Source organism: Caretta caretta, chromosome 7 (genome assembly GCF_965140235.1).
Source record: "Caretta caretta isolate rCarCar2 chromosome 7, rCarCar1.hap1, whole genome shotgun sequence".
NCBI lineage: Eukaryota > Metazoa > Chordata > Testudines > Cheloniidae > Caretta > Caretta caretta.
In genome coordinates this window covers 59,958,345-60,030,433 of record NC_134212.1, presented here as the reverse complement: position 1 = coordinate 60,030,433, position 72,089 = coordinate 59,958,345, and positions in this window count along the sequence as shown.

The following is a 72,089-nucleotide window of genomic DNA, read 5'->3' as shown; positions in this document are numbered from 1 at the left end:
GCTTCTCTCTCAGAACAAGTATTAGAGCTGCGAGATAAAAACCCCTCTTTAAAATTCACGTATTAACAAAGTTCAAAGTAATTTAGGAGCATGAGTCCCCTTGAAACTCAGTGCTCCTAAATCACATAGGTTTTAAAATGCCACCCCTCTTCAGCCAGTTTTACAAATAACCAGAGTGCCTGGAACGCATAGTGTCATCAGCAGTGCTCACGCAGCCGTCTGAAAATTCGGCACCTTCCCTCCATCTGGGTATCAAAGTTTCTGCCACTCAGTGGGCCAAAGCAATGTCATGTGACTTAGGTGACCAACCACACAGGTTAGCACATATCCCCATGAACACAGTTCTCACTAAAAATTGTTTGCACAATGTGTTTGACAAACAATTGGGATGAGCCAACACATTTGTAAAGAGCACAGCCCTGTTCTTGGATCATCTCTGAACAGAAAGGGAGGCTAAATTTGACAAATTATTCATTGCAAATTGGTAATCCATCTGATTTAAAGATGCAAACCTTGCTTAAAAACACACTAGCATATGGGGGAACGTGAGTAGTCATCTCACTTCACATAAAGATATTAAAAATGAACAACATTTTTGTGAAAACCTAAGAACAAGTCTCAGATGTTCCATTCTGTATAAAAAGTCACCAAAGGTCTGAAAAGTTGGGAGTTCTTTTTTTAAGTTTAGCTAGAACAATTTCCACATGTCAGCAATTTACTGTTCCTGCTGGAACGATTCCATTCACACTGATGAATCGGAGCAGTGCCAGCTAACTCCTGGTGATCTCCATTCATGCTGAGAGCAGCAGCAGACCAAGCAATGTTTAATTGTCCTTACTACTACACACATCATCTTGCAGGCCCAAGAAGAAGTCTGCAAGCACTGGGTGTTGTGATGCTTCTCGGGCACCCAGGGCTCTGAATCACCTTGTTTCCACGTCTCCAGTGTGAGTAAGTCTTGCTTGTGCCCACTAGGGGTTAGCTCCCTAAACCAGCCTGTCAGCCACCCATTCTCCTCTGCGCTATAGCAGCCCTGCCAATTGGCAATAGATGCACTCTGCCCCTGAGTTCCTTCAAAGGGTTCCTTTGCGGTATCCAGCCCCTGATCACTGGATACCCATAGAAATCCCAGATTCTCCAGTCCCAAAGGAACAGTGTTCACCAGTTTAACATTAGACCACCACTCCTATGTCACACACAGCACTTGAGTTCAATTTTAGAGTAATACAAAAGGAAATTTATTTAAGAAAACTAGACATTCAAATACAAGCAAGTGTGAGTGATGGAAACAAAAGGTTAAATACAAAACAAAATTATAACATGCAAACCAGGACCTACACTTACTAATAGTTACCTTTCCTAGCTAATAAAGTAGATTCTCACGCCAAAGTTCAGTCTTTTGCAGCACCTGCTAGCCCCAAGGAGCTAGGATACAGTCTTTCAAGGTTGCTCCTTGCTGTCTTTCTCCACCCTGTGGTATACTGAATCAGTCTTTTGTCTTCATTCACAGACAGAGTGACCTCCTCTCTGTAATGTTGTTCCTTTTCACTTCCACGTGGTTTTGATTTTCATAGTTTGTCTTTGTTGGTTTTTCACTGACATTTCTGGGTTGGTGCAAACAGTGGACTATTGCACAATACAGTACTTCATTGACTGGCAAGGGAGGAGTGACAACTCCCTCCTGCTTGAATAGGCCATCACCAAGACGTATTAGCTGGTGACTCACTTTTGCTCCAAGAGCATAAAGCCACGATTTCCAATATAGTGCTATTATTCCTTACATATCACCCATTCACACATCTCACAATGATTATGAGCATCAATAAGTTGCAAGCTTTCAGTAGAGACCTGAATGGCAAAATACCATGAAAGCGGTGTATTAGGTGTAGTGAGTTTGTCAGCTCTGAGACAGGAGTTGCTTGTAAAGAACAGTGACCCCTTTGCCAGTTGTCACCAGTGAGCTTCTGTCACAGGTGGCTTGGCCAGTCCTATGACAAGCTCTGCATTGCATAGAATCCATATCCAACATTAAGACTGATTGGGGTGTGACCAATTAACTCTTCCTGCAGTCTCCTCGACATTTTGGTGTGCTGCAGGGAGATGTTATCCACACTTTTTATTACACTTTCTGGGTTTGCAGACCATCTGGTAGTAATTTTGTGCAAACAGAATATGTTACATACTTTCAGCGACTTTGTCTGAGCTCCAAAGTTACTGCTATTCTACATGCAGCAGAGACCTCCTCTTGTAATATCAGAGAACTAAATCTTGAAATCCTTATTCAGTTTTTACTCAGTCCTTTCTCAGACAGAGCTCTTACTGACTTCAGTAGGCACTGGCCTGAGTAAAGAATGGGTAAAGGACCAAATGACCTCAGGATTTGGCCCAACAGAAAGCCTTTTTTCAACTAAACTTTTTTTGTAGTAGATTTTCACCATATTGCACTTAAACAGGACAGAATGAAATACAAATAACTATGCTGATGCACATTAAGGCTGCAAAGTTAAGCATTCAAGAGACAGAAAATGTAAAAGTTGGTTGCACATGCAAGCTGAATTCTTCTCTCAACCTGCGACGTGCGGATGCATTAAGATGGTGGCCTTGATTCTCCATTTCCCTGAAACTTTTGTTACCACTTACACCTGTAAGAACTGAATACCCAGCAGGTGTAAAGTGCTACCCCTCCGACTGGGTGGCATTTTACATCCAGTTTGCAAGAGTACAAACGAGGACACAGCCTCTGAGGTGGTGGAGAATTGGGACCTTGGCATTCAGAAGGTGTGCAGAGGATAATTTACACACCCATAGCACAGAAAGCAGAGGACAAGCAGGGACAGCAATTGACAGGAAGATGTGAAATAACAGGTCCAGGTAACTCATCAAGGAAAAAGAAAAGGAGTACCTGTGGCACCTTAGAGACTAACAAATTTATTTTAGCATAAGCTTTTGTGAGATGAAGTGAGCTGTAGCTCACGAAAGCTTATGCTCAAATAAATTGGTTAGTCTCTAAGGTGCCACAAGTACTCCTGTTCTTTTTGCGAATACAGACTAACACGGTTGCTACTCTGAAACCTGTCATCAAGGAAAGACTTACTAAGACGCATGGTGGATTCTCATCACTTGCAGTCTTTAAATCTAGATGGTACCTCTCGATTTATATAAATATGCTCTGCCTCAACCACAAGTTATGAGCCTGATGCAAGAATCACTGCGCTATGCAGGAGGTCAGACTAGATGGTCATGATGGTCCCTGCTGGCCTCAAACTCTGTGAATCAAGCCCGTGTTTAACTTACACCTGAACCATTCCCAACATTTCCATGGCCAAATCCATCCCTGAGGTAAGCGGCTACAGCTCCAATTGGTTCCAGTGGGAGCTGTGCCTGCTTACATCAGTCCCCAGAGCACCAGACCGCTGTAAGTTATCCTACTTCATCACTCTCACCCATCTCCTGAACAGCTTCCCTTTGACATGTAGCTTGCACAACAGTCACTTAAGTGACTGATGGAGCTAGCCCAGAATCTATCCATTTAAGCTCTGGCTTTCGCTGATTGTGCTGGTGAATTCACATCCCTGAGTTTATTTTAACATGGACTTTTTGCCCCCTGTTTGATTTCTTTTTGTTTCATAGAATGGGAAAAAAAAGATACAAAAGTTTCTCCTTGGTATCTGGTAACTTGTTACATGCTGAGGTGAGTTTCCTGTTCAAAAACCAAGGAGTGTGTCTCTGTGAGAGAGAGTAGGGGAATGTTTTTGGACATATTTCTGTCCAGCCCCATTAATCCTTAGTAGCCAGGAATAGGATTTTCTGGGATCACTTCTCCCAATCAGCACCAAAGGCAGCTTGGAACTGTGCGGTGCTGGGCAAGGGTCCCAATTAATGGGAAACCATTTTTTTAGAAAAATTCAGCTGGGGAATTTCCTGAAGTGACCCTTGGCATGAGGAGACCCGCCAGAGTACAGCAAACTGTGTGTTGTTTGCCTTTGAGGAGGATCTGGCTTCGGAGGGCTCTTTTCCTTGGAAAGCCTACGCACCGCTCCACTGTGTATCGCAGCTGCCGTGCAATCCCTGAGTCCCCGCATGCTTTACAGGGTTCAAAGACAGAACTAAAGAACATGGGAGAGAGAAATTAAAAGGCCTGGGACTAAAGAGCTGCATTCAGCTGAAATTCAAAGCTGTATGGAGAACCGATATGTTGGAGAGGTGCAGGAAGGCTGTTCCAAAGATCAAGAGCTGCAGAGAAAGGTGGCTCTCGCATCATAGTGCTCAAATCAGCTGATGGGAGAGAAGGGACATCAATGCTCAATAAGAGTAGGGAGCAGTAGACATGGTTCATGAGGTTGACTGGTGTCAGCCTGCTGAGTGTTTTAAAAACAGGGGAGGCAGGTCTGATCTTGGCTCCTAAAATGAAAGAGGAGGGGCAAGGAGAATATCCGGTTCACTCCGAGGTGGGGAAATGCAGGGCAGTTCAGTGTAACTGTGCAGAATACAGCCCTTAGGTGACTGCTCCTGATATTCCCAGTGTACACCTTGTATCCCTAAATTCAGTGGTGACTGAATGCATCTCCAACTCATATTACAGAAAAACTCTGCTTCCACACCCACATGGTGTGGGTTCACTACCAACAGGAAAGGCTGTATTTAAAAATGTGAATCATTTCTAATTCTGTGTTCCCCGAACTCAGTTAAGTTATTCTGCATAACTGAAAGCAGATTTGACCCAGTATCTTTCCTCTAGAAACTCTAATGCTTTCCTGCTGCAAACTCCCAGTAAGAAGTTATGTATGCAAAGCAAGAGAAAAGCATTAATTCTTATTGAAATTAACAACAAAAAATGGGATTTCAGCAGTCAATTTATAATACAAACAGTTCCAGACCTTTTCTCCATATACCCTGTGGTACAGCTGAAAAAGTATGAAATTCTAGTGACAAGGGAAAATTCAGAAGTAAGATGAAGAAAAATCCCCCATTCTTAATCACTCACATATCCACTTTATCACAGTAGATTTTACCACCATATAAAATACCTTATTGAAAGGTCACTATATAATGAAGCCTATAAACCTTAAATATATGGTTTACAGTTTTTCATGTCTATTATCTCCAAGGCTCACCTCCAAACCTTGATCACCATAATCCTCAAGGAGGTGGATGAGGATCCCAGCTGCATCTGATTTGGCTTCCCCTAATGAAAGTTGCAAGTTGATCAGTATCAGATAGATCTAAGCTTTCCTGCAAAATTATAGCTGACATTTACAAGGAAATAATATCGTAAATTCAGCCTTAGGATCTAGTAGTTGCTTGTAAAGCAAGAATTGGCATCTTCAGGCTTGTGTTGATTCAGAAATATTAGGGAGCATAAGCAGTAAAAGTAAATTTTAAGCACCCAATGTCAATCACAAGGGGAAGCAAATGTAATTGGAACCTGTCTCTTGAGACTTGGCCTAAGAGGGGAGCCTCAGCAAATTCAGGAATATATACTAACCCCTTGCTCCCCTCACTGCATAATGCAACCAAGTCCACATATGGTTCTGCTCAGCATTTCAGGAAAAAGCCAAGCCTTCCCCAGGAGAGGAATACGTCCTCAGGAGATTGTGCCAGTCAAACACAGAATTTTGGTGCACTCAGGGGAATGCTGGAAGGGATTATATACTGGAGCTGCCCAGCACATATGGAGACCATGCCCGCTCCCCTCTTTCTTAGGAGGGGTAGAGTACAGCTGGTTGGGAATTTTTTCATGAAACTTGTTTTCATTGGAAAATGCCAATTCATCAAAACCAAAAAAATTTTGTGGGAAAAGGGTCAGTTCTGACAAATTTTTCAACTAAAAAATATTTTAAAAAAAAAGTTCTAAAATCTTCAAAGTGATTTGTTTTGAGGTTTTCTAAATGAAAAAAATCAAGTTTTCCTTTTCAAAATGTCTTTTTGGTTTGAAATTAAAGTTAATTATAGTTTGAAAACAAATTTAAAATAAAAAGTGGTCAAAATTTAATGAAATTTTCAGTTGACCCAAATTGAATTATTTTTCAGATTTTCAGTGTGTGAAAAGTTGAGATTTTGACTTTTCGTCCCGATTTGGGATGGAATTTTTTTTCAGTATTTAAAATTTTTTTGCAGGGTGGAAAAATTGTGTCATACCCCGGTCTAGTTTAGAGACTTTGTCCTGCCTCCTCCGTGCCCCCTTTGGGTATGCTTGTATGCTAGGAGGGAATAGCCCCTGTGGTCAGGAGTGGGCAAGACTGCAATTGTGGCCAGTCCCTGCATGGGGAGGGGAGAGAGGCAACAAGAAGAGAGACAGTGCCATGCAGACTGGATCCTTCTGTGAATCCCAGAGTCTCTGATACAAATGGAATGATTCTCCTCTCACTCATCATCCCAGGTAAACCAGGAGTAACTTCACAGAAGTCAGCATAGAACCAGCCAGTGGGAGATCTGACTCTCTTGCATCTCTGACAGGTTTCAGAGTGGTAGCCGTGTTAGTCAGCAAAAAAACTAAGGAGTACTTGTGGCACCTTAAAGACTATTTATTTGGACATAAGCTTCCATGGGCTAAAACCCACTTCATCGGATGCATGCAGTGGAAAATACAGTAGGAAGATATATATCCATAGAGAACATGAAAAAATGGGTGTTGCCATACCAACTCTAACGAGACTAATCAATTAAGGTGGGCTATTATCAGCAGGAGAAAAAAAACTTTTGTAGTGATAATCAGGATGGCCCATTTCAAACAGTTGACAAGAAGGTGTGAGGAACAGTAGGGGGAAAAAATTAGCATGGGGAAATAGTTTTTACTTTGTGTAATGACCCATCCACTCCCAGTCTTTATTCAGGCCTAATTTAATGGTGTCCAGTTTGCAAATTAATTCCAATTCTGAAGTTTCTCATTGGAGTCTGTTTCTGAAGTTTTTTTGTTGGAGAATTGCGACTTTTTGGTCTGAAATTGAGTGACCAGGGAGGTTGAAGTGTTCTCCGACTGGTTTTTGAATATTATAATTCTTGAAATCTCACCTGGGAATTTTTTCCTTAAGAAATCCGAGCATTGCCTACTTATATCAAAGAATTCTCAGGCATTTTGTTCTTCTTTCACATTGGTTTCAAGGTGGACCCGAGCCGTGAAACTCAGATCTGGTTTCGGATCAGTATTTACCCAAAGACTGATCCCATGCTCTGGTTCAGGTCCATAACTCCCAGCTGACTTCCAGCAGAATCTATCCTGAGGCAGGACTGCAAAATGTGCCCCTAACATTGTACAGGAGGCTCTGTTCTCTCCAGGGCATCTTGGAAAGCATCTGGTTTTCTTTAGAGAGAATAATGGCCACTCTTTTGATTTACGAAAAGTTAACAGGTGATGTGTCCCCTTCCTTTGCATCAAGGTTCCATGTACTCCATCTTTACCTGGCAGCTGGGGCATGTGTCACAAAGCCATTACTGTTAGCACCTACCTCTCCAGTTATTGCAAGTGTATCTGGAGGCTACAGGCACACACACAGTCAAGTGGTCTCAAGAAGTATAAATCAGATGAGCTTAGGGCTCCAAAGCAGGGGAGTTCAAAGGGATTTGCCTTTTGGCATATTGGCCCATCCAACAGGCTGCAGTAAAACCAGCCATCCAAGAGCATGAACAGAAAGGAAGCTGTGCAGAGGGTTGTTCTGAGCAAAGCAGGTTAAGCACACATCTCTGCTCAGCTAGCTGTCATGTCCTCTGCAGTCAGTAAGTTTCAATTGTTTACCTCTTTTAGGTCAATGAGATTCCTGAGTCCTTTCCTAGAGCAATGTTAGCCAATCAGATGGCATATGCAAATAGGTGCATCCTGATTGGCTGCCACTGAGTTTGGTGTCTCTCCATATAGGTTTAACTCCCTCCTCCAAGAGGACCTGCAGGTCTGGGGGAATCAGTGGAGGCTGCTGAGAAAAGAGAGGCCAGAGAGAGTCTCCAAGAGCTACTATTGCCGATTGGCCTGCAGGAGTGGGAGCAGAAGCAGGAAGGGTTGATGGACAAGCTGCAGGGAACACTAGCTGGAGAACACAGGAGCAGAGACCTGGGGAAGCTACTAGATTCCCAGCTCAGGAAGTGCTCCTACAGCTGCCAGGGATCGGGGTAATTGTTGGTATCTCCCTCAAAGCCGCCTGCCTACCTCCTGCCTCTCTGCGGCTCCCAAAATGGCTCTAGGTCCAGCCAGTTGAAGGAGAAGCTAACCCACTCTCTAGTGGCCCAAATAACGGAAGTAGCATGACCTCACTCACTCTTTCTCTCTCTCTCTCTCACACACACACACTCTTCCTCAAGCACCCCACTCTGGCCAGTGCCCACTCCCTAGTTCTCTTGAAGGCCATTAGCTTCTAGCCCAAAAGAGGCATGCAATTCACATCCTGGAGTTCCCATGGAGACCTACACAGTCCTCTCTGAGTTCTGAAGCACTAGGCAACTCACTGACATTATGATGTAACAACTGTAGCTACACATCCACCCCACAAGACACCTATCCCCTCTAACATAGTTGGGTCCCTATGGAGGGCAATCCTATGGCCTGCAGGGGGCACAGACTACCTGACACATACCATAGCATCCTGCCCCATCCTTGCGCAGCACACCCACATTGGTCCCAATCATAGTGTCTCTACTAACTCAACTTGACTGTGGCAGGGTTCATTCCCAAAGATCAAACATCTAACAGGGCTGTGCTATGGTGAAAAGGCAGGGGTATGGTATGCCCCATGAGGGGGTTTCAGCAAGAGGAGTGATCATTTAGCACAAAAGTGGCTCAAATTAAAAAAGAAAGCCCCAGACTAGAGATTTCAGACACTTTCAAACTGCATATGATGCCTGAATCCAGGCCATAAAGAAGAATGAGGTCCACTCCCACGGAGGTTAGCATTCCTGCAGCAAAGTGCCTATGGGCTGTACTAGCTGCTAACCATCAAACTTCCCTACACACATAATACACCACCCCCAGGAAACACAGCACGCATGCAACTAACACATCTCCTGCAAATACACCAGACACTTACCATACACATGTTGCCACACCTCCAGCAAACGCACCCATGTGCACCTAGCACCCCCCAGCAAAGACACTGCACACACATCCACTCACTGCCATACAATCACACAACCCAAATAACACCCCCACCCCCCTGACACAACCATACCTCACCAACTTGCCCACCCTGGTATCGCAAGTCTTGTACTAATTGTGTTTTTTCCTTAAAGCCCCAGATCCTGGAATTATGTGAATATATAAACAACCTCAGCTTTCATTTAAAAACAAAGAATGTTTTCTAGCTCTCATGGTTGCAAGGCAAAGCATGAAAATGTGATTCAAGTACACCCTGAAAGCTCAGAGCCCAAAATGTATTAATTAAAAAGAAATTTTGAGCCAATCTCATGAATTTGGGGGTCTCACTTATGATCTCTGAACAGCTGGGGGTGGCAATACTGGTCCCTTCACCGTGAAACATACACATCTGTCTGCTAACCACAGGGACCCCTGTCCCCAGCGTGTTTAAGGCATATGTGCTCTTTCCTGCCAGCCTTCCTGTACTTCCTCCAGAGCCAGAGGAAATGCGTGGGGGGGGGGAATCATGCCCCCCCCCCCCCGATTTGCTGCTTGGCTTGTACTGATCATGCTCAGTAACACTGCTGAAGCTGGCTGCCCTCACTCTGCCCCCCCATTATCGGCAGGCACAGGTCTTCTCTGTCCAGAGCCCATTGGTTGGCCCACTTAGAGCACCTGTCTCCGAGCTTGCAATACAGACAGCATGCCACCAGCTATCACAAAGGGACAGGTGTGTCACAGCATGCACAGTGACATGGATGCCAGGTTTGTATAATTTTTGGTGGTGCCCAGAACGGATCCAAGTCCCGCCCCCCACACCTACCTTGTAAGCCAATATATATCCTTACCCCTGTCCACCACCACCCCAGCTGGGGCCAGGAGCAAGGCCATGTCTCCAGGAGGGGGGACCCAGATAGGGGTAAGGGGCTGAGCCCCAGGCATCAGCCAGGACCCCAGGTGCAGGGCCAGCAGCGGAATCCCGGGCGTCAGCTGGGATCCCGCATAAAATGTGGGGGTGCTGCAGCAGCCCCCGCACCCCTAGTTCCCTACCTATGAAAATACATTTAAGCGTGCCCCTCAAGTCGATGCTCAGTGGACAATTGTGAACAGAGATATTGGTCACATCAAAATGTATGTAAAATATAAGCCCAAACATTGGTGGACCCGGGCCCACGTTCCTAAATATTGGTGGAGCACGGGCACCACAGGCTCATATAACTTACCGCCGATGCACAGTGACACCCTGCCCTGGGGTCAGTTATGCTATTAGGATGCCTTGTGTGACCGTCAGGTTCCAGGGTTTCAGTCTGGCTAAAAGTGCTGCTTTGGCATGAAAACACAGGAAGTACGTGAGATCATGGCAAGAAACAAGGGTATTCGTGGGGAGCTGCAGAGGCTGCTGCTTAGGCACAATCAGAAACATCAGATGCCAAAAGAAACAGCCCTTTCCCTTTCACACTTAGCTGCCTGTGCAAACAATGCATCCCCCTGAAATAATTGCTCACATGAGACAGCCCTGGAAAACTTGAATTGGCCACTTCATGCCCTGCATTTAATTAAGAAAATACAAACCTGATCTGGTCTGCCCAGTGGAGATTCTGGTTTGGGCCATAGCTTCTCTGAGAGAAAATTTTGTAACCAAAAGTTAAATTAAACGTGGAGATACCACAACTTGTCATTGTCTCCCCTGCCACTGACAACACCTCTAGTCAGCAAAGCATTGCAACCGTTCCCAGATGGAAAAGATCTCCCTCCAGTACATTTTCAAATTCTTTGAGGACAGCCTCGTTGTAAAGGTCAGGTGATCCATTTATGCTACGAAGCCTGAGATCTGGTTACCCTTATCTCAGCGTCATAACTCAGAAAGTTATTGTCAGCCATAAAACAGCCAGTCGGGTTTTTTTTAAATGCAGCCAAAGCATTTAACTGAGAGACCTCCCTTGGCAGTGAATCCCACAGCCTGACTACTCTAATAGACTCCCTGCTAAATCCACCACCTCAGTGAAACAGCCCACTAAATGGTTACCAATTCTGGCTCTGCATTTGAGTCCTTGGAAGCCCTGTCATAACAAATGCCTTGCTCCTCTTCTTATCAAGTTACAGTAGTTTTTCATTTATCATTTCAATTCCCTTACTTTCTGTCTCAGTCTCCACTTCCTCTTTGGAAGTTAACCTCCTGTAGTCTTTTTAGCAGTACATGTTGCTTTTTGCATGGACAACATTAACAGTCAGAATCCTTGAGAAGAGGCTCCATGTTATCTCTAGGGCATATAAAACTGACCAGCAGGAACAAAGTACTATAGACTTTTGACTAGATTTAGTACTTTGTACCTACCATGGGCCTAGTTAATCATCTTAACAAAGGGCTCAGTTGCTAATCAATCACTGGATAATGGTGCTGTGCTTCCAGATTTCATTTTACTGCCCTATCATGCATTGTTTTTCTGTATGTCAGGCTGGTTGTATTTGAACTTTTGTAAATGTCAGTGCAGCAGAAGTCTCTTTCCTGGCATGGAGCTTGTGGGAACGTGCCAGTGAAGGGTTAGGCCAACGCTGCTGATTTACAGGCTTACTTTGTGCTTGGAGATATTTTTCACTTCCATTCCCTGAATTGTGTTAGAAATAAGTGTTGTGCAAAGCATGGAAATACTATAGTAAGATACTCTTAATCCAGCTAGTGCTTCAGATGTACACATTCCTCTCAGAATCGTTGCCAAAAACTCAAACTGAGTTTTCTTTGAGGTTTGCAAGTGTTCCATTGGGATCAGAAGCAGACGGGCTGAAATACAACAAGAAAGGCTGCTCTTGGGGTATGTCCAGCAGTCTCAAGTGGTGCCGAGATTTCAGATAAGCATCTAGATTTGGAGGCAGGGATGAACCCAGGCTACAAATTCTGAATCCATCTTCCAACCTTCCCAAAGACTGGGGGTGTTCAGAACCTGGGTTTGCACATCAGGTTGAAGGTTGAATTTTATCTTGCCAAGACTCCAGTGGTGTTGATTCTGGCCTGTCTTAAATACACTCTATTAGCTTGAATAAAAATGGCTGTTCCTTTCCAATGGGCCACTAATTGTTGCTTTAGTATTGTTACTGGGTGTGTTTGGAACAGGCCTCCATTGGTTCCAATCAAACCCTGAACATAGGAGGCAGTCACTGCTGAGAAGCAATTGTGCATCCTCATCAAGGAATTTAAACTGCAATGTCCTTCAAGGCCTGATCCTACTTCCCATGTTGTTCAATTTATATACAAGTCCTCCAGACAATGTTACAGGAGAGATGATCTGAGCAACTGTGAGGGAAAAGAATTGTAGTCAAACTCTGTACAACTCTTTTTCTAAAAAATGAGTGTCTGATTCCACTGATTCAATGCAAATGCCATATGAACAGTTAGGAGAAAAGCTCTTTGCAAGAGATGATTACACCTTCAAGTGAGAGCCGAGGAAGCTCCCATCCCAGTTCTTCAGTCATTAGGAAAGTGAGATCTGATACTATTAAACCCTATACAGTCTTCTTCTGTCATCATAAAGAAGTAAATAGGACACATGCCCATTTTGTCCTTTTCCACAGGCAAAAGAAAAACCCATGGAGTTTAGAGGTCAAAAGAATTCATTTGCTCTCTGTCTCCTCAGTCATTCTCATTAGAGCTAGTCATAAATTTTTCATTGAAATCGTTTGGGGATTTTTTCACAAAAGTGAACATTTCTGAGAAAAAACTCTGTTTCTTGTCAGAAACTTGGAAGTGTAGCTTTTGATGAAAAGTGAGGGGGAAAAGATAACTAAAAGAAAAAGACATTTTCACCAGAAAAAGGGACAGACAATAAATAATTTCCCAACAAGTTCTAGGACTCACCTCTTCGGTGCCACTGTATGTCGAGACAGTCAGGCTAATTGAACAGAAATCACTGCAGGCTGTTTGTTTATTGTTATTGATTATTTTTGAAGTGCTGACAATACCCTCCCCAAGACAATGAAGACAGCATCCCAGCCTGCACTTGCAACAGTGACGAGCCGTTCTGTGGGCCTCAGTGTTTGGAGGCACAACTTCAAACACCTTAAACCATCCCGATTTTCAGAAAGCACTGAGCACCCATCCTCTGAAAAATCAGACCTTGTAAGGTAGTGTACTCACTGCCCATAGCACCTCCTTGTGTCAGGGTTCAGTGCTGCAAGGGATTCTCATCTCTGGCACCTCCTGCTGGCCATCTGCCTCTCCCCAGGCCTTCCATGGTTCAGCCCTCCAGTTAAGTCACAAAGTTCAGTGCCCTCCATAGGCGCCGACTCCATGGGTGCTCCAGGGCTGGAGCATCCACAGGGAAAAATTGGTGGGTGTTCTGCACCCACTGGCAGCTCCCCACCCCATCCCCCGCCACCCCAGTTCACCTCCGCCTCTGCTCTGCCTCCTCCCCTGAGCGCACCGCTTCTCCCCCTACCTCCCAGCACTTGCCGCCATGAAACAGCTGTAGGGGCAGGGAAGGGGCGGAGTTGGGGAGGGGACTTTGGGGAAGGGGTTGGAATGGGGGCAGGGCAGGGCAGGGCAGGGGTGAAGTAGGGGCAGGGCTGGTGGCTGGGGGCGCAAGCACCCACCGGCACAGGGAAAAGTTGGCACCTATGGTGTCCTCCATTGGGCTTGCATACCCCTTCCTCAGGGGTTGGCAAGGGAACCCACACCCGTCCCTCTACTCTGGATTCCAGCCCAGAGACTCCATGTAAAGCAGCTAGGTCTGCTCCTTCAGACATGCTGCTATTTCACTAGGCCACATACTAACTCTCAGCCACCCCGCGCTGCTTCCCTACAGTCTGTGCTTAGCTCAGCCTCCCTTTTTGTTCTCAGGCCTCTGACTACTCCCCAGGTCATTCCACCTTTCTCTGCTGAGCTAACCACTCTTCTGCCCCCTCAGCTTCCACTGAAGTGCTCTCACCTGACCCTAACTCAGGGCCTCCCCCACAGGAGCCTAACCTGATCCCCGTGGAGCTTCTACCTGTCTTCTTGCCTGTTTAAGCATTAAGCTCTATCTCTAGGCTCCCCAGAAGCCCGCTCTGCTCTCTGAAGTTTCTCTCCACGGGGAAATCCTACACACTCTGAAATCTTTCCCTGGGGCATTCCCTCGGCTTCCTTGTAAGGGCCAGGTCGCTGAGGATTCTTACCTAGCTCTGCCACCCCAGGCAGTCAAGGCATCCGTCACAGGTGCACTAGTTGGATTTTAACCCCCTCATCCAACAGATGAAGGGAGTAAGCCCCATCACAGACCCCTTTAAGGTGTCTCTAGTGCAGAACCCAAACCCTGTTGCACTCAGAATCACCAACTACTTTTGAAAACATAGGCTGTTGTCCTCACCCCAGAGAGCGTCCAATCAAAACAGCGCAATTAATTAAAACAGATCCTGTTTTACTATTCTCAGAAACTGTTTTCCAGTAGGAATCCATCCTCACCCCTGTCCACACACTGTGAGATTATTAACCCTTTAGCTAGTGGACTAAAGTAAAAAACTGTGTGAAGTATAGATAGTACAGTGGGCACCCTGATCTCATTTGTTGCCTCGAGGAACTACTGTAATATAAATAAATTAAATGAAAATATATGTCTGTGGTATGTATATATATATATACATATATATGTGTGTGTGTGTGTGTATATATATATATATATATATATATATATATATATACATACTCACAACCTTTTTTAAATACTTCAGGCCCATATGTTCTGTTTTTTCTCTATCTAGATTATTACCCAAAATACCTCAAGCATCTGTTTTTGGTGAGGCCCTGCTTTTACTTAGTTTAACAACTGCATTGATAGAGACATTAGGCCGTTCCTGACGTGTTCAAAAGCACTCTGTGACATAGAGAGGGCTGTAACCTAGGTTCCTTTACCTCCCAGTCCTTTCCCTCTGATACTTGCTCTGAAAAATGAGCATATTGCGTGCTTGATAATGCACAGCCAGGGCTGTCACATTCATGATCTGGTCACAGATGAGAGGAACCAGTCGTGTTTATGTTACTGACACCTCGCTGGATGGCTTTACTTGGCTCAATTCACACCAGTTGGGGGCTTGGTTCAACATTTCAGGCCTGGGACCAGAATAACTGCGGTTGCTTGTTCTAGGAGACTTCACTGGCCTTGTAGATGATGCCTCTAGCACCATATGTTAACATGGGGATATGTGGTCTCCATGACAACCATATTATTATCCCAGGTCATTTCCATCACAACTCAATGTGTAGCTAGTGTTTATTTCTACAGCACTATAGTGCATATGAGGCTCTGCTGCCTGGAATAGCTTGTCCTCTAGGCCCTGATCCTGCTATCAAATCTGCTAGCGGATTGACTTGACTTGACTTGAATGGTGCTCTGCAGGAGTGAAGGGTTCTGTGCTAGGGGATCTGACTGTGGAATCAGGGCCTAAGTTTTACAATATACAGAAACAGGCCTGGGGGGACAGTACTGATGTGATAGAGAAAGAGGAGCCAGGAGGGATGCAAAGAGCTGGATGACGTGGTCCAAGTGATGGGTTAAGAGAATATTTGCAGCAGCTTCATAATCCATTGAACCCATGACATCCTGACCAACACACCCATCTAATTAACCCAGAGAGCCTGACCCAGCCTGACCAAGACTGCTGAATGTTTCTTAGTGCAATGCGCTGTCAGCTTATTTCAACACTAAGACTGAATGAGCCAGTCCAACTTGACAGTGATAGTGTGTGTCCAGGCAGGAAGTGAGCCATGCATCATCTTCTGGGTTACTTTTCACTCAGTTTCACTTACTGAGGCACTGAGGCACTGAGACCTGTGAAACCATGACCACCACAGCTGGCTAAGGCCAGGGGTGAGATTTTGGGCACCCAGCAACTGTTATAACCAGATTCTCTGAGGGCAAGATGGCAGCTGCCCTCAAACTTGCTCAGGAAATCCTCTTTGGCTGTTAGCAACCTTCTCAGGCACCAACTCATCTCCACCCCACTCCCTAGACCCCTCCACTTTTCCAAGGAAGGTTATTGAGAAATGGGGCAGCTGCAGCTATACTTGGATCCCATAGCTGGATCCATCAATCACACTGTTGTCAGGCCTGGCTGTGGAAGCAAGGCCACAGTGATGGCCATGTTTGATCATGTCACCCTCTGATGGACTATGGCATGGAACCCATGTTAATTTCTTTAGATCTATATCACTGGCTGTGATGTATTATCAACTGGCCTGCAGCATCCCTTGATCGCCATAGAGTGGGGTTGCTCCTTCCTCTCAGGGAGCACTCAAGGTAGCACTGGGCAACTGCGCATCTTCCCTGAAAAACCTCAGGCTTCCATCTCGTTGCACCTCTGGAGTAATGCGGGTATGTAGAAGGGAGACAGCTGGGCTTAGGTACTGTCAGCGGGCTGGTGATACTCAGCCCTCCATCTCCATTTCACCCAAGTCACATAAGAAGTCTCTCCACCTTTCTCAGTGAGGGGTTACCAGGCAAACCTGAAACGACTGTTGGGTCAGAGGCCCACTTGTTTGATGTTAGCAGAATTATAAGCAGATAAGGTTGTAAAAGGCCCATCCTCGCTGGCCTTGCCTTAGCAATATTTCCAAAGTCGTTACACTGTGGGACCTGGAATTTCGTGCCACATGAAGGTAAATTCTTTAAGGTTGCATTTAAAATTTCACCTCCTGGGATATTGTTATGTCTGCTGGTTGGGGACTGGATACCAGTGCAGACAGAACCAATTAGCCACGTCCCCAACATCTGGCAGCCGGCACCCTGCATGTTACCACAGCCAGATGAGACTTGACCTGGGAACCCCGTGCTCCATAGACAGCAGCTTTACTAAGTAATCCTGAAAGGTCTCTTTCCTCTAGCTGAGCTGGGCTCAGCTGAAGTCTCTCTTCACAGATATGTGATTGCTTACCAGGCCCCAGTGTGTATACACAAAGCTATTGCAACATATTTTCTTGGTGTCCTCAGCCTTATCTGCTGCTGTTTTTCCCCGTCAAATGGCAGAACATTCAGAATGCCTGTACAGACAGTTCCAATATTTGCCTCAAGCCCTTATGAGTTTGTCTGTAGCGTGGGTCTTCCTCCTCAGGCAGTACTTTTTGAATGCCTTCAATGGGCTTTGCAATGGCTTTGGGCTCCAGTGTCGGTTGATGAGGTCTGTCCGTCAGAGCTGTGTGAAACCGAGCACCGTTGGATCATGGGAGCTTGCCTGGAAGTAGTTTTTGGTTCACACTCCGCCCTGGCATAGGTTTGCTTAGAATTTTGTGTTTGAATGAAAGTGAACTCTCCAAGGGAAACAAAGCCAATGCCTCCAAGGGTACATCTACAGAGCAAAAAACACCTGGGCCAGCAAGTCTTAGAGCCTGGGTCTCCAGGCTCGTGCAAGGGCCCTCAAAACAGCTGTGTAGATGTTCCCGTTCGGGCTCTGAAACCTAGAGAGGAGGGTGGCTTTCAAAGACCGAGGCCCACCCCAAGTGGTGCTATTTTTAGCACAGTGGTGTGAGCCTGCTATCCTGGATGGTTTTTTTGCTGTGTAGACATCCCCAAGTGTCATAGAAATCACTTTGCTGTGTGCGATTTCCACTTGAAACTGTACGGCACTCAGTAGAAGAATGGCCTGGTGGTTAGAATGCTAGCGTGGGATTTAGAAAACCTGGGTTTGAGTCCTAGCAGATACTGTGGTACAGTGCATCTGAAGTGGATGAACAGGCTCAGGTTCATTTGTGACTCAATGCTGTCTTCCCCAAAATTTGGCATAGTGGGGTTTAGACTGGGAGAGAAAATCCGGCCAACCAAGAAGAGGCCTATTCTGAGAGATTGCCCCACTTAGGTACTTATATGGTCCCCAGTTACTGTGGCATCTGAGCATCTCATCATTATTAATGTATTTATCCTCATAACACCCCTGTGAGGTAGGGCAGTGCTATTATCTGCATCATACAGATGGGAAACAAAGGCACAGCAAGATTAAGTAACTTGCCCAAGATCACACAAGTGCAGAGCATGGAATTAAACCCAGGTTTTGAGAGTCCCATGATATCGCCCTAGCCACTGGACTATATGTTTTCTCAAAAAGGACAAATAATGCCCTAGGGTGCACATACACCTGAAGTCAATGAGACCCAAACACACACCCGAACGCAGACAGTGGGCATAGATGCACGTTAATAAAGACGAGAGTGCAATTTGTGTTTGGTGTGTGGCACGCAAGACACAGTGAGATCTGGGATTTTAATCTTTAAAGACATCCTCAAGTTGCAGAGAGAAACTGCCCTGATGAATCCATGCCTTGAACTGTGAGGAGATGTTTAAGGTGAAATATTATGTCTATGCTTTGTGCTATTGTGTGTTGCATTTGGTTGTTGGGATGGGATTGACTGTTTCCAAACCTGTCTTCTTCTGTGCTTCCATCAGGTGTTTATGAAAGGCAAACTTATACTCCAGTGATAGGTTTCCTCACACCAGGACAAACTGAGACTAGAGCTCCTCAGTGCTGAGTCTTGGGGTTGGGTGGATTAGGTTAGGGATAGAGCAATGGGAAACATTCACAATGGAATCTCACCTGATTCCCTTGCAAACTCTAGATTTACACCAGGTTCCTCGAAAGCTTTGCCATGGTTCATGAATATTGTCAAGTGACCCTGGCTCCAGTTTTAGGTAAATCTGGGCTGATCTGTAGCTTCCTGTCTGATCCTCTGTTTTGACCCCAAAGCAGTTGATTTTGAGTAAGCTTAACTCTCAGGCCTAGGATCTGTGGATCAAAACCAAAGAACACATTTGCAACAGAAACTCCTGCAAAATGAGTCTGCACAGCTTTCCCTGGAAAAGGAAGGGAAGGAGGCTGCTGCTAAGGTTCAAGGGCACACTCTGGAATGTGTTCAGAATCAGAGGTGTGATGGAGGAAGGGAGCTCTTGTGGTTCAGTCACTGGCCTGGAAACCTGCATTCAGTTCCCAGTTGTCCCACAGCCATCCTGTATGAATTTGGGCAAGTCATTGTTTCTCTCTGTGCCACAGCTGCCCAGCTGTAAAATGCAGGTAACAGTGCTTCCTCATGTCTTCTCTGTGTAGGTAGGAAGCAATTTGAGACAAGGACTGTCTTTCACTATGTACAACACCTAGCACTAGGGGGTGCCAATCTTCAACAGGCCTATAGATCCTTCCATCATATAAATAAATAAAAAATCAGAACTGGAATGGAAAACTATTCGAAAATATTCCAAAAGGTTTCTCTTTCTTTCTTTCTTTCTTTCTTTCTTTCTTTCTTTCTTTCTTTCTTCAAAACATACATACATTAGAAATAATAAGTCTCTGGTAAATAGAATGAGAACGTGCAAGATCAGTATTTTAACGGCTTACCACATTCACTCTAGATTGTGTTCCAGAGGAAATACAGAACTGCAATACAGAGAGTTTATTTGCCATGAGGTTGGATGAATTTTTTGCCTCTGTATATTTTACTTTGCTCTCTGCTGTTAATTAACTAAGACACCTACATCTGCTACAAATTCAATGACTATATACATTTATTGTGACAATGTTTCAATCAAGAATAAATTCTTTGCAAGGGTTCAGGGACATGGCTCTGGATGCTGTGCCAGCCTCAGGGTGGGATTCAGGGTTGGCATGCATTTCTTGCATTCTCCAGAGGGTGTCTGTTATTTTGACTCTGTAGAAGCTGTGGAGCTCACTGGAGAGGGAGGCTCCAATATGTCTGCCAGACCAAGGCTCAACCATTGTAACTGTGCATAATTATATGTAGCACTTCCTACCTGGAGTTCCACAATGCCATTTCTATGAGCTGTGCCTGTTGCACACCGTGCTGCTATAAACGGCAGCTTCCAGAAGGCACCCTCAGGCCTCGGGAAGCTCAGGCGTGAGTGGAGGGAGGGCACCTATAGCTGGCTACCCCTAGGTCTCTGACACCTCCAGTAGGGACAAAGAGCCTCCAGAAGGCTCCTCCAGATGTGGGAGAGAGAACTTCCAGTGGGCTTCCCAATTCCAGTGAAGAGGTGTGGGTCTTCAAAATGTTCCTTCATCCTTTGACAGCTCCCACAGAGGGAATGAGTCTCCAAAGGGCTCCACAGGCAGATCCAGTGGGGAAAGAGGTCTCCTCTGGTGGTCTCCATCCAGAGCTCCTGCAGCAGGCTAGGGGAGTAGAGCTCAGAGGACTACCCAAGTGTGAGCAGCAAGTCTGCAGCAGGCTCCATGGTAGCTTTGGCAGCTCAGGTGTGGGCAGCATCCCCCCATTGCATTCTGTTAGGTCACTGGCATCTCCACCAGGGGCACAGACCACCCATCAATAGCTCCCTAGTCTTCTGCATTTCTTTTAGGGTGGAGAGCAGGAATCCACAGGGCTTCCCCAGAGCCCTTGCTGCTCCAGTAGGGGGAGTAGTCATCTACAGAGCTTGCTCAGCTCGTAGCAGCTGCAAAGGAGCCTCAAGAAAGCCCCTTCCAGCTTCAGCTGGGGCAATGACCTTCTAGAGAGCCCCCACTCTAGACCCATGTACTGGAGGGGTCAGCAGGCTGCTTGGTGCATGTACACAAGGGTCACAACTTCCCCTCTTTTGAAATCCCCATTTAATCAGGATTCCTTCCCATTTCTTTATGATCTGGCAGAGTTTGTTTTTAGAAAAACCCGTTTACCCCAGCTGCAACCTTCCTTCCAGTTAAGATTACTGTTCCCTAAAGACAACCAGAGCACCACATTCCACAGCCTTGCATATTTTGACTGTAATTAGTAGCCCTTTCCGCGCTCCGTTGCGGTTTTTACAAAACAGGCTGATGAACATAATTTGGCCTTTACAAAAGCTGGACGTGTTTTCTCTTTTTACATCATATTCACCCGGGTGCTTTATAACCAAAGCTGAGCACATACTTGTGAACAGAAAAGAAAATAAAGAAAAATTAATGCCTTGTTCCAAGTCTGTCCCCACGCAAGTTGTGGTTTCCCTGAACTTAGTCATCATTCAACATTATGCAAAGAATGTTGGGCTCCATTGATTCTAACACCTGATTGCTATGTATTCACTATTTGCTATGAGAACAAACTGGGTTGATTAGCTGTGATTGGTCAGAGAAGTCACATGGCATTCTTTTATACTCCATCACTGAGTGCACAAGTATTTCCGATGTCATTACTCTCCTGTGCAGGCCCATGCATGCTAGTGCTTTTCACAAATTCCTGCCAGGAAAACTTGACCTAGTAAGTGCCCATGGAACATGCACAGGAAAGAACCTGGCTGCAGCAAATTCATTTAAAATTATGAACCAATGTTTGCAGAAAATGTTGCATACAAATTCACCCAACATTTATCTTTACCATTGTTCTCAATTCTCTTTCCTGGTGCTGAAATAAGTCTGGAACTTCCTTGATTAGAAGGGCTGGCTGAAATTTTTATTAAAAAATATTTTTTTCAGTGAACACTTTCCTACAAAACAAAGTTCATGGATAATTGCCATTTTTGTTGAAATCTTCTGCGGTTTTTATTATAAAATTTGTAAAATTTTTCAGTTTTCAGAACATGTTTTATGTAGTTTTGGTTTTCAAAAACTGAACATTTTTATGCAAATCAGTTTTCCAAATACTGAAATACACATAATAAAGAAGATCGGAGTTACTATAGAGAATTCTTTCCTGGGTATCTGGCTGGTGAATCTTGCCCATATGCTCAGAGTTCAGCTGATCACCATATTTAGGGTCGGGAAGGAATTTTCCTCCAGGGCAGATTGGAAGAGGCCCTGGGGGGTTTTCGCCTTCCTCTGTAGCATGGGGCATGGATCACTTGCTGGAGGATTCTCTGCTCCTTGAAGTCTTTAAACCACAATTTGAGGACTTCAATAGCTCAGACATAGGTGAAAGGTTTATCACAGGAGTGGGTGGGTGAGATTCTGAAGTGAGCTGTAGCTCACGAAAGCTTATGCTCAAATAAATTGGTTAGTCTCTAAGGTGCCACAAGTACTCCTTTTCTTTCTGCGAATACAGACTAACACGGCTGTTACTCTGAAACCTGTGGCCTAGATTGTGCAGGAGTTCAGACTAGATGATCATAATGATCCCTTCTGACCTTAATATCTATGAATCTATGAAAAAGAAAGTTCTGATAGTTAACGTAAGATTTTACATTACATTAGAAACAAGCACGAAGCAAGCCCCACTCTGAACAACCCTAGACTTCGGGGGGAAGGCAAAGGGGTAGAATCTGAATCCGATCCTGGATCAGAAATTCATTGCTACCTTTCTCTCTGTTATAGGCAAGTCCAGAATCACAGATCCAAACACTCGTGAACTTTTCCTTGAGTGGGACCCAGAGACAGGGCCGTCCCGAGCCATTTTGGTGCCCTACGCAGCCCCAGGCCTCTGCAAGGGGTGGGGGGCAGGAGCAGGCTTGGGAGGCAGGGGGGAAACCACCCCCCATCATGAGCCAGAGGAGTGGAGTGGGTTGGGGCCGAGTCGTTCCACTTCCTGCCGCCCGGTGAGTGCAGGGCAGGCCCCACCCCGCACTCACAGGGCGGCGGGAAGTGGAGTGGCCTGGCCCTAGCCTGCTCCACTCTGCTCCCCTGGCTCTCAGCCTTGTGGGGAAGGGGGAACCGCCCCGCAGCACTCACCGGCAGCATGGCTGGGAGCCATGGCTGGAAGCCAGGCTGGGGCCGGGTCGCTCCACTTACCACCACAGGCGTGAGTGCACGCCTGAGCCCGGCTGCAGTCCTCGGGGAAGTGGGGGCGGGGCTGGGGCGGAGCAGGGGCAAGAAGAGGCAGGGTGGGGGCTTTGAGGAAGGGGTGGAGTGGGGGCCGGGGTGGAGCAGGGGTGGGAAGAGGCAGGGCTGGGGCAGAGCAGAGGCGGGGGCCATGGGGAAGAGGCAGAGCAGGGTTTGGAGCAACACATAGCTGCGTACTTTGCGTAGGGGTAGGGATGGCCCTGCCCAGAGACATACCTGAAGAGTGCAATTTGTATAGAGTACACTCACTTCATCGAGTGCATGGCACCGGCTTCACCCATCATCACTGCACCAGAAAACTGCTGCTGGGAATATGAGGCCATGGGTGGCCACCCCAGCTAGGAAAGTGAAGGCCAACATTCAGGCCCAGAACTGGAGTGGGAGTCACGCAGGGTCTGGGATCACCATAGCTCAGGAGGGGCCTGGTTGGTGCTGTCTTAGATCTAAGCACCGGGGAGCACAGCGTAACAAAATGGCCCCTTGGCAAGGCCTCTGAAGCCTTAAAGGGGCATGCCACTTTTGAGATGGAACTGGTGGAACAGGAGTGGGAGAGCGAACCCTGCAGACTGACTGCTCATGCTCACACTCTGTGTTATTACAGGATGCCATGAAAGATCAGAGTTAGTATATAAAGCCCTTCCTAATCTACAGGCCCTAAACACTTGATCCCTAGGGCCAGATCCTCAAGGGTATTTAGGCAAATAATTCCCATTGAAATCAATAGAAGTTAGGTGCCTAAGTACCTCTGAGCAGCTGGGCACTGATTCTTCCCTGGCAGTCATGGTCAGCTGGAGTAGACCTCCTCTCCATCTAAAAGCAGGCCAGGACATTGGGCTTTCTAGTCTGATGGCTCTTGGCTGAAGAGTTGTTGGGGGGGGTCTTTTGCTGGCTGCCTTTTGGAAAGGCTGTGTGTCCAGTTTGGCTCAGCTGGGCCGACATTGGCTGCTTTGTGCTTCCACCTCCCATTTCCCCCATCTTTGGGCACCAGCTGGGAATTGCCCCCCTCCTTTTGTCTGGAGGCCAGTTTGCATTGATGTTCCATCTCCCTGTTTCCTGAGCTGATTTTCCCTTCCTGTTCTCTGTTTTCATGTCATTGCATGGTGCTTAAACTTTCTGAGATAGGTGCCATAAAAGTGGAACCAATACACAGTCATCAAGTGAGACTCTCCTCCCATAAAGAAAGCTTTGTCCACCAAATCGTGGTAGAGTTACCAAGCAGAAGGCCTGAGGACTCAATATTTGGCTTCCCTCATTGGACTAATGTAATTTTTCTGTCCTAAGCTCAGTACTCATGACCCAGTGTTTCCCCTAGTGTATATATGAAACAGCCACCCACGCTGCAGCCTGGGATGCAATCCACAGTGCACTGTGCCACATGGCCACACAGCAGTAGTTGATGAGAGCTGAGAAGGAAGGTTTCTGGGTTACGATACACCAAAGACCACTGAAAAGCTCTCTGTTTCCTCGGAAGCAAGAACAAACCATTTGCAAGTCAGTGTAAACCCCATTACAGTGCAAGTCCTGTGCATTGTCTCTCTGCAGCCTGGCAAATGTGGACGCCCATTACTGTTTACAGCACAGTTAAAATGTTTGGAGCTCTCATACCTGTGCAAAGCTGCTACTGTAGAAGAGCAATCAGGTTCAGCAAAGGGCATGCCTAGTTTAGGAAGATGAGCTGCACCGTGCCAGCCGTTTAGATAAACTGATTCACTGAGCAGAGGAAGTTTGCACAGGCATTATTCCCGGCAGCAATGATGTACGTGTGGACAGGTTTCTCAGAAGGGCCACTATAGAACCATCCCCCTCACACAGCCCAGACATATTGCCGAGAAGCTGGTTTTCCAGAGCATACACACGGGAAATGCCATTGGTTCATCTGCACGGGGACTGAGTTTAATCGGCTGTCCCCTCCATGCCTAGCCACTGCTTCACTGCCATTAGGATTCCATGTGCCCCAGCTGCAATGCCTCCCTTCAGTTACCACATACAGAGCCCCAGTTCTCCGTAACACCTCCGTACTGCCCCTGTCCAGGGGCGGCTCTAGCAATTTTGCCGCCCCAAGCACTCGCTGCTGAATTGCCGCCGCGGGACACGGACTGCCGCCCCATTCTAATTGCCGCCCCAAGCACCTGCTTGGAAAGCTGGTGCCTGGAGCCAGCCCTGCCCCTGTCTGATAACACACACGGGGTTCCCACCGCCCCAATTCCACCTCCCGCATGGAGCCAGTTCCTTCCTCATCTGACTCCATGTGCAACACCCCACAACCTCTCTCCCCCTTGCTGCCTGCCCCTTCTCACTGGAGCCATAGTTGACTGGATGCCTCTTATGACTGGTTACTCCAGTCCAAGCTCTTTGTACTGCCCTTCCAAAATCTGTGCACTCCCAGCCAGTGCCAACCTTCAGCGATAGAATCTTGTTCCTATGCCACCTTCCATGGGCAGTGAATTCAAAAATGTATGAGCCCCAAAGAATATTAACCACTTAACCCCTATGAGCCGAAGGTGGGGCCTATTTTGCATGCAGTAGCAAAGATCTCAGGGTAAAGGGTTAAACAGCTCATGAGAGAGATCTACTCCTTCCCACTGTCCGTTGGCCAACTGGTGTCCCCAAGCCAGCCGCAGCTCTGAATGGGACGGTCAGCCATCGGACGGCAATAAAGAATCAATGCACATTGGGGGGGTTATAAAAACTGGGCCATAACTGAGTTCCGTGTAGCATTCTGTCTGGTGGCTTTTCCAATAATTATTTTAAAACTCAGGTCCCTTCTGCTCTCCTTGTACATTAAAGGTCCTGCGGGAGTTCTTGGAAGTGTGGGGGTTTGCCCTACTGTGCTTAGCCAAAAAGCCCCTTCCCACTGCTGCCTCAGAGGAGTTGAGTGCCATGTGGCTGATGACCTCTGTGCCAGCAGACGCGTCATGTCAATGGGGAAATTCTGACATGGTCCACATGGCTTCTGTAATGTACCCCAGTAGTGGTGTGAAATCTGCATGGTCCTCAGAGGTGACGCAATTCCCGCATATCAGTTTGCAAAGCACTTTGGGACAAAAGGCATGTAAGAGAGCCAAGCCACTTGTTAATTATCAGTATAGATTAATTGACAATCATTTGAAAAGTCCATTTGCAAGTCATAGCAAAGAAATTCCATAGGATGATGATAGAGGCAAAAAGTCTCATGAGGCTAAACCTCATGCAGCCTATACCTTGGCTCAAATCTCATCCTCGAGTTACCTAAGCCCAGTGCCCATTGAAGGAATTCCAGGCAATTCTTCAAAGGCAACATTTTATTCTGCACCCAGCAGTGTGCAAAATTCCCACTGAAGTCAACAGGAGTGTTGCCAGAGCAAGGTCTGTGGGTTTGTGTGTTATAAACGGTTAGCCATAAAAATAGCTGCACAGCAAACTCACTGCACACGGACTTGTAAATGTGCACAGTAAAACTAATCTGGTTGCTGCCTCCAAGTGTGTTTCTTATTAGAGATCTCTCCTGACCCCAAGAGCATCCACAGCGTATTTTTCCTTCTTTCTCTACATATATTTCTCTCTCACACACAAACATTTTTGGTTCATTTCAAAACCTGGCAGCAGTTCTGGACATTTCCAGTATTGATTCAGCTCCGCATGCTGGCAAAGTCTGTGGGGTTTCGGAATAAGATCTTTTACTCTTGTGGGAAGAAGAAGAAAAAAGGAGAAGGTTACAAATCTGGCAAAGATCATATAATAACATCAATCCAGACCCTCATCGGAGTGAGGCGAACAACAATGTGCAGATTTTATTAAAACTTAAAAAAGCTCTTTTCCCACAACGGAGGGACTTGAAGCCAAAAATAAGCAAGCCTGAACTCTAGCTTTGCCTGTGGTAATGAGCTGTTGTTCCCCTGGTGGACTGTTGTGGATTGTTTGCTTCACCCTGTGGTGCACTCTCATCTCAGAGTTGTCAATTAAAAATATTGTATGGCCCAGAAAAGAAAATGTTTTCTTTCGTAACCAATGACATGATTAAGCCTCCCCCCACACACACATATTAAATGTTTCTTAAAGAAAAAACAACATTTTTATGGCTGGGTGCTTTTCCATGTATGGTGCCTCCTGCTTGAACTGAAATCCAGGGGTCACTTGATGTCAACTTTAACAATTCTTGATGAAAAATTCCATTCTGAGGTGGATCTTGACTGATGTTCTCTGCGCTCACAGCATGCATATGTAATGCCCTGTGATTTCCCAGCTGTGAGCAGGGGATAGCACCCTGGACCTTCTGCACTACACATGCAGGCATCTCTATGAACTACATCTCTATGAACTACTACTTTAGATGTCATTCGCACACAATGGTAGTCACTGGGACCAGCTACGGGAGAGAGATGTGATCACACCTACAAGGCCATTGAGGGTCTAACCTTACTCCTAACTCAGGCTTTTTTCATCAGGGCAAACCTGGAATAACTATTGGTTCCAATGAGGTGACTCTTGATTTACACTGGTATAAATAAGAGCAGAATCTGGCTCAATGGGAGCTCTGCTCATGTGATGAGTAGGCAGGAAGAGCAAAATCAAGCCACTGGAAAGAAGAACATAAGAGTCAAGATCCACCACAAGGCTCTGAGCGAAGAGTTTGCCCTAACAGGGAAAGGAGAAACATATGCAACCGGGAACATATTCAACCAGGCATTATTGGGGCCGTGCACAAATCTCTGGGTGAGATTCTCTGGCCTATGTTATGCAGGACCATCAGATTAGATAATCTGATGGTCCCTTCTGATGTTAAAATCTCTGACTTTATGAGATATAATCGAAAAAAACATTTTTAGAAAGACCCATTTCCCAGTTCCTCCATTTCCCTTTTTATTTCCTGTTTTGCGGCTGCCATACTTCTCTGAATGAAACAAAATGTCCTTCCTTTCTTAAAATGAAGGCTTGTTCAAGCAAGTTTGAAACAAATAATTCCCAGCAGAAATCTGCGGACAATATTTATCCATCAGACTTGACACTGATTTGCAATTTTGACTCCAGCAGCAATCTGATCTCCGTAGAAACCAGCACCTTAAATTGGATTTTGAGCTTGAGGGTGTTTCAGAAAGAGTCTTAATCTGCTGTAAACCAAGACACTTATCCCATAAGAGGATTTTACACAGAGCCTCAGTTGGAATTTTGAATCAAATTATATTAAATCTGAACATTTTTCAAGCACTCAGACAAGTTTAAAATCCAATGGAGCCAAAACATTTCCAGCCAATAATGCACAGCTTTTTACACTATTAAATGCCACTTTCCTTCTGTCTACAGCATGTCACTGGATCTTTCAGCGCGATATGAAACTGCTGTGTAAAGAATGCTAATAAAAGGTCCACACATTCATTTCCACCTCTTTGGACTCTCTTAGGGCAAGGCACACAAAGGTAATTCAGGAGGCACATTCCAAGCTCTGGTGCTTGGAATGAAATCTATATTCATCCTCTAGGAGATATTTTGAAGAGGCCAAATAGATGACAAGAAAGCAGGCGTTCCTGAGTGCAAATCTTACCTCTCCCACAGACTTGGCTTGTAACTCTAGGCAGGTCACTGGATTCCTCTGGGCCAAAATCAGATGGGAGTCTCTGTTGATGTAACTTATACCTTTTTGTGGCTCCTTCACTGTGCATGTTACTCCAGCTTAGATTTCCTCTAGACCTGTTTAGACTATCACCTGTAATTTACACTTCACACTGACATATCACTTCTGAATTTGGGTCAAATCCTGAACTGATGTGTAAAATCCCTGATGTTCACTTAGACTCCCTTATACCTAAGTATACCCCCTTACCGAGGTGTAGGAGAGTCCAAGCTGGTGTAGTTCATACCAAATGGCCGGAAGAGAGGAACTTTTGAAAACTCGTTATCTTTGAAAACTCGTGGCGAACGGGGGAAGTCCCGGATGACTGGAAAAGGCTAATGTAGTGCCAATCTTTAAAAAAGGGAAGAAGGAGGATCCTGGGAACTACAGGCCAGTCAGCCTCACCTCAGTCCCCGGAAAAATCATGGAGCAGGTCCTCAAAGAATCAATCCTGAAGCACTTACATGAGAGGAAAGTGATCAGGAACAGTCAGCATGGATTCACCAAGGGAAGGTCATGCCTAACTAATCTAATCGCCTTCTATGATGAGATTACTGGTTCTGTGGATGAAGGGAAAGCAGTGGATGTATTGTTTCTTGACTTTAGCAAAGCTTTTGACACAGTCTCCTACAGTATTCTTGTCAGCAAGTTAAAGAAGTATGGGCTGGATGAATGCACTATAAGGTGGGTATAAAGTTGGCTAGATTGTCGGGCTCAACAGGTAGTGATCAATGGCTCCGTGTCTAGTTGGCAGCCGGTGTCAAGTGGAGTGCCCCAGGGGTCGGTCCTGGGGCCGGTTTTGTTCAATATCTTCATAAATGATCGGGAGGATGGTGTGGATTGCACTCTCAGCAAATTTGCGGATGATACTAAACTGGGAGGAGGGGTAGATACGCTGGAGGGCAGGGATAGGATACAGAGGGACCTAGACAAATTGGAGGATTGGGCCAAAAGAAATCTGATGAGGTTCAATAAGGATAAGTGCAGGGTCCTGCACTTAGGACGGAAGAACCCAATGCACAGCTACAGACTAGGGACCGAATGGCTAGGCAGGAGTTCTGCGGAAAAGGACCTAGGGATGACAGTGGACGAGAAGCTGGATATGAGTCAGCAGTGTGCCCTTGTTGCCAAGAAGGCCAATGGCATTTTGGGATGAATAAGTAGGGGCATAGCGAGCAGATCGAGGGACGTGATCGTCCCCCTCTATTCGACATTGGTGAGGCCTCATCTGGAGTACTGTGTCCAGTTTTGGGCCCCGCACTACAAGAAGGATGTGGATAAATTGGAGAGAGTCCAGCGAAGGGCAACAAAAATGATTAGGGGTCTGGAACACATGAGTTATGAGGAGAGGCTGAGGGAGCTGGGATTGTTTAGTCTGCAGAAGAGAAGAATGAGGGGGGATTTGATAGCTGCTTTCAACTACCTGAGAGGTGGTTCCAGAGAGGATGGTTCTAGACTATTCTCAGTGGTAGAAGAGGACAGGACAAGGAGTAATGGTCTCAAGTTGCAGTGGGGGAGGTTTAGGTTGGATATTAGGAAAAACTTTTTTCACTAGGAGGGTTGTGAAACACTGGAATGCGTTACCAAAGGAGGTGGTAGAATCTCCTTCCTTAGAAGTTTTTAAGGTCAGGCTTGACAAAGCCCTAGCTGGGATGATTTAATTGGGGATCGGTCCTGCTTTGAGCAGGGGGTTGGACTAGATGACCTCCTGAGGTCCCTTCCAACCCTGATATTCTATGATTCTATGATTCTATTCCCTTCAAAAGGATCTCATCCTTTACCAGGGATGCCTTGATGAAGGATCTGCTCCTGTATTATAAGGGAGGGATGCTAGCAATTTCTATAGATAAGGCCATATAAGGGTTTCTTTGTTAACCCCTTGTTTAAAATCACTTCCTTTTCTGAAGTGCTTGCTTTGGGGGCTGAAATTTTCCAGGCTTCATCTCTGTCCCAAAATACTTTTTTTGAAAGTTTGAGCAAAAACAGTTCAGCCACTTATAGAGCATGAGGAGAGGGAAAAGATGTACTCTCTCCATTTTTAAGTAATGGGGGAGGAAATGTTATAGATTTGAGATATATATATTAAATCAAAATAAAACCCTTTTAACCCAAAATAGCATTCCCATTGCATGAAAATAGCTAAAGTGGTGAATTAAGCCTGATTTTGTGATTTTATTTTCCAGCTGGTGTACATACAACCCCTTAGGCTCCCTCCCGCAATGGAACCGCAGGAGTAACTAGATATAGGGACATGTGTAAGGGGGTCTAGTTTATACCACTGTAGATTCCACCCTGGAATATGGCCCCAATGGATTATAGATTCAACATACAAAATGACCAGAGGGACCCATTTGCAGCCATTTGCAGGCCGTGCTAATGCACAGCCATTTCCTGTATCTACCCACTCACAGCCCTGGCGGACATGCCAGGAAATAACTAAACACAAAAACAATATTAATAAAGCTACTGCCATGAAGCATAATAATTTATGGGAATGCAGCCAGCACCCACCTGCCATAGCCTGGGACTCCACATACCTCCTAGAGAGGACTCTGAATTGGGATCACATGCAATTGTGGCTACAGACAGCTTTGGGGGAACAGGATGCCTGTCTCTTTCCTGTTTAATCTCTGATGGTGCAGGGTTCCTAGCAAGGACGGTGGCTGCTTCCACTGACTGCTATAGGGCCCGGTTACGATGATACATCCGAATCTGTGGAATTAAAGAGCATCTGAAGGGAAAAGGGAGAATGAACAGTCACAAAACTCTGGCTGTTCTGGACATCAGTTCATCTCATGGCCATGAATGGCTCCATACCTTAGAAGTAGCAGGAAGAGGAAAGAATAGACAGAGAATTAGAAAACAATTAAATATTGTAATGAACTGGCTAGTATCTGTTTGGAGTAGGAGGTTGTGAGTTGCTTCTGTTGCCATAAAGACCTGATTGTCCACATTGTGTATTAGAGGGATGATATGTCTGAGTTGGCACAGATTTGCTGCAATATATCCGCTGAATGTCTTTAGAGGGAGTGCTATCCTTTGTATCTGGGTGTAATTTCAAAGTCAAGGCACACAAATGCACATGCAGTGGCATCCATGACATTCTCAGAAGGCCCTGTACCATCTGGTTACTATAGGGAAGAGTTCATTTCCCGTAATCAAAACAATCACACAGAGAGACAACAAAATCATTATTATCCAGACAAATGATGGTGGCATGTTGCATTAGAATGAGAGATGTGTTCCTCGTGGGACAAAAGTAATTGTGCTGGAAAGAAAGACATTTTTGTGTGTTAATTATGATTAAAAATCCTACATCTCAAAGGGGACAGGACTGAGATGTAGATGTCTCTGAAATTCATCTGGAGACTATATATGAGGTTCTAGCCAGTTTGGCAGATCAGTTTTTATGGGATTTATAGCAGAAACAGGAAAAAAATTCAGGACTTAGATCCATGATATTCCAAGCCTGCATCTCTGAGTATGGTGTGTTTGGATCTGGAGTTCTGGCTCTGGCCCATCTCTAGTTTGTAGTAACTACAGTGCAGTAAAATACTCTCTTTTTTTGCCATTTCCATATTGAACGGTTTGTAAATAAATGCAGCACAACATTGGCATGAGGACTGGTAGAAAATGTTCTGTTAAAACTTTTTTTCATTGGAAAATTAGGCTTTTGACTACATGAAAATTTTCATGGGCAGGGTCTGCTTTCCTCAATATTTTTTTGTTAAAATAATAATAATCATCATCATCATCATCATCATCCAAAACCTGAAAAATTTTGGTGACAACTGTACATTTTTTTGGTTTTCAGCAGTTTTTGGTCATAGAATATTTTTGGGTTATGGATGTTTTCAAATGATTTTTTGTTTGTTTGTTTTTGATTTTTTTGACGACCAAAACCTTTTAGTTTTTCAGGTTTTTTATTTTTTGATCAAAAGTCAAAATTTTCAGAGGAAAAAAAAACATTTTGTGACAAGCTGTGATTGACATATCAGCTCAGTAATATGTTAGACAAACCAACTGCATATTACTCATTATTAGCTCCACATAAAATATTATTATCTAGCTTCCTTTCATTTTAATGCAAAATGCTTCACTTCTTCTGTCTTTCCACTTTGCTAAAAAGAAAGATCCACTTTTTATTCCTTGATTTAAGTTTTATTATGATCTTTTGGACAAATTCACCTGATAGATAACTATTAATATGGAAGTTTATACAAATGTATGATTTCTTAGTGCTTTTGTGCTCAAAACTCCTATTGAACTCACTAGAGTTAGCCTCATGGAAAAGCTTCAGGAAAAGATTGGTGCAAGATCCAAATTCAGATCTGGAGTCAGATCCGAATCCAAACAGCTGCAAAGTTTGGGGAAAGGTTGGATCTGGGGATCCAAATTGGGTGCACCTCTAGCTCTGGGAGACTAGAAAATGGAAGTTCTTTCTGGGGAATTTTTGCAGGGAAACTCCCCAGTCCAAACTTTCCAATCAAGAAATAATGATTTTCCTCTGGGAAAATTTGCAAAGTTAAGGAAGTGCAGAAAAAAACTATTTTCCCCATTTTCTGACTGTCTTGCAAAAAAATTTCAATTGGAAAACAGTAAACGAAGTGTTGAAAGTGTTATTTTTCAGAAAGACAGTAACACTTTCAACAAAACTCTTTAAAGAAAAAACAAAAATGTAATGAAAGACTTATTAGAGGGAGAGGAGATGAAAAATGTTTTTTTATGAACCCTCTTTTTTTTTTTTTACAATAAATACATACATCTTATAATTTAAAAAAATGTCAGCTAGCTCTCTGGGAGTCATTTTAAGGTAGCATTCCCCAACAATGCCTTTCCTAGGCCTTCATATCCATGGTAAGTGAGTAAATCTTGCGGAATTCCTATCCAAAGCCTTGTCCCCTTTGTTATCAAGTTGATCCGGTTATTTGAAATTACCTTGTTTCATACTTGAATCTTTCATTTACACCAGTAATAGTATGAGAGTGCCATTTGTGTCGGCTAAACTCATATGTGCGTGGAACTATGGAGCTACGGGCAATCCCAGAATTATGCAGTGCACTGCAGATGTAATAATGGACATAGTTCATGGTAAAACCAATGCATTTAGAGCCCGTTGCATTTAAGATTCCATGTTCTTTCAGTTGTTCTTGCTGAAACAAGCAGGTTTCCTGTTAATGCTGTTTTGCTTAGATTATTTTGGTCTTTCCAGCAGGAGACCAGATATAGATATAGATCTAGATCAAACACACTGGATCCTCCTGCTGAACTGAGAAGGGGCCCATAATTGCTATTAAGTCAACTCTTCTATTATTATTCGGGTGGGAAATGACTCGGGATACTTTCTCTGCAGCGATAAAAAGTTGGAAGCCCTAATGTAAAGAAGGACATAGGCTGAGTTGTTCATGTGTCACCAGCATTCAGTTTTTAGGCTGAGGGCCAGATTCTGATCACAGTTACACCAGTGTATATCAGGAGTAACTGCACTGATTTCAGTGACATTACCTTGGACTTTCCCCAGAATAACTGAGATTGAAATCTGGCCCTAATGCCAGAGGTTCATCTTCACCCAACACTCTGGGCCAAGTTCTGCTCTCAGTAACCTAGCCTAAATCCGGACGAACCACTGTGAAGTCAATGGAGTTACTCTAGATTAGACCTGGATGAAAAATTCCACACAAATAGTTTGCCAATAAGTGCAGTTCCGGTTGACCCGAAACTATTCGCAAATTCAATAATTAGCCAAATAGTTTCAGCCACATTTTTTTTTTCAGTACTGAAGTGCCATTCACAAACTAGCTGGAGGAGGGCTCCTTATAACTCCTAGTCCAGTGGTTAGAACACAGACCTGCGATATGGTTGCATTTCCCCTCTCTCATGATGAGGAGAAGGGATGCAGTTGGGGCTTCCACGTTGTAGGATAGTGGCCTAGGCACTGAGCTATGTGATATTTGGGGATGTGGAGGAGAGCTCTCTAAATCTCTCCTAAGTAAAGCTGCTCCACTTTTTCTAAAAAAATACTCATTGGATCAGGGACTGGATCTTGGGTCTCCCATCTCCAAGCTGACCACCCTAACCAGCAGCATTTACAGCCACTCTCACTCTTTTCATGCATGGTCCATATTGTTATTCATAATGGTAACTCATTTTGGCTCTTTTGCAAATCTAGCAATTTTTAAATGCCTGAAACGTTTTGGTTCAGGTCAGACGACATGTTTTGTTGGACCCGAAACAGATTTTTTTTCAATTCATTGCCATTTTTTTTTTCAATTTTCAAATTTGGTTCAGGTCAAATGGAATTTTTATTTATTTATTGTAACTGCCAGTGAACCAAAACAAACCATTTATTCACCCAGCTCTGCTCTTGACTTACAACAGTGAAGAATTTTGCCCAGAGACGTTTTGTCACTGGTAAGTCATCAGCCAAGCTGGAAGGTTGAGTCCAGAAGTCCTGAATAAATGTCCTTCAGTACTGTACATCGTTTAGGGTTTCCTTTTAAGGTATATCCCCATAATTTCCTAGTGTGTAGGGGCTAGGCTGGAGGTAGCTCCAACATTGTGCAGGAGAAACCTGAGATTACCTGGAGTGGAGTCCTATAAAAAAAGAAGACCCTTCCCTACCCCTAACTAAGTACAGAGATCATTGTTTGTGGTGATGGTTTAGCCATATTGGTCCCAGGATATCAGAGAGGTGAGGGTGAGGTCATATCTTTTACTGGACCAACTTCTGTTGGTGAGAGAGATAAGCTTTCAAGCCACCTGGAGCTCTGCTTCAGGTCCTCCTTCCCAGCCACTGGCACCAATTCAGCTATTTCTTGCGCGGGACAAAGTCCAATTCCTGCCCACCCCTGGCAAGGACCCCATTCCATTCCCTGCTCATGCATCCCCTCCCCTCCTCCCCCACCCCTGTGCCCTCAGAGCCCCCAGGTCTCTGTCAGCCAGGGAGTCTCCTCTCCCTCTTACCTATACAATACATGAGCCGGTGCAGCCAGGAGTTGACTTCTCAGCAGACTCCCCGTGCACCAGATTCCAACACCATTTGGACTGGCTGACCCTCCAGCTGTACAGAGGAGAGGCCGGTTCAAATGTGAGTGGCGCTGTGACCACACAGCCAGAGCAATGCTCCAGACCAGTCCAGCAGCAGCCATACCGATCTAGTACCAAACTACAGCTTAAAAGCTGCTGGGCCATTGTTGCCTCCCCTCCCCATGACTCCATGGACTGTGGAACTTTGAGCAAATGCAAAAACCTTAGGGGGAGAGGGTGTTTGTCTCACACACACACACACACAGGTTTCCCTAATTGGCACCACTTCTCCCAGCCCCTGAGGACTCCCCCAGGAAACCAGCAATGTCAACATAGTAACCCAATGGCTGGGAGAAATTTGCAGAAAACTCTAGGAAAATTGGCTGATTTTTTTTGCTTAAACTGTAGGATTTTCTGGAATATTATTAAATCATTGTGCCATTATTTAAAATGATCCTTGCTTCAGAGCTGACCTGACAGGTAATTCTCTGAGGAATGCAGTTAAAGAGCCAAATTCTGCTCTAAGCTCTAGAACTTGTCACAACTGTCTGTAATTATTATCTGTGTCTAACAGATGCTTATGAAGCAAACTAAGTGGAAGGAAGGAGGGTCTTGTGTTGAGTCACTGGATGGAGACCCAGGAGATCTGGTTTCAGTTCTTGGCTGTCGTATATGTAAGGGAATATTTTCTTTACAAAACACATCATTATCCTGTGGAACTCATTTCCACTAGATCTCATTGAGGCCGAGAGATTAATAGGATTCAGAAAAGGATTACACATCCATAAGAGTAATGAGAAAATCCACAAATAAATGAGACAGGAGATATTTTAAAATGGAGAAGGGACATGCTTGGGCATTTGCTAAACACTAATCAACAGGAGTTAGAAAGAAGCTTCCTTTGTTGGCAGCTGGTTCCATACTTGTCCACTACAAAGTTTTAGGGTTGTAGGGGTTTGCATCGTCCTCTGAAATGTCTGGTATTAGATACTGTTGGACACAGGATCCTGGATTAGGTGGACTTTGGATCTGATCCAGGGTAGCAATTTCTATGTGTCCATGGACAAGTCACTTAATCTCCCTGGCCCTGCTTCAAGAAAGCAGGTGATTAAGCACTTTCCCAGTTCTAGGCCTCTCTGTGACTCAGGCCCCCCTCTGTATAACAGACACAGTACTGGCTCCCTACCTCACAGAAGTCTTGGGAAGGCAAATGAATTCAGATCTGTGAGGTGCCTAGACATCGTAGTGATGAGCACCACAGAAAAACTTATCAGGAAGCTGGAATGTTCTCAAGGGCAGAGGAAGGATCTGATCTAGATCCTACAAGGAGCAAGTTCTTACAGCAAGATATTAACAACAAGATCATTACATATGACTTGGTACCACGGGACATTTTGATTCAAAAATTAGAAAGATATATAATTAATATTGCACACATTAAATAGATTAAAAACTGGCTAGCTGACAGATCTCAAATGTAATTGTAAATGGTGAATCATCATTGAGCAGCAGGGTTTCTAGTGGGATCCACAGGCATTGGTTCTTGGACCTACGCTATTTAATATTTGTATCAGTGGCCTGAAAGAAAACATAAAATCATCACTGATAAAGTTTGCAGGTGACACAAAAATTGGAGGAGTGGTAAATAGTGAAGAGGACAGGTCACTTGGTAAACTGGGTGCAAGGAAACCGTGCATTTCAGTATGGCTAAATGTATATGTATACGTCTAGGAACAAAGAATGCAGGCCATACTTACAGGATGGGGGACTCTGTCCTGGGAAGCAGTGACTTTGAAAGAGATTTGGGGGTTGTGATGAATAATCAGCTGAACATGAGGTCCCAGTGTGATGCTGTGGCCAAAAAGACTAATGCGATCCTGGGATGTGTTCACAGGGGAATCTCGGTGTAGGAGTAAAGATGTTATGTTACCTCTGGATCTGGCGCTGGTGCGACCGCTGCTGGAATCCCGTGTCCAGTTCTGATGTCCACAATTCAAGAAGGATGTTGATAAATTGGAGAAGGTTCAGAGAAGAACCACAAAAATTATTACAGAATTAGAAAACCTGCCTTACAGTCTTCTTCTTTTGTATGGCAAGAGAGGTGCTTAGCAACATTCAGATAACCAAGTCCAGATTAATGAGCCAGTGATTAACTTCAGAAGTGGCCTGGTGTCAGCCTGTGATGCCACTGCCAAATGATCGAAGCAGGCACCGATTTACAATGTGGTCCATAGTTTGCAGCTGGTATTCACAGTCACATTGTGCAGTCTCTCATCTTCCCAAGGTGTAAAAGATGACAGCATCGGCCATGCTGTTCTGAAATGGTTCAGTGCGGATCATTGTTTCCAGGGTAGGTTAAAACCTGTGAGTTCTTTTGTGGGGTCAACAATTAGGTGTTTGTTTGGGACATTAGCACTATCCCAGAATTCTTTCCAATGTGCTTCAGGGCTGAATGAGGATGCCTTAAGAGCTTTAGTCCAATCCCAAAAAGCCTATGAGATTTAATGTGTGTCTTCAGAAGGTTCTGGAGGTCCTCAAGAACTGTTAAGTTCAAGTTGACCATGGTTCGATTGTACTCACGAGCTATGTGTGTGTGTGTCTCTTTGGATAGTGAGTGGGGGTACATGTGCTAGAGCAGGCAACCATTGAACAAGTCTTGATTTTAATGTTCCAGTTATGATTCTCATCATGGCACTAAGCTGTGTGTCCAGAAATCTGGTAAGTGAGCTGCCTGCCCAGACTGGTGCGCAATATTCAGTGGTCGAACATAGCAACTAGAATTGCTGTTCGAAGTGTGTGTGCACATCAGCACCCCCATGCTGGGCCTGCAAGTTTTGGAAGGAGGCTGGTCCTGGCTTTTGCCTTTTTGCCTGACTGTTTCATATGAGCTTTAAAAGTCAAGCTTCAGTTCATGGTTTCACTCAAGTACTTCAGATAGGGCTCATTTCACACTTGTCGACTACCAAAGGTGACATTGAGTGGTTCCTTGGCAGCTTTGTTGTTTTGGTGAAAAGTTATTGACCAGGTTTTGGAGGTGTTGGGGCAGAGCTTCCATTATCTTCCATAGCACCATTATCAGTACAGAGGGTGTTGCCAATAGTGGTGAGATCTTTGCCTTGTACCACAACAGCATGTCATCAGCATAAACGAACATGCAAAATTGTGTCAGGTGAGTCACGAATCATAGAATCATAGGGTTAGAAGAGACTGCAAAGGTCATGTAGTGGATGATGAATAGTGAAGGAGCCAACACAGAACCTTGTGGCAAACCATCACTGAGGGCACATGCTTTCTGATCTGCCCATTCATATGGACATGGCGTCTATGGTTGCTCAACAATGTGGCCAGAAGTTGCTCAGTGCTATGGCATTTGATGACCCTGGATGCCTTGAGCAATAGGCCATATCTCCATAGTGTATTACAAGCAGCAGATGAATCTATCAGCGCTGTTCCAGTTTTTAGGTTCCACTGGAAGCTAGCTTCGGAGTGACTAGAAATGGTGAGAACCTGGTTGCAACAGCTTCATCCTGGTCTAAAACCAGCCTGTTTCTTTGGCAGGATGGCTTCAATGATATGGGTGAAATGGATAAGTAAGATCTTCTCCATTAACTTGCAAACTGTGGAAAGGAGTGATATTGGGTAATTACTGGGGGCATCATTTGGTGGTTTCCCATGTTTAAGGAGGGCAGTGACTTTGCTTCATGCCAGCTTTTGGGGATGTTCCCCATTGAATATATAGTAGTGAAGAGATCTGCCAACCATACTTATCTCTTTGGCCCATAAGCTTAAGGAATTCAGGATAAATGCCATCCTTGCCAGCAATATTTCTGTTTCTAGTGGCCATAAGGGCCTTTTGTGTATCTTCTACACCACATGGAGATTATAGTGATGAAGTGGCATGGCTCTGCTGGCTGTTTAGAATGAGCTTGTGATGCGGTGTCTACCCCACACAGGTGTAAAAGGGGTTAATCCCGGGTGTGAGCAGTGGAGGTGAGTCCTCCAAGCAGCCTAGAGAGGTTCTGTTGAGCTCAGCCAATCAGGGAAGAGCTGCAGGGAACAGCCAATCAGGGTCCAACAGGTTCACATAAAAGAAGCTGCTGGGCCAGAGGTGGTCAGTGGCTGCTGTGAGGTCAAGGAGTCAGGACTGTGTCTCTAGCAGGCTGAGAGTCCTGTGGCACCATGGACAGAGCAGTTGCTGGCAGGGACCAGAGGAGCGAGAGGGAAATCATGGTTGGGAGCTAGGGCTGACAAGCTGAGGCCCTGAAGTAAGAGTGAAGAAGGTGATGGTGCCATGGGGAATGGATGGTGCCCAGGGAAATTACTGAGCAGTTGGAGGGGACACAGCACATGGCTGCCATCTACAGGGTCCCTTGAGCTGAGACCTGGAGCCGTGGGTGAGCTAGGTCGCAGCCCCTGCCTCCCTGGCCACTCACCACAGGGAAGCAGCTGGACTATTAGACTGTGATACTAACCCCTGGAAATGGGGAACACAGATGGTGACACAGCCATAGGGCTGAGTCACTAAGAGGATGCTGCAGTTCCTAAGGCTGCAAGAAGGGCTGCTGGCAGATGCAGTGACAGTGTGAAAGCCCTGGACAGGGGGCACCAGCCTCAAGCTAATCCCCAAAGTGACTAAGAGGAGGCATCAGCGTGACGGAGAGTGATGCGCCCCATGACAGAGCTCTTTCTGAACCTGCTGTCTAGTCAGCTTGTCCAGTTTGATCTTCGAGTGACAGAGAACATGTGAGGTGACAGCACCGGCTGTTACTTTCCATTGACAATGCTCCGGCTTTGGGACTGGAATGAGTGGAGTCAAGACCCACCACCAACTCTTCCCATTTTGTCAGGCGGGAAGAGTTCAATGGCTCTGTTTGTGCTTTTCTATGTCCAGATCACTGCTCTTCTCATACCCTTTGAAGAGCGCTTCTGTCTCTGGCTGCAAGCAAGCAGTATAGACCTTGTGATAGCTGCAGGAAATGTGTTCCATCCCAGCTTGGATAAGAAGATAAACAAAGCAGTCATCGTTTTCTGGGACTGAGTTGCTATTGTGTATCCAGTCTTCAGCTTCTGCAGTATATGAAAGTTAGTTCTCACTGTGGCAATTCCAGTGGAGTTTCACCATTGATTCAATCAGCAGAACTCCTACACTGACACGCAGAATAGTGGGTCAGTGTTGGATGTGAGGAAAGTTTCCAAGCACTGTTTGTGAATTTTGCAGAGAAACCCGCTTATTGTCTTTTGTTCAGTGTTCCATCTGGCTGAGCAAAAAGTCTCTGGTTGTTTGGGGTCAAAAAGAAGGTGGACATCTGCAAACGAGGCTCAGTCTTTGAGTTATTCACCAACTACATCATTTTTTCTATAGCCCTATTGTGTGTGGTACTTGTTAAAGTCACCAAGCTACACAGCTGGATGAAAAAAAGATGGTAACGCTGGCTTCGGCCATTCAAGATTTGAAGGTTTATAGATGTTTGTTATGGTCAGTTGTCTGATTTTTATCGCAGCAACAGAGATTCCTATGGGCTTGGATTCGTCCAGGACTCACACATCCATAAGATTGTGCCTGGTGCACATCGGAAGGCTGTACTTTGTGTTGTTCACAGTGGCAATGAGTTCATAGCAATAAATTTTGTATCTTGCAGCTTGCTTGTAGTCTGCAGCATGAGTTTCTTGTAGAGCAACAGCATCAATATTGTTCACCTTGAGAACTCTTGCAAGACAGTCACACTTAGCATGTGACAGACCTTTCACATTAAGTTGGTCTACAGATAGAGCTGGTCCTATGGTTCTTTGGTGCTGTCCCAGACAAGGAGGCTTAACAAATTTCACATTACTAATCATACTGGGAAATCAACAGATCAGTGTCCAATGCTTATTGATCATCAACTCCAACTGACTGGGCTTTCAGGTGCTACCAAAATACAAGTCGTGATTAATATAATAATAATTAATAATACATACTCTGTATATCTTAGGGTTTTGTACTGCCACCCCTCATCACACTTTCTGAGTACCTAATAAATAATAATCATTTTTTGCTTTGATCCCGGCTCTGCGGTCGGCACAGCAGTGTGGGTGCTGAGACCCATTGAACCAAACATTGTAAACTCTGTATATAAAGGAAACTACTTCAAGCTAGGGAATGCTGCAGCACCCCCCACACCCTTAGTTCCAGCACCTATGGGTCAGCAGGATTAGGACTCAGCAATGAATCTGAGCCACATGCCAAGATGCAGCGACTGTGGCCAACCTCTCTCTGGAGTGAACTTGGCTGGGGATCTCACTCGGGATGAATAATAGAATCATACAAGATTAGAGTTGGAAGAGACCTCAGGAGGTCTAGTCCAACCCTCTGCTCAAAGCAGAACCAACCCCAACTAAATCATCCCAGCCAGGGCTTTGTCAAACCAGGCCTTAGTCAAGCCAGGCCTTAAAAACCTCTAAGGATGGAGATTCCACCACCTCCCTAGGTAACGCATTCCAGTGCTTCACCACCCTCCTAGTGAAATAGTTTTTCCTAATATCCAACCTAGACCTCCCTCACTGCAACTTGAGACCACTGCTCCTTGTTCTGTCACCTGCCAGCACTGAAAACAGCCTAGCTCCATCCTCTTTGGAACCCCCCTTCAGGTAGTTGAAGGCTGCTATCAAATCCCCCTCCCACCCCCCGCTTCTCTTCTGCAGACTAAATAAGCCCAGTTCCCTCAACCTCTCTTTGTAAGTCATGTGCCCCAGCCCCCTAATCATTTTCATTGCCCTCTGCTGGACTCTCTCCAATTTGTCCACATCCTTTCTGTAGTGCGGGGACCAAAACTGGACACAATACTCCAGATATGGCCTCACCAGTGCCGAATAGAGGGGAATAATCACTTCGCTCGATCTGCTGGCAATGCTCCTCCTAATGCAGCCCAATATGCCATTAGCCTTTTTGGCAACAAGGGCACACTGCTGACTCATATCCAGCTTCTTGTCCACTGTAATCCCCAGGTCCTTTTCTGCAGAACTGCTGCTTAGCCAGTTGGTCACCAGCTTGAAGCAGTGCCTGGGATTCTTCTGTCCTGAGTGCATGAAGGTCATGACCTCAGGAGAGGGAGTAAAGTGAGAGTCTATTTGGGGTTGAGTCAGAGTCAGCTGGGTTTGCCCACAGTAGGAAGGTGAAGTAGGGGTGGCTCCACGTTCTGTTGCATGTTCTTGTTCATGCTTGAAATGCATCTGAACCCAAATCCCAGGTCCAAAACCCCAGAGTTTTGAGGAATTGAAATCTGAACCTGGATCCAGATCCAACAATCTCATTTGGACAGGATGTATCAACCCCCAGATCTGAATTCCCCACATATTGAGCTGGGTAGAAGCCAGATCCATATCCAAATTCTGGGGATGGAGCCTCATCTCTAGCTATTACCCTTAAGGAGAGGTGGTGGGCAAAGCTTGTGAGGGTCAGAGATTCCATTCGGTTGCTTAACCTAACATTCGTGCTCTGGATAGCAGATTGGAAACCTCACCGAATCAGAGTACTTCATGTCATTGCAGTGTTTGTGCTCCAGCCAATATCAGAACATACTAAGGGGAGCATGCAAATCAAAACCAGAAAGAGCTGGACTCTCATTCCGCTTACACTGGTTTTACACCAGGATACTTGCATTGTCTTCAATGGCTGCTTGGCAACAGGGTAAATGAGATCAGGAGTGGGGCCCTTTGTGTAGAGAGCCTATATCTCTACTGATCAAAACATGTCCCATTGCTTTTGAAAATCCAATCACCATTGGGCAAACTCTTTCACAATAAATTAATGTTTTGTATCAAAGACTGTATTTACAGAAATGTGTCTCTCTTTTTTTTTCAAATGTGAACCTCAGGGCTAAATTAATGTTTGATCTATTATCTCTGGAACATCCAGACTTATCTATTGTTTACATTTTTCCTCTTAATAGAACAATGAATTATATTAGTCAGAAAGGAAAAAGATTTTACATCAGGCTAAAAAGCAGAGAAATAAATGGTTGGAAGGTCACGTTCTGAAGTCAGTGGGGAGTTTGATTAAACAAGGAATGCAGGATTGAACATGACATTAGTAAAGCATGATGAAGAATTACTCCATTCCTTAATGCATTTCCCAGATCACAGCAGCATTCAGAGATGGGAGTTTGTTTCACTCTTCCATCCAAATGTGAGACAACCAGATGGGGAGGAGGATGGGTGAGAGAGAACCCAAGGCATTTAGTGTATATTATTATACCTGTCTGTGATTCCCAATATGTGCAGTCGTTTTGCTTGGTGATGTTGCAGCTATGCTAACAAGTGTGAGTCTACATTTTATTTACTTTATTGATTTGGCATTTAGTGCCACAACGGACAATCTCCTGTCTTATAATCAATATTAGTGCTGAGCAACATTTCCAACTCTTGCAAATTTGCGTTCATGTTTGAACATTGCAAATGTAGTCTAGTGGTTAGAGCACAGAGCCGGGACTCCTGGGTTTTATTACCAGCTGATATCTCCTCACAGTATAGGACTGATGAAAGCATAATTTTATTCCGGTTAGCACACGGCTATGGGCGAGACAGCTGGATTCCAGACTGCTTTGTGCATTATTAGTCAGTGAGAGTTCCAATGTTTTTATTACCCATGTTTATGTGTGAAGCAGAAAGAAAACCGCTTGATGTTCAGACCCCAGGAGGACCATGAAGAGCTGGGAGGTAGACGCATTGACTCTGGCCTTCTAAAACTGAGCCCGGGTGATCTGGACATTGCAGAGAGAATCAGCATGGAACCACAGGATGCCATCTTTACATGGTGTAACTGGCTTTCCATGTCCTTGTTTGCTTTGGAGTGACCGCAACTGGTTTTCAGTTCTTGCTGGCAACGCACTCCTGCTGCCCACAGTTCCTTTCCTTACATGGAAGTGTGAAATTTCATCCAGTGAAACCCAGATTGCTTCTCCCACTAAAGAACCTGAGAAAAGGGGGGAGGGTGGGCATTTCATCAGCTCACATACAAGCCTTTCAGCCCCGCCAGCTCCAATAACAGTGAAGAATAAATCCTGGGACTTCAGGGGAAATCCTATGTTGCTATCATGTTTACAATACAGAGAGACATTTTTCCCACATGTCAGGTTCTCCCTACCTTTATCCTTTTGGCAGGGATTTAGTTCCGTGGTTAGTTACCGGCATTCTGAGGAGCTGATTGAAATGCCACAGCTCCTCCTGCTGGAAAGCACTGACTAGTGCAGCCTCTCACCTGCCCACTCCTCTGCTCCTTAAACACAGTGGGCTGGGAGCAGAAGCACCCACATATCCCAGTGGTTTCCCAGGCACCCAGACTCCCAATGATTTCCCATGACACCTATACAGCAATGGTTTCACCACATTTCTGCTTAAAGCTCGGTCGATTCAGCCCTGCTTGCTCATTCCTTCCTTCAACATGTAATGAAACCCAAGCCTGCATTTAATTTGTGACATGTGTGGTGAACAGCACTATCTCAATGAGAAATCTGAGCACGACGTCAGCTGCGAGGCCCTACTAATCGTTTTATGGAAAGACTCCATCAGTGCTCTCGTTCCTCCTGGCCCTGAATGGTTAAAGTAATTTAAGGATGTTGCTAGTACGTTGAGCATGGACGTGGTTTTCCTGGTAATGCTATAGGATTGGAAGTAACAGCCCCGTGTTGTATTCCAATGCAGGCCTAGATTTGTTTTTCAAATGGGACTTGAGCTATCAGCAGTTCCACAGGCTTCCAACCCATTTGGCTTCACGCACTGTGGGTCAGATTCTCTACTGCGGTCAGAGGGTGCAGAGGTGTGGGGGAACCATCAGGCCTGGGGGCTGCGCTAACATGCACCAGCCAGCCTGGTCCTCAAGGGACCATCTGTCAACTGGAGACTGCTGGAGTGCATTGCTCCTCACCCCTCCCCATCCGTCATGTGCCTACGCCCCACCAATGGCACACGCATGGCACCAGGGGCTGCTGGAAGGAAGTCAATAGAAGAATTCCCAGCTATGGCTCTGCAGCTAATCTCCACTGCCCCAGTATATCTCCTCTGAGTATTACAGGAACTCCAGACACTGGCACTGGTCTGGCACTGGTCCTGACCCCACTGTGGCTGGCTGAGCCTGAAGTAAAGGAACAGGAAGAAAACAGATACCAGCCTTCTAGGGCCCTAGCAATGCTTGATCTAGATAGAAAGGACATGGGGTCATTCTTCATTTCCTATGTCCTCAGATACTGCCCTACTCAGCATCTAGGCTAAGGCTGAGGCTCGGTTTATCTTAACACGGGCCTGGACAACCAAAGCTTCCAACCTGCGGGACAGGGAGGTTTGTATTCTAATGCTAAACCAATCCAAGTGTCACAGCCAGCCTTTCTCTCTCTAGGGGACTGAACCAACCAGAGATATGACCATCCCTGAACTTAGGAAAAGGGTTTGAAATCTGGATCCAAAACTCCTGCATCTCTCTAATCCTTACTAGTTCCTACAGTCATTGGTGAAAGCTCCTCTTTGCCTTAGTTGGCATGTCTGTTACTTCATCTCTGCCTTCCTAGGAGAATCTCAACTCTACTGAAACAATCTGCATGCCTTTGACAGTCTGGTCTCTAGTTAGCTACATTCAGTATTCATTCAGCCACTCTTTGTCTTATTTCTATCTAGAATGGTGCAAACCAATGTGGTTGTGATTGGGAAGGGTTTGTAGATACCCCCTGCACATCCCTTTGATTTTTCTGGCTGAAACGAAGTCAAAACCTCAAACTTACACTCTGCCAAAGTGCTAGAGATGGACCCCAACTGAATGCTGGATCCAAGCCCCCTTGGACTTCAGGAATGTTCAGATGGAGATCCAGGTCCACAGCTGAACTGGAAATTCCCTAGAGACTCCAAGAATATCTCCGGAGTTATTAAGTCTCTGTGGGAGGCTGATGGCAGAACTCCTTATGAAAATAGGTTTAGATAAAGACTAGGGAACACCTGTGGTTAATCAAAGTTTGAAGCATTTTCCCTGTATGCACAGAAGGGCAGGTGTGACTGTACGGGAAGGAGAGGTGTAGAGTGTGGCACCAACCATGCTGGTATCTGATAGGGAAGAGAATCTGTGATCTGAGGAGAAGGAGGCAGATATCAAGATTTGTTCCATGGGTAGTAAAGGGTGCAGAGTCTTTTCTGGGAACAACTTAGTGAGAAATATCAGTGGTATGGTATAAGCCAAAATAGGTCCTTCCCCCTCCCTTGAAACAGTGAGTATTCCACATCAACTTTGGAGTGGAAACACATAATTATAATCATCAGAGACAGAGTGTAGGGAGCAGAGTACACAGAGAAGAAGGAGAAACATTTCAATGAGGAGCTCAGCTCACCAGCCCATAAACTGCCCTCATCTATGATGTAAGCAGTACTGGGTAGTTGACTCGAAAGGCCAAATCACAGGAGGAACTTAATTGAGGCTGATACTATTGCAGGCTGAACTATAAACTGATAGGGACAAACTCCACCCCACTCGAGCCTCAGTGACTCTTATAGCATCTGGAACAGCCGAACCCAGCCTGGAGCAAGCACAACTCAGGCAGGTAAGTGCAGAGATATGTGTCTGGCTCCCTTCCTGGGCAGAGTCTGGCTCTATGCAGATTTAGCAGTCACGTGGCCCTGCTCCATCACACAGATTTTCCAAGGCTAAGTGGTCACTGCAAGGCTAAGTCACAGAGGTGGCTTCCTCCAGTGAGGGAGCCAGTGTCATAGAATCATAGAAATGTAGGCCTGGAAGGGACCTCAAGAGGTCATCAAGTCCAGCCATCTGCACAGAGGCAGGACCAAGTAAACCTAGACCATTCCTGACAGGTGTTTGTCCTTAAAAACCTCCAGTGATAGGGATTCCACAATCCCAAGGAAGCCTATTCCAGTGCTTAACTATCCTTAGAGTTAGAAAGATTTTCCTAATATCAAACCTAAATCTCCCTTGCTGGAGGTTAATTCCCTTACTTCTTGTCCTTCCTTCAGTGGACATGGAGAACAATTGAGCTCCGTCCTCTTTAAAACAACCCTTAACATATTGGAAGAATGTTATCGGGTCCCCCTCAGTCATCTTTTCTCAAGACTCAACATACTTCTGTTAATCTTTCCTCCTAGGTCAGGTTTTCATTTTTGTTGCTGTCCTCTGGACTCTCTCCAACTTGTACACATCATTCCTAAAGTCTGGCACCCAGAATTGGACATAGTACTCCAGCTAAGGCCTCACCATGGCGGAGTAAAGTGGGACAATTACCTTCCATGGCTTACATATGACACTGCTATTATCACATCCCAGAATATTCACCTTTTTTTGCAACTGCATCCCATTGTTGAGTCATATTCAATTTGTGATCATCTAAAGCCCCCAGATCCTTTTCAGCAGCACTATCACCAAGCCAATGATTTGGTAGTTGTATGGTTGATTTTTCCTTCCTAAGTGTAGTACTCTGCACTTATCATTATTGCTGTAATGGGGTCTACAAACCCCATCCTGAGCACTGACAGCAGGGCGAGGAGGCAAGCAGCTTGACCACACCCCCACACAGCTGCAAGAGCTGCCAGTCATGGAGCCAGGCACCCACAGCTGCAGCCAATAGAGGAAACAAGCCGGCTATAAAGGGGAGAGTCCAGAGACGGAAGGGGAGGCAGAAAAGCCTGAGACAGCAAAGGGGCAACATGCTGGCACCAGGCCGCCTCCACAAACACAGCCGAGAGATTGAAGCAGTCTGCTAGACTCAGTTCAAGTGAAGGTCCAAGAACTACCCTGATAAGGAGCAAATGAAGGCGAGCCAGTCAGGAGCAGCAGAGACCCCTCAAAAGACCACACCAGAAGCTGGAGACAATTTCATTTCCTCTTGTTGACTCTCAGATCCCTGTCTGAGTCTTCAGGGCTGGCAGCTGGGGGGGAAAAATCCTCTAACTTGTAAACGGAGCACAATTGACGTAGATTCGGTGAGCAGCGCTGCTGCCAGCACCCCAGGAGCCATTTTCTCTGCATCGCTTTTCAGCGCAGCCCGGCACTTTAACATGTCCAAAGTACAGGCTGTGAAATTGGTCCAAGCCCTGGAATCTCTGCTGCCCCTCCCGTGAGGAACACCGACGTGAGCCTTTGAAAAGTACAGGCCCCGGAAGGAACAGAGAGCTGGAAGGAGCACTACGTGCTGGAACCTTCCGTTCCTGTTGGCTGTGCCTGTATTAAAGCTGAAGGCAGCTTCCATCTGTTTCATTTTCTGCACGTTTCCACGGCTGAGCTCCTGGCAAGTTCCCAGCACAGTTCTTGGTGGGAATGGCTTAAATTCTTCCGTCCATCCTCACTTTCCCCCTCCATTTCTCAGGCTGTCCAGACAGTCACTCCTCCTGCTTTTTCCTTTTCCTGCCACCCCTCCGGTATCCCAGCTAAGTGCTGACATCACTCTGCCAACACATTGACTCACACAGCATCCAACCTTGCCAAGCAATTGTGCCGTAAGGAAAGGGGTATTTATCATACGTCCATCTGTATGGGCAAGACGTGCTTGCCGTTAAGGTGTCCAAACAGGTTTCTCCCTGGAAAGCCAGCAGGTCTGCATGCTTACCCAGTCCAGGCTGCGGTGGGAGTTTGCCATCTGTTCCCTTTCAACCTCATACGTTCACATAACTGCACTTTGTCTGGGGCTTCAGTTCTCTTTAAAGCTGCCTCCGGCATGATTTGTTGCTATCTCCTGGTGTTGACCTGATTTATGACTGGCCCTGTTAATTCAGGCCCTAAAAGCCAGGGCAGGAAAAGGCTTCCAAGGCTGTGATGTTGTTTAATGTTGGATTATTGTCAAGGCCCTGCTGGAAGGGAAGGGAAGGGAAGACAGCACTGAAGAACTGTGAGAGCTTTCTGGTGGCAAGTGGGGCCTCACTAGGAGGAGCTGCTAGTTTGCTCTCAGCCTCAGTTACAAGCCAAGTTACAATAATGTGAAGCTGCCCATGCTTCAGAAATGCACATTGATTCGGATTCACATAATGCAAACACCAGAGGTGCCAACTTCCACAGTTCTGGGGGAAATAGCACAATGTAGTTGTCTGTTTCCAGTGCTATGGAGGAATGTTCACATTCCAAGAACAAGCTGTGGTGCAAAGAAAACAAAGGAAAATTAATCAAAGTAAAATTGTTTTTAAAAAGTGCCTAAACTGAATAAACAAGATTCTTCAAATATCTGTGAGTGCAACAGAGGTCCACAGATTTTACCAAAGGATTGCCCAGGGAGGGCAGTTAACTATTGAATCAATTTAATAAGGGATGTGTAGATGGTCTGTCACTTGAAGTCTTTAAATGAAGATTGCGTATCTTCTAAACTTACGTTGTAGCTCAACCATAAGATATGGGCTTGATCCAGGATGCTTGCCTGGTGAAATTTTATGGCCTATGTTAAGCAGGTCAAACTATTTCTTAAAATCAACGAGGAGTCCGGTGGCACCTTAAAGACTAACAGATTTATTTGGGCATAAGCTTCTCCATGCATCTGAAGAAGCGGGGTTTTTTACTCATGAAAGCTTATGCCCAAATAAATCTGCAAAAAGAAAAGGAGGACTTGTAGCACCTTAGAGACTAACAAACTTATTTGAGCATAAGCTTTCGTGAGCTACAGCTCACTTCATCGGATGTAGCTCACGAAAGCTTATGCTCAACTAAATTTGTTAGTCTCTAAGGTGCCACAAGTACTCCTTTTCTTTTTGCGAATACAGACTAACACGGCTGCTACTTTGAAACCAAATAAATCTGTTAGTCTTTAAGGTGCCACCGGACTCCTCATTGTTTTGTGTGGATACAGACCAACACAGCTACCCCTCCGATACTTATTTTTTAAAATGTGTAGCATAACCATAAATAAACCCTGGATCTGTAACACCTTGTTCTGTGCCTTAGGTACAAGTTGCTGCATCTTCAGAGTTGCTGCAAGAAATCTGGAATAACTAGACAGAGCCTGTAACATTAGTTTTCTGTTCTCAAATTCATGAGGTGTGTGACAGAGAAAAAGTCTGGACAGCCCAGTGGTGCTATAGGTCACATGTTCTCTTGGCCCTGGTCTACACTAGGAGTTGAGGTCGAATTTAGCAGCGTTAAATCGATTTAACCCTTTTTTTCGACTTAAAGGGCTCTTAAAATCAATTTCCTTACTCCACCCACGACAAGGGGATTAGTGCTTAAATCGGCCTTGCCGGGTCGAATTTGGGGTACTGTGGACGCAATTAGACGGTATTGGCCTCCGGGAGCTATCCCAGAGTGCTCTATTGTGACCGCTCTGGACAGCACTCTCAACTCAAATGCACTCGCCAGGTAGACAGGAAAAGGCCCGCAAACTTTTGAATTTCAATTTCCTGTTTGCATGGTCACCTGCAGCTTGACACGCTGGCCAGAGCTCATCAGCAGAGGTGACCATGCAGAGCTCATCAGCAGAGGTGACCATGATGGAATCCCAGAATCGCAAAAGAGCTCCAGCATGGACCGAACAGGAGGTATGGGATCTGATCGCTGTATGGGGAGAGGAATCCGTGCTATCAGAACTCCATTCCAGTTTTCGAAATGCCAAAACATTTGTCAAAATCTCCCATGGCATGAAGGACAGAGGCCATAACAGGGACCTGAAGCAATGCTGCATGAAACTTAAGGAGCTGAGGCAAGCCTACCAGAAAACCAGATAGGCAAACGGCTGCTCCGGGTCAGAGCCCCAAACATGCCGCTTCTATGATGAGCTGCAAGCCATTTTAGGGGGTTCAGCCACTACTACCCCAGCCATGTTGTTTGACTCCTTCAATGGAGATGGAGGCAACACAGAACCAGGTTTTGGGGACGAGGAAGATGATGATGATGATGAAGTTGTAGATAGATCACAGCAAGCAAGCGGAGAAACCGGTTTTCCCGACAGCCAGGAACTGTTTCTCACCCTGGACCTGGAGCCAGTACCCCCCGAACCCACCCAAGGCTGCCTCCCGGACCCGCCAGGCGGAGAAGGGACCTCCGGTGAGTGTACCTTTTAAAATACTATACATGGTTTAAAAGCAAGCATGTTTAATTATTAATTTGCCCTGGCATTTACGGCTCTCCTGGATGTACTCCCAAAGCCTTTGCAAAAGGTTTCTGGGGAGGGCACCCTTATTCCGTCCACCATGGTAGGACACTTTACTACCCCAGGCCAGTAGCCCATACTCGGGAATCATTGTAGAACAAAGCATTGCAGTGTATGTTTGCTGGCATTCAAACAACATCCGTTCTTTATCTCTCTGTGTTATCCTCAGGAGAGTGATATCATTCATGGTCACCTGGTTGAAATAGGGTGCTTTTCTTAAGGGGACATTCAGAGGTGCCCGTTCCTGCTGGGCTGTTTGCCTGTGGCTGAACAGAAATGTTCCCCGCTGTTAGCCACGGGGAGGGGTGAGGGGCTAGCCATGTGGTGGCGGGAGGCAAAATGCGACCTTGGAACGAAAGCACATGTGCTGTGTATGTAATGTTAACAGCAAGGTTTACCATGAAAGAGTGTACCCATTGTTCTATAAAATGTGTCTTTTTAAATACCACTGTCCTTTTTTTTTCCCCACCAGCTGCATGTGTTTCAAGGATCACAGGATCTTCTCCTTCCCAGAGGCTAGTGAAGTTTAGAAGGCGAAAAAAACGCACTCGTGATGGAATGTTCTCTGGGCTCATGCTGTCCTCCCACACTGACAGAGCACAGACGAATGCGTGGAGGCAGACAATGTCAGAGTGCAGGAAAGCACAAAATGACCGGGAGGAGAGGTGGAAGGCTAAAGAGAGTAAGTGGCGGGCTGAAGCTGAAAGGTGGCGGCAGCATGATGAGAGGAGGCAGGATTCAATGCTGAGGCTGCTGGAGGATCAAACTAATGAGCTCCAGCGTATGGTTGAGCTGCAGGAAAGGCAGCAGGAGCACAGACCACCGCTACAGCCCCTGTGTAACCAACCGCCCTCCTCCCCAAGTTCCATAGCCTCCTCACCCAGACGCCCAAGAACGCAGTGGGGGGGCCTCTGGCCACCCAGCCTCACCACCCCAGAGGATTGCCCAAGCAACAAAAGGCTGGCATTCAATAAGTTTTAAACTTTTAAACTTTTAAAGTGCTGTGTGTCCTTGTCCTTCCCTCCTCCACCACCCCTCCCGGTGCTTCTCTCCTCCACCAGCCCTCTCAGGCTACCTTGGCAGTTATCCCTCTATTTGTGTGATGAATTAATAAAGAATGAATGAATGTGAAGCAACAATGACTTTATTGCCTCTGCAAGCGGTGAACGAAGGGAGGAGGGGAGGGTGCTTAGCTTACAGAGAAGTAGAGTGAACCAAGGGGTGGGGGGCTTCATCAAGGAGAAACAAACAGAACTTTCACCCCGTAGCCTGGCCAGTCATGAAACTGGTCTTCAAAGCTTCTCTGATGCTCACCGCACCCTCCTGTGCTCTTCTAACCGCCCTGGTGTTAGGCTGCGTGTAACCAGCAGCCAGGCAATTTGCCTCAACCTCCCACCCCGCCATAAACGTCTCCCCCTTACTCTCACAGATATTGTGGAGGGCACAGCAAGCAGTAATAACAGTGGGAATATTGGTTTCGCTGAGGTCTAAGCGAGTCAGTAAACTGCGCCAGCGCGCTTTTAAACATCCAAATGCACATTCTACCACCATTCTGCACTTGCTCAGCCTGTAGTTGAACAGCTCCTGACTACTGTTCAGGCTGCCTGTGTACGGCTTCATGAGCCATGGCATTAAGGGGTAGGCTGGGTCCCCAAGGATAACTATAGGCATTTCAACATCCCAACGGTCATTTTCTGGTCTGGGAATAAAGTCCCTTCCTGCAGCTTTTGAAACAGACCAGAGTTCCTGAAGATGCGAGCATCATGTACCTTTCCCGGCCATCCCACTTTGATGTTGGTGAAACGTCCCTTGTGATCCACCAGTGCTTGCAGCACTATTGAAAAGTACCCCTTGCGGTTTATGTACTCGCCGGCTTGGTGCTCCGGTGCCAAGGGATATGGGTTCCGTCTATGGCCCCACCACAGTTAGGGAATCCCATTGCAGCAAAGCCATCTACTGTGACCTGCACATTTCCCAGGGTCACTACCCTTGATATCAGCAGATCTTTGATTGCGTTGGCTACTTGCATCACAGCAGCCCCCACAGTAGGTTTGCCCACTCCAAATTGATTCCTGACTGACCGGTAGCTGTCTGGCGCTGCAAGCTTCTGAAGGGCTATTGCCACTCGCTTCTCAACTGTGAGGGCTGCTCTCATCTTGGTATTCATGTGCTTCAGGGCAGCGGAAAGCAAGTCACAAAGTTTCATGAAAGTGCCCTTACGCATGCGAAAGTTTCACAGCCACTGGGAATCATCCCAGACCTGCAACACTGTGCGGTCCCACCAGTCTGTGCTTGTTTCCCGAGCCCAGAATCGGCATTCCACCACATGAACCTGGCCCATTAGCACCATGATGCCCACATTGCCAGGGCCCATGGTTTGAGAGAAGTCTGTGTCCATGTCCTCATCACTCTTGTCACCGCGCTGATGTCGCCTACTCGCCCGGTTTCGCTTTGCCAGGTTCTGGTGCTGCATATACTGCTGGATAATGCGTGTGGTGTTTAATGTGCTCCTAATTGCCAAAGTGATCTGAGCGGGCTCCATGCTTGCCGTGGTATGGCGTCTGCACAGGTAACTGAGGAAAAAAGGCACGAAACGATTGTCTGCCATTGCTTTCACAGAGGGAGGGAGGGAGGGAAAGAGGGCCTGATGACATGTACCCAGAACCACCCGTGACAATGTTTTTGCCTCATCAGGCATTGGGATCTCAACCCAGAATTCCAATGGGCAGCAGAGACTGCGGGAACTGTGGGATAGCCACCCACAGTGCAACACTCCGGAAGTCGACGCTTGCCTCGGTACTGTGGAAGCACTCCGCCGAGTTAATGCACTTAATGCCCTTAGAGCATTTTATGTGGGGACACACACAATCGACTATTTAAAAACGATTTCTAAAAAACCGACTTCTATAAATTCGACCTAATTTCGTAGTGTAGACATACCCTTGGATATTTGATCATCTAATTAGTCTTTGCTTTTCAAATTAGTCTCCTTTCAGTTTGGACCAGAGTGCCTGTTAGGAGAGTGTTTCTCAATTACCAGTCCATGGACCAGCACTGGTCCCTGAGATCTCCCTGACAGTTTAGGAAGGCAGCAAGCTGGTCCCTGGTATCAAAAAGGTTAAGAAAACACTGCGTTAGATGATAACATTTCTGTGCCCAAAGCGCACGTTGGCACATGCTGACATTCAGGTAACAGCTGGAAAAAGCAGGTTTCATTGCTAAGTATAACCTTCCTATCACAATAGCTCTTTCACCAGACTGACTGATGGGAACTCTGTATCTGGATATTGTCCAAGATGATTATTCAATTTATCCTCCTATTATCTTATTTCATGAAAGAAACAGTTACAAATGCTGCTTCCCTCCTGCCCCAACCCAACTGTTTGATGGGGGAAAATTGAAGGGGAAGTCAGAAATATTTGTCAGCAAATAAATGCCATTCCATAAAATCCCAATCCATTTCTCTTGACACCCCTGATGTGCATGAGTTATAGCTCTGCAGTGTGAAATGTACACAGGGAAACTTGAAACAGACATGTGAGGGAATAGTGACCAGGTGTGTGGGAAGCGTGAACCAGACAGATGTGTGTGTGGTACCTGGGAACTGAGGAAGCTTGAAGGAGATTGTGAGGCATGTGTCATGTGACAATCCTATGAGGCAGAGGAAGAGAGAGAGAAAAGGGGAAAGACAGAGTTAAGGGTGTGGAGTAGATGGAAAGACTTAACAAGGAGATTTCAATAGCAGAGACAGACCAAGCAAAAAGCCTGGCTTGAAAAACACCCTCAAACATTTTTCTGTAGGCTTCCCCATCCCCTTGTCACTCAATGAGTTTAGCGCTCACACCAGAGCATGCACCAGTATGGCCAGCCCCAAATGTTCAAAAAGCAGGAGTCAGAACCCCAAAAATCAGGAGATGGGCTTTAACATTGTGAGATTTTTTAAAATAATAAATTCCGGGTTCTTTTTATTTGTCTTCTGGTTTTGAGCATTTAAAGTACACATTTTGAAACTTTTCTCTGCAATCACGAAGGCTAGAAACTTACTTTTTCTTGTAATGACAGCTGACAGTCTCACATAATCACATGACTCCAGGAGATGGAGCTTTAAGAAAAAACACTCCCTAAGGCAAGAGCTGGCACAAATATTGCAAGAACTGAATTGCACTGTGATTTTAGATTATCAGAATGCAATTGAATAATTCTGCAGTTAACCACACAATTAATCACAGCAGGCTTCGCTGAGATCCAGTAGAAACCACGCAAGCCATGTGTTTCCAGGCCCTGCTGTTTGTGTGACATGACATTTCAGTAATTGAAAACTGTGCTAACTTCTTTATTTATTTCTTTCTTTATTTAAACAGTAAATGTCGCTAGGTTTTCAAGCAAACACATCCCACCAATGCTGGGTCTAATCCATCCCCTTTGAGCTTTCCTCTTTGGCAGTGGAGCACCCACACAAGACTTTTCAAGGTGATTTTTTCACTGGAAAATGCAGTTTCCACAAATATCAAAATTTCGTATGTGAAGATTCCAATTTTGCTCATACTTTTCGATTTTTCCTTCAGGGAAACTGAAACAAAAGCAAACCATTTCCGTTTTTTCCAGTGAACCGATACATTTTCTTTCACGTCTGTTTGACATTAAACTGCATCTGCCTCAGGTGCTGTGGTGCCTCATGGGAGCTGTAGTTCACGTGCTCCCCCCCCTCCCCTCCTCCCCCCCAACCCCCCCCCCCCCCGCTGCATTCTCCCCTATGGGCCGGACTCCTTGCCAGGCTTCATCTCCCAAACATTTTGAGATTTCAGAATTGAAATGTTTCTGAACTTTCCATGAAAATTTGGACATTTTGACTTTTTCTCCCAATTTGGTCTGAAAATGAAAGGTGGAATACCAGAATTTCCCGCGGGATGGAAATTCTGATTTTCACTCAGCCTTATATGTGATATTGTTACATGATTTGGGATGAATTTGGGGAAGTCAAAGGGGGAAGGTCAAAACTGAGTTTATAACAGAAAGATAGACACAACTTTCAGGATGGGGAGAGGGCTAACTCCATAATATTTGTGTTATGATAACAAACAGAAGACAAGAAAGCAAGATACCATGGTGCTCTTATGTTGTGTTTGCATGAGAATGCCATTTTAATTCACTTTCACTAGTGGCTTTATGTCAATATGATTTTATGGTCATACTCTCATGTGAAATCTATATCCTGGCAATTCGTACCAAAATTCCCCCAGGCCAGACACCTGTAAAGTTAGCAGGCATGGAAAAGAATGGCCCTTTGTACTAATATGCAAAAGACAGTTTGAGGTCACAATTTTCCTCTTGTAGCTCAAGGATGAAGCATGGGGTTGCGGGGGAGAGGAGAAAGCCTGTCCTACAATTTCATGCACTGCCACATAATTCAGTGATGTCTCAAGAAACCCCCACGACTCACATGGCGAGTCTTTAGTGTGAATCAGGCATAAAATATGTACATGCTAAAGCTGCCTACAAAGAAACATTTTAGCAGATTTAATCAGTCTTTAAAGACTTAAACTCCAGGTTCTTTTTCTTTCCCAGATTTTGGTCTGCAAGCTTTGTCTAGTTAGAGTACTGTGGTTTAATCACTGAGTGCTACAACGTGTCTGCATCTGCAGTCTATGCCAATGTGGAACAACAATAGATTCCATTAACACACTGTAAAGAGCTGCCTTCACCTTCATAAACCAGATTCTCTGGCTTGACCAATTTCCTCTTGGTGCAAGACCAGAAGGGGGTAAAAGATGGCTTTAAACCAGTCCAGTCCCTAAAGATTGCTCTAATTCATGCCCAGCTACAAAAAGTTCCAAGGATCTATTCTGGTAACTGCAGATCAGGTATGGACCGGGGAACCTTGTCTGTATCCCTTTTTGTCCAGGAATGCCCCTAAGCTGGCAGCCAGCAGTGAGATTGCTGTAGTTGTCACTACAGCAGCTCTACACCACTAGGAGATTTCCCCAGTCTTTTGGGGAGGTCTCTTCCAGGGATAGTTAAGATGAGTTTACAGCTGCTTTGCACTGTTGGAACATCTGGATCACACCAGTGAATCAGGCCCTAAAACAATGGAATGGTAACGTGATTGCTGGTTCAGTAAAGTGCTAGAGACACATGTAAATGGTCTACCTTCCTATGCACTGATAAATGATCTGTAGGAGATCCACTTTAAGTGCTTCTGAATTTAAACCTTTGTGCCTTTTTTGCAGGCCCTCCTCCAGTTCACTGCCTAGAGATTAGTGGGGTGCACAGTAACATGTCATCAACATGCAATGATGTGCTGTAGGGATCGCCTACAATTGTTCCCCAAATTCCCTATGTGGTCTGGTCTTCCCGTTGGAGCAAAGGGTTGCAACAATTAATGCAAATTAAATAGGGCTCAACTTCGCCTGTTGCCTCTATGGAGTTCGAATCAGGTACATAAGGCTCAGACGTACAGCCTTTAATCACACAAGGAGTTGTGCCAAGGTCAACAGGGCTGCTCATGTGAATAAGAGGTACTCATATAAACAAGGATTTTGGGATCAGTCACTGCCCAGGCTTGATGGATCGACAATTAATCTAGTCCTGTTCATAATTTGGGGGCAAAGTTCAAAGGGCAAAGTTTTAATAAATGATCCAACTGCATATCAGTAGAGTGTGTTTTTTTTTGTAAGATCTATTGAGTGTTTCTAATGACTTAATTCCACTGACCACTAATTCCAGGGCTGGGGGATGAATTTTGTTGTGATGCTTTATGGGTATGTTGCTGAAAAGATGAATGTTTAAGCAGCTGGGTGGTTCGAAATTAAATGAAACAAGAAAGCGCTTATAAGAAGGCATCTAGTAAGCTACATCGTCTGTGTGTAACCCTGTCATGAATATACATTTCTGATAGACAATAAGGCCTACGCAAGCTGAATAGAACAGGCTGCCCCAGGCTATGACATCAAATGCTGTTTAACACAATTCAGCTCAGTTTAAGCACCTTGCCTCAGATTTTCAATGAAACATAAGGGAGTTAGGTGCCTTTGGAGCTCATTTGGAGTTGGGTGCCTATCTCCCTTAGGTCCCTTGAAGATCTAAATGGTTAAGCCCTGCGTATTAGATTTAGGGCAGAGGATGTGTCTTCTGCATGCTCTGTAAAGTGCCTGGCATGCTGTTGGATGCTGTAAAGCTAACACATCGTGCAGATTTTTAAAAGCGGCCCCTATAATTCTGTGCCGGACAGTAGATACCTAAACACAGAGGCACCCAGAATCAGTGGCCAGATTTTGAAAATGTTGGTCTTCTTAACTCATAATGGCTCTCCACCACCACGTCCTTCAGGGACAGCCTCAGAGAAGAGATTGCTCTGCAATGCTTCTATTGCCCCCATTACCAGACACTAACTGCTATTATCCCTTTTTCACAGATGGGAAATGAAGTACAGGGAGACTTGTCCAGCATCACACAGGGAGTCTGGAGCAGAGGAGGGAAACAAACACAGGTCTCCTGAGTGCCAGGATAGCTCCCTAACCACACTACCAGCTTTTTACTGCAAGCTTGCCAAGACTCACGGGTCAGGGCCCTGTTGGACCCAGAGGGGTGTCAACCAGAGCAGGGGGCCCTTCACTGAGAATATTCTGTCCGTAGTCCGCCCTGTGTTTAAACCCACGGCCTGCGAGCATGAGAACATACCTCTTAAATGTCTTTTATTTTAGCCTCAAAGTTACTAACAAATGGGGAAATTATTCATCTCAGACGTGAGGAAGACTGGGGCTGAGGCCAGAGGGTCACTCGCACTAGGAAGGCATCCCACAGTGTTTGAAGGCACCTGCATGCACGCTTCTTGGGTGCCCCCAGTCTGCTTCTTGGCAGGTTGCTGGAGAGCTCCAGTTATAGAATCATAGAAGATTAGGGTTGGAAGGGACCTCAGGAGGTCATCTAGTCCAACCCCCTGCTCAAAGCAGGACCAACCCCAACTAAATCATCCCAGCCAGGGCTTTGTCAAGCTGAACCTGATCACCTTTGCCACCCTACTGCACATGGAGAGGAGTCACAGGTGCCGACTGGTTGGGGCACAGACCAACAAGCTCTGCTGCAAGCACGAGCCCCAGTGAACAAGCTCCCCATGTGAACTCCAAACCAATTCATCCTCCTTTTCATGGCAGATCCCCTCACTGGTCTGCATTTATGCCCGATTGGGCACAATTTAAACAATGCATCCAGACAGACAATTACCAGCCATGGATGAGATGGATTGGGATGGAGTATTTTACAGAGCCACTTTGCTGAGCAGAAAGGTACCTTACTGCAGTGGTTCTCAATCAGGGGTACACATACCCCTAGGGGTATGCAGAGCTCTTCCAGGAGGTACATCAACTCATCCAGATATTTGCATAGTTTTACAACAGGCTACATAAAAAGCATTAGTGAAGTCAGTACAAACTAAAATTTCATGCATTTCAGTATATAGAGCAATAAAAACAAGTCATTGTCTGTAAGTATAATGTTTATATTCCCATTGATTTATTTTATAATTATATATTAAAAATGAGAAAGTCAGCACTTTTTCAATGACAGTGTGCTGTGACACTTTTGTATTTTTATGTCTGATTGTGTAAGCAAGTAGTTTTTAAGTGAGGTGAAACTTGCGGGGTACTCAGGACAAATCAGATTCCAGAACGGGGTACAGTAGTCTGGAAAGGTTGACAGCCAGTGTCTTACTGTATTTATTGTAGGGGAAGGAATAGCAAATAGAGGGAAGAATTAACACACATGACCATAGAGATGTGAATATAAAACTAAAATACAAATCACTTAAGGAAAGATGGGACTTTCAAAGAGCTTAAGGGAGTTAGGTGCAAAATCTCATTAAGTGTCTAGGTATCTCTAATTCCCTTCTTGAAATCCTTGGCTACTTTTTTCTTAGAGCTCTGTGTAGATACCTGGGTGTCATCTCGGCCAACAGCAGAGACTGAACCCAGGTCCAGCAGAACTAACCACATGAACTGCAGCAAATTGAGTCAGACTGTGTTCTGTAACAGACTCACATCCTGGAGGACATGTAATTCACACTGACCAATGGGTTACATAGATTGTCAAAGGCAAGTCACACTGCATTCTTCCTTGTTTTCTCATCACCTTGCTCCGTACTCATAGTCATTCTGAGTGAAAGTGTCTCTCTAATGTTTGGAGCACTGAGGGTTGGATTTAGGCCACCAGAGTGTGGTTTCCATTTCAACACAAACTAGCGGTTAAGGCTGCATTCTTACCATTCTTGGTGCTGCGTGTTTGCTAAACCTTGTAATGGGCTTGTGAAGAGAAGCATGCTTTCAAACAAAGTACTTTCCCCTTGGAAGGGGTGGCCAAAATGGCCAACATTCAAGAAGCACAGCTTTCAAGAGACGAGCAGCGTGGGAGCATTGTCTTCTCTGCCCCAGAAACATCCATACTAGAGCCATCTCAGCAATCAACTGGCTAATAATGAGAAAAAGTGCACTTCCTATGAGGGATCTTTGACAATCTGTGAAATGACAATGAAAATCTATTGACTCTCAAATGCAGGAAACAATGAAACAATGTCAGATTTTTTAAAAAAGGAATTCCATATTGTATCTCGGCATATATGAGAGACTTTGGCATCTCAGGGCCTAGAACACACCCACTTAGATCTCCCTGAGGGTGATCTGACATATTTTAACATCAGCAAATTTGCACATCATTTATTAAGGACATTAAATATAGCACTTAGCTAGTAATGAAATATCCCCCTGATTCTTTTATATACAATAACCATTGTGCTTACAGTGACTTAAGCGGCACATATTTGTTAAAAAATAATTATATTTACATGGAGCATTTAAAAAAAGAATTTTTCAAATTCCGGAAGCAGAGTTTCCTCCAACAAGGGAAGGAAATCATTATTTTTTAACTTTAAAAAACCAATGAATGTAATGCTTTAATACCAAGGGGAGAAAAACAGAAAAGGAGTTTCTTCTTAATATAAATACTTCCCTTATTCAATTAAAAATATATGTAGGTTGTTCTGGATCTCTGGTGCCAACATCAAGTTAAGAAAAAGAATACCTAGCTCTTCTATAATACCTTTTGTCAGTACATTTCAAAGCACTTTACGAAGGAGATCATTTTACATATGGGGAAACCGAGGCACAGAGCAGTGCAGTGACTTGCCTAATGCCACCCAGCAGGCCACTAACAGAGCCAGGAATAGAGCCCAGGATTCCTGCACCCCAAATTTGGTAATCTAATCACTAGGCCCCCACATCTAACACAGAGCCTCTTTTTCCCGGGTGAGTGAAACACATCTAATATGCCTTTGGGGATTCATCCAGACATCCCCGATGGTTCTCATTCATCCCCTTGTGACATTCAAAGATTATTCATTAAGAGCATTTGGGGCAATGGGAGAAGACTGGTCACAATGCAACCTTAGAGTTGGTCAAAATTATATCAATTTCACTCAGTCTTTTATTCATAGTTAAACAAACATGCCATCCACAGCTTGACCACTCCACATTGAGTCTATCAGAGTTCACAAATTAAGCAGTGCTGGCAAAGGAACAGCTAGGACTCTGCAGGAAGTAATGAGGGAGTCTCAGTAGGGGGTGCTCTTGCCACAGCTGTTAATAAACTGCTGCCCCAGCATCATGGTTCTGCTGGTGCTTCTGTACAATTCAACTGCAAAACTCCCACTAACATCACTGTTGCAGGTTCTAGCCTAGTGTTAGGAAGTTCTATGCTGCTGGTAAACAGCTGCCCTGTTCCACCCCAGAGGTGGCTGCATTTCAGTGGTAGGCAATATGATTCATGTGTGTTGTTTCCATAGCATTCTGTTGAGTCTGCAAAGCACTTTGGGATCCTGTGGAAGTACATAACAATTATTATTTATTATTATTAATCATATTTATCACGGCAGTGCCTAGATGCCAACCAGCAATAGGGTCACATTGCTCCAGATGCTGCAGCAATGCAGAGATGTAGATGGTCCCTGTCCCAAGGAGCTTACAATCTAAACAGATAAGACAGATGCAGGGAGGGGGCAGGGATGTAACACACCAGCAGAATGAACAATGTGATGGCAGCAAAAGACATGTTAGTTCCAGCTATGTGGGAAGAAAAGGGAGGAGAAGGGGAGGGGGGAAAGGTATGGAATGAAGCTGAGGTAAGGAGACGGCGAGAGAGGGGAGGGTTGGAGCACACAGCCTCTCAGCATGGGGCAGACACAGGACAATCACAACTGTAGAAAGTTCTGTGCATGACCAGAGCTCCCTGCTATTGCTGCTACTGGTTGGAGTCTTTGGCTCACTCCTCTCTGCAGTATTCCCGCAAGGCCACAGAGTGGGGTGGAGAGGGGAGGCATCACTGGGGTCTTAGTGCTCCCATAGTGGGGGCTCTCCCTGCACAGTTCTGGAGACAGGGAGGAGTGGCCCCGGCTGTTGGCACCATTTTACTTCATCCATGCCCCCAGTGCAGCAGGCTGGTTCCACCCCTACCTGCTGCAGTCTCTGGTTGCCCATTTGATGAATGGCCAAACCTATTCATGTCAAATTCACAGCCAGTTTTGAGTTTATTTTTCAGCAAATAAACTATTTATCTGGAAAATTTCACCCCGCTCTCCGGTCGACCCTATTGCAACTGCTGCTGCTAGCTGCCAGAACAGAACATCTCTCCCTGCAGAACATTATGTTCAGACTTCCCAGGGCTGGGACTGAATGCTGTCTTGGAGCATGCATCCAACCTCTTTGCCAGAACTGAATTTAAAAGAAATTTGGTCCAAAATCAACTTCATTAATATCCTTTTAATTTAAGTGAGAGTCCAGCGAGCGGATGCAAGGGAGGTCAGATGTCCATTAAACCAGTGGATACAGTTACTACCAGCATGGCTGGGGGCTGTTGAGCAATATTTATTTCTGAAAGATCAAGAATTCATGTCGAAGCAGAAAAGAAGTTTTTGGGTAGAGATTAATCCTGACCTACAGTCGTTTGTGCTGAGGAGGAGCCGGCGCGAGCTGCCAGATACCACGCTAGGACGGTGGAGAAGTGTTTCTACACTGGCCTTGTGTGTTTTGTACTTGTGCCATAGAAAGGGAAGCAGAGGTATACAAACTCCCACGAGAGCTAAACAAACCCCTGCAGCAGTCTGCCTCTTTTCAGTCTCACTGAGCTGACACACCGAGCCCTCACTTTCATGGGGGGGTAGGGATCCAAGTCACTGGTTCCTCATTGATGTGCAGTGAGGCACCGGGCTTAGCAGAATATTCCCTTCCATACTAACAGCCTGGTCCAACACTCAGCAAAGCCAATGGATAGAGCCCCACTGACTTCAGTGGGAGTTAGATTGGGCCCTAACTCACTAGAGACTATTTGGATTTTAAGAAGTTAAATAGGAAAGAGTGTTACACAATTGTTAGGGCAGGAAAATTCAGATTCCTGGGTTCTAGTCCCACCTCTTCCACTAACTTTCCATTTTGCCTTGGGCATGTTACTTCATAGATTCATAGATATTTAGGTCAGAAGGGACCATTATGATCATCTAGTCTGATCTCCTGCACAACGCAGGCCACAGAATTTCACCCACCACTCCTGCGAAAAACCTCTCACCTATGTCTGAGCTATTGAAGTCCTCAAATCGTGGTTTAAAGACTTCAAGGAGCAGAGAATCCTCCAGCAAGTGACCCGTGCCCCATGCTACAGAGGAAGGCGAAAAACCTCCAGGGCCTCTTCCAATCTGCCCTGGAGGAAAATTCCTTCCCAACCCCTAATATGGCGATCAGCTAAACCCTGAGCATATGGGCAAGATTCACCAGCCAGATACTACAGAAAATTCTCTTCAGTTGTGTGCTTCGCCACTGTACTCTGAATATAAAGTTTCCCTACCTCCCTGGGGATTGGAAGGCTCCATTAACGTCATTAAAATGTTTTGAGAGTCTAGCGCGCAACCAAATATCTAGCCAAAAATCCAGATTACACCCACTCAGCCTAACCAGAGGAGGCAGGGATCAAACAAACTGTCATCTGCACATCAATTGTCAAAGTTTGACTCAGACTCACAATTTATCAGACCACTCTGTTTTATTAGCAAAGCTGCTCTGCTAATACATTTAGAAGTGAGCCCCCTGAGTGGGGCTTGTGTCTCTTAATTTATACAGTTTTTGGAGAATAAGTTACAGAGAAGTTACAGACAAAAGAAGAAAAAGATTTTAGTCACCACCCTTCAAGATCCCTGAGACCAGTCACGTATCTTCAATTACCTGCCACCCTTAACAATCTCCTTTACAGCTTCCAGTTAACTTAACTAATTGCCCTTCACACCTTCCATTCTGATGCCTGCTTCTTAGACGTGCTGGCTCTATCTTAATTGCTTCTCCATTCAAAAGCTAACTGTCCCTATGTGTGCTCCCTCAGATACTTTGTAACATGTTTTGGCATGCCCTCTCATATACAATGTATCCAGCATGTCCCCTTATACAACGTTATACTTATACAATGTTATACTTCCACAATCCCCCCTTTTGGTCAAGGCTACGCCCATGACCAATGACTTACTGGATTCCATATATCAATCGTTCTTTTTCATTACTTTCACTGGTGACATTTAACAACATTAGATTAGCACTCTGCTTAGGGGTAACCTGATGGATGGTGTGTCTTGTGCAGTTTTGGATACAACAAGAAATCAATTGAAAACACACAAAGATTATTAGAATTCCAAATAGGATAGTCAGGATTCCTTGAAACAACCAGTTTCCCAGACTAGAGAAATTGAATAAGTTACTTATCCATTTCCACAAGGAACTTGGTTCTTCATGGGGAAGGTATGCAATTTGCTCCAGATGGCTAGCACGATTTATTACCTCATTAGTATTATCAGGTATGTATACACAACATTCTGTTCCAATTAGAGCACAGGTCCCTCCTTTGGCTGCCAGTATTATATCTAATGCCCGACGGTTTTGGAGGGCCACTTGTCGGACCGCTCCTGCTTCTTTGGCTAGAGCTTTTAAGCTCTCTCCTGTTTCATTGGCCATGATCTCAACCACCGCTTGTAACCTTAAAAGCCTTTTTGCATGCTGGATTACCCCCCCCCCCCCCCCACTGGGACTAAAGAAATGCCAACAGCTTCTTCCCACAAGTACTCCTTTTCTTTTTCCCAAGTTAGGGGGCTTATGTTATCCACATACCATTTAGCATCTGGCAAGTCCCTCCTTTTTCGCCTGAAATTACGGAGGCGATTTCGTGGGAGGGATTGAAGCACCCGGAATTGTGGGAAAAGCTGAGCAGGATAACAGATACCTGACCAATTTGCTGGTAACACAGTGTAAGCATTTTCCCCAAAAATCCAATGATGTCCCATTAAAGCTGGGAAGGGTTGACTGCAAGAATTTGACATGTAAGAATTTACGAAGGAGGAATAGTATCCCCCAAAGGGCACAGGATGATTTTCACTGGGAGAAGAGGTAGCATTCACATGACATTTGTAGATGGTGCTGTTTTTCTCAGGGAGGCTGTAGGGGGAGCAAGAGATTGAATCTTTGGTTTGATCCCAGGTTGAGAAGAAGTTTATCTTTCCATACCCGGTTCGCCATTCTCCAACCTTGTTTGAATAGTCCCATACACCATGGGACACGATGTATTGGAGACAGCTGCTCCTCCCTAGATTCAGCTCTGTCCCATTACACACCCAGCACCAGTGGCCCTTTCCTTTCACCACACTTATAAGTTTAGGAACATATGTTTTTCCCAGCCCTCAAGTGTCATTTTCCTTCCATGTCTTTTTAAGTGGATAGGGTTCTCCAGCAAGCTCTGAGGAATTCAAAGGGATTGCCATGGTGGGGATACTAGCTTGTGAGTGAGCTGGGATGTGGCTGCAGACCCAGCAACTAGAAATATTCAGGATCTGGGCTATCTGCATCTGTTGTTGGATGAAAGAATTGTCACTGTCACTCTGGATTCCCCAGACCCTCAGGACACAGTAGCTGAGGATTAAGCTTCTCAAAGGACACATGTTGGAAGCAGGACCCTTTCTGGTTCCGACAACCCCTTTCGAGGGAACCGCAGTCACGGTTTTACGTCCACCAGGCAGCAGGCGCTAGGCTCACTACTGCTTCTTGTTCGTTGGGTCCTGCTGTCTGCTTACCCTCTGCTTCTGGCAACCCTTACGAGAGCGCAGATTGTAAGGTATTGCAGGCTGTTCCTCTTTGTCTTCTGGGGTTGAAGCTGGTTCTGCGTGGTCTTGCAGAGGTGCTTGGTCCCCTTGAGGTGGCGCTGGCTTACACTGTGAGGCGTGGATCCATGCAGCGATGCCGGATAATTTCACTGCTGTCTGGGTGGTGAGCAGTACCTGGTATGGACCCTTCCACCGGGGTTCCAAGGCGTGCTTCCGAAGGTGGTGCCGCAGGTAGACCCAATCACCAGGCTCAAGAGTGTGACAGGCAGCAGAGGTGGGTTCCGTCGGCCAAGCTGCTCGCACCTGCGAATGGAAGGAGCTCACAGCTTGCATTAACCCTTTGCAGTACTGGAGGAGCGTGCTGTGAGTTAGGTTTAGGTCTGGGGCTGGGGTAATAGTAGCCATTGTACGCATAGGGCGTCCCATGATGATTTCAAATGGACTCAATTTGTGTCTCTGGGATGGGGATGACTGAATTTCCATAAGGGCCAGTGGTAAAGCAGCTGGCCAGTTTAACCCTGTGGAACTACAGATTTTTGCCAGCTTATTTTTAAGCACACCATTTCGCCTTTCAACTGCCCCTGCACTCTGTGGATGGTAAGGGCAGTGCAACAGGTGGGTGACATGTAATACCTGGTTTAGATGTTGAACAATTTTTCCAGTAAAATGTGTTCCCCGGTCACTAGACAAAGTGGCAGGAATTCCCTTGGTAGGGATAATGTGGTTTAACAGACATTTTGCGACAGACAATGAATCAGCTTTGCGACAGGGAAAGGCTTCAATCCAACCCAAAACCAGACATATTATAACTAAAATGAATTCATATTTCTGACACTTTGGCATTTGTACAAAATCAAGTTGCCAGTGTAGGAAAGGTGCTTGAGGCAAACCCCGGAACCCTTGTGTTACTTTTACAGATTTGCCTACATTGTGGCTTTGACAAGTAACACAAGCGGCACAGTGGTGGGTTGCAAAGGAGCTGAAATGGGGAGCCCACCACCCCGCCTTACTCATAGCAGAGACCATCCCCTCCTTGCCGACATGCAAAACACCATGTAGCAGGGTGGCTAGAGACGGGTAGAGTGAGAGGGGGGATACAAAGGTACCAGTGGGCGATCGCCAAAGGGAATCAGAATGCAAAGAGCAACCCAAAGCACTCCAGGAGTCTTTCTCTGTTTCTGGGGCAGAATTCTGGAGCTGAGCGAGATGAGACAGGGATGGTGGCGTTACAGAGACAGAGAGGGGACCAAGAAACGCTTCTGGTGAAGGTTTTATAGTGGCAGCATGTTTTGCAGCAGCATCAGCAAGTGCATTACCCTTTGCCACCTCGGTGTCTGCCGCTGAGTGGCCAGTACACTTAACAATTGCCAAGGCAGACGGTAGTAAAACTGCATACAGGAGGGCGGCAATGTAGGGGCTATTCTTGATAGGGGTACCAGTAGAGGTAAGAAAACCTCGAGCCTGCCAGAGGGTGCCAAAGTCATGCACAACCCCAAAGGCATACCGAGAATCAGTAAAAATAGTGGCAGAGAGCCCCTCGGCTAGAAAGCAGGCACGGGTTAGAGCAATCAGTTCAGCACCTAGGCGGAGGTCACAGAGGGTATGGGCGCAGCTTCTATGGTCTCAGAGAGAGAGACCACAGCGTACCCTGCAAGAAGGTGGCCTTGGTCATTTCTATAACAGTCACATATCTTCAATTACCTGCCACCCTTAACAATCTCCTTTACAGCTTCCAGTTAACTTAACTAATTGCCCTTCACACCTTCCATTCTGATGCCTGCTTCTTAGACGTGCTGGCTCTATCTTAATTGCTTCTCCATTCAAAAGCTAACTGTCCCTACGTGTGCTCCCTCAGATACTTTGTAACATATTTTGGCATGCCCTCTCATATACAATGTATCCAGCATGTCCCCTTATACAACGTTATACTTATACAATATTATACTTCCACACTGTATAAAGAAGTATAAAGAAAAGATGTTAAGAGTGTGACAAGTCATTATGCAGATCTGGCCTCAGATACACCCCTTATGACTTCAGAGTCAGCCTGGATGTAAATGAGGGAGATTTGGGGCCACAATTAACATCTAGCTACCTAAAGTACCTACATGGCAACCATCACCATAGCAACTGAGCACCTCAAAATCACATGCCCTATGAGGTAGGGCACTGCTGTTATTGTGGATGGGGAACTAAGGCCCAGAGAAGCGAGATGATTGCCCACATAGGAAGTCTGTGGCAGAGCAGGGAATTGGATCCAGGTCTCTTAGGTCCCAGTCTTGCACGCTAACCTCTGGCCCAACCTGTCAAGTCCCTAGCGCAGCACAGCCAAGGTTTAGTAAGGCAGCATAATTCCCCTAGTTTCTAGTGGTGTTTAAGCCATATATAGCTAATATATGTCCAGCTGTGTATAGCTAATGACAGCAACTGCTGTCCCCATATTCCACTGCTGTTCCCAAGCAGATGCTGAATTTGACACTGGATGTTGGATTTCATACTTCAGGACAGCTGGAGAATGGACCATATGCACAGCTGTCGCAGAACAGAGGAGAGGGAGGTTGGATTCTCCTACTGGCCATTCAAAGAGCTTCACAAGCCTTGGCATCTTGGCCTTAAACAAAGTAGTTCAAGGGGCAGCCAAACAGGGACAGGGAGATATGGGAAACAGCAGAGAGTTTGCAAAAAGATTCTGTTTACATTAAAGATGGAAAAAGCAGCTCAAATCCAATGGAGCTTTGCATTTCCCTCTAGAATTGGGATATTAAAAATAATCCCAGCTGACCTTCCCCCACCTCTCTCACAGCATCTCACGGCTGCTTAAAAAAGAAAACAGCTCCTCAGGGAAGATAGAGCCACACTTTGTTCCATTATATGGGCGGTCTGGGATAACCCAGCCCAGCGAAGTAAATGAACTGGGACCTTCAGTGCCAGGTCCTCAGCAGGTGTATATCCAGCATAGTTCCATTGACTTCAACACACTGATTCACACCAGCTGAGAATCTGAGCTGATGGACTGAACATGGGGAAATACAAAAGGTGTATGTGAGAGGAAAAAGAAAACACACACTCAAGCTGTCACTCCCCACCGTGTTCCCACACACTCTCCCAAACACAAACCGTTTTCCCCTCGCATCTCTCCTGAGTTGTTTTGTGTGTTTGAGCTCTCTTCAGGGCACAGATATGAGAATGCTTTTTATCATGGGGAAAGTGGGTTATTTTCCCCAGTCTTCTCTGACCTAGAAACCAGTGCAACCATTATTGCTCAGAGTTTTCCAAATAGTTCACCCTGGGGCAGAGCCCAAACATGGCAAAAATGCAGCAGCAGCAGCACCGGGGGTGGAGGATGGAGCACAGCTGGGTGCCCTCTGTGCTCATCACTAGCCTTCCCTCCCTGCTCTCCCCCTCTCTCCTTCTTCAGCATCCCTCATCCCCTTACTGTATCCTTCCCCCTCCCTTGCTCCTACGAATTCAGCTCCTCCTGCCTTCCCCTTTTGCCCTGCCTCACATCCCATAACAAAACCAACCAAGCCAAGCCACTGGAGACACTAAACAAAACACACGGAGGTGGCACCCTGTTTGCTAACCATCCGCTTGAGCCCTCTGCTCAGATGTCCACCCATTGTCTACTTGTATACTTAGATCTATCTTAGGGTTTCATGTCACTGCCCATCACTGCGGTAGATGAGCACCTTCCATGTAAAATCGATAGCAGTGGCAAAGCCCCACCGGCCTCCACTGACTCTCTGTCCTTCTCCCTTTTGTGGGGGTCAAGACTCAGCTTGGAGAAGGGATTTTTGGTTATTATTTGGTGGATTTGTTTCAGGGGAGTTTTGGGGGGAGGGCAGGTGGCTAGGAGGGGGTGTCATATTGAGGGTGTCATGCCTGCTGTGGAGGAAAGGCCTTTGAAAAGAGGACATTTTTGTAGCGTTTCCCCAAGACAGACAGACTCTGGATTGATCTACTCTGCTCTGGAAGTTAGAGCATCAACTCTTCAGGACAGGGACAGTCTTTTACATAGGGTTGCCGACCCTCCAGGATTGGCCTGGAGTCTCCAGGAATTAAAGATTAATCTTTAATTAAAGATTATGTCATGTGATGACATCTACAGGAATACTTCCAACCAAAACTGGCAACCCTACTTTTACAATGGGAGTGTGCAGCCCTGATCCTGACACCTCTAAGCACTGCTGTAATGCAAATAGTACTAATTATAGCAATAATTATCATTCAGCCTGAATGGTGAATGTTTCAGATAGTTGTGAATGATGCCAAAAAAGGGGTTAGCATGGAAGCTATTCTGCAGCCTCCCGCAGAGTGGAGATGGTAGGTAAGCTGGAGTGAGATGGGCCTGAACTGGAAAGCTGAGATCCAGTGCTGAATTTTCTCAACATGGTGGGGTGTTTGGGTCTGGGCTTTTGGTTGCCTCATTGTACAGAGAGGGCCAGATCTGTAGGGTGGACTTGGAGGGTTAGGTGGCTGATCTGGCAAGACTTTCTCCTGTACACAATCCCTACTCACACAAGAAATACTCACACGAGTAACCCCGTTGAATGTAATGGTAAGGTTTGTGGTACAGGCTCCTAGATTTGCAGAGACTAGAAACTCTGCCTTCCTCTGAAATAAAATCAATCTCCCATGAGTCACACTAGGCCCTCCAGACACATCACCCAATGGATGATAAATCACCCCATGCTGTGACGGGTACCTGTTCTCCATCAGTTGTCCTTTTTCGCCCCTCTTAGCCTAATGACCAGGATCACTTCCCCCCTTGAACTCGGCCAATTCCTAACATTGTGCAGAAAAACCCAGGGGAGACCCAACTGAAGTGTCTCCAGCAGACTTTAAGGCTCTAGGAAGTGTGAATTTTTAAAGATGTGAGCTTGGATTTTGTAGTGTTGTTGTTGGTTTCGGTGGAAGCAAGTAATAGAGCTATTCTACAGCAGGAATAATCAGGCTGGGTGGGATTTTCAGCTACTTTTGGCTGGACTGCACAATCCAATCCACTTAGTAACAAATCCTTTGTTAATCTCTCACATATTTCCTGTTGTAACATTAAACGTTGGGTATTATTCATATGGAGGCAGCAGCCATTTCATAGGAATTCTATTGTAAATGAGCAATAGCTGGCGTCCCGGCACTGTAAGCAAACAATGCCTTTTGGGAAGGTTCCTTTCAAAAGGGCTCAGCCAAAGTATTGCTTATTTTTTCTAAATCAGCCCCCTCACCCCCAAGCCAAACCGTTGCGACTCAGGCAAAACCTGAGACTAATCCTGAGAACGCTGCCTCCATTTTTTATTCTGGCAAATTTGCATTAGCCAAATCTTGAGGCCCTGTTCTTGGATCTGATTCAGGCAAGCTCTCATTGGCCCACTTTCTCTGCTGTGCTGTCCACAAGCTAGTTAAAGCTCGCTGATTTTCTGTCCCAGTCCCAGCAAAGATGAGACCGGCCCAGGTTAGAAT